We start from the raw sequence: 72,089 nt of genomic DNA, 5'->3' as shown, positions 1-72,089 counted from the left end.
TCACGGATCGTGCCGTCGTAGCGATGAAAATGGCACTGTGTGACGGTACCCTAGGAACCCAAGTGATTACAATTTATCTTGTAAAGGAGAAGGAGATCCTTCAATGGTGCCTTCACAAAAAAAAGTGTTGATAAATGATGGCTTCTTTAAAACCTTTTTTTTAACTGCTTAGACCAGTCTCACACGTCCAGATAATTCCGGTACCGGAGAAAACTGTACCGGAGTTATCCGTGTCCGTGTGTCCGTGTGCTCACGTGGCACATCAGTGTGGCACACGTGCGGTCCGTGAAAACACGCTGACATGTGCAGAGACACATTTACTTTAATGTGTCTACGTGAGTCAGTGTCTCCGGTACGTGAGGAAACTGTCACCACACGTACCGGAGCCACTGACGTGTGAAACCAGCCTTACATGTAAAAAAAAGCAATGCTGTGCAGACACTTGTTTGGTGAGGGTGTCGCAGAAAGCTCGACTTCTAAGGCTACTTTCACACTAGCGTCGGGAACAACCCGTCGCTGCGCGTCGGGCCGACGTTCCCGACGCTAGTGTGGTCTCCGCCGCACAACGGGGGCAGCGGATGCATATTTCCCACGCATCCGCTGCCCCATTGTGATGTGCGGGGAAGTGCGGGGAGGTGGGGGCGGAGTTCCGACTGCGCATGCGCGGTCGGAAAAAGCGGACCGTCGGGAGCAAAAAACGTTACATGTAACGTTTTTTTCTCCCGACGGACCGCTACCATACGCCCAAACGCCGCCAAACGCATTCACCGTTTGGAAATGCGTCGCAAATGCGTCGCAAATGCGTCGCTAATGTTACTCTATGACGAAACAACGTATCCAGCAAAAACTTTTGCTGGATGCGGCGTTTCGCAAAAACGACGCATTTGCGACGTATTGCAGTTAACGCTAGTGTGAAACTAGCCTTATGGACAAATTCAGCCCAATTCCAGCATTGTGTTAATTCACTTTCAAGGATGGTCCCTTGAACCAGGTATTGTCAGGTCATTGGTCATTGCAGTTCAGCTTTTTGCTCAAGCCTTGTGCATTATATCTGTTTGTACCATATTAACTAATTATTTCTCATTATATGAGAAATGCAACAAACTGCAGCATGGTGCAGTCCTAATATCTGGAGCAGTAACACTCATCACTGGAAAATCATATCATTTTCAAATCTTCAGAGAGTTGCCCAAGTGTAGCGGAAAGTTTAGTCCAGCCATGACTTCCCACAAGTATTGGTAACTCTCCCAGAACCATGTTTGGTTTTCAGAAATCCCACGATTAGTATAATGGTGTTCTCCCTGACAAGTGAGACGTCACAGAAGCTGACTTTGCAACACTTGAAACCTAGGATCTTATTTTATGTGCAGGCCAAGGTCACTTTAAAACTGTAGACTGATCTGGGCTGGAAACTTCAGTATTTTAATGTATATATTATATATCATATATTCTCAAAGAAAAGGGCAAAGCTAGAAGGGTATATAAGACTATTCAAAATTTGTTAAAAAAAGTGCACTTTTGGAGAACATATAACACTTAGTATGAGTCTAAAAAAGATAAAGGATCTATAGCATAAAACAACAATACCGTACAGACACAACAAGCACAATACATTACATGCAACCCAAATATTTGCCTTCCTTAATTAGGTTCCCTGTGACCTATTTCCAGCAATTTGTATTTAACTTAACACATGTACTAATTGTGTAGCGATTGTTGTCCTTTTATATGATGACGGGTGATTCATATATGTTTTTCTTCCACTTCCCTGTCCCTTCAGATAAACAGGAGATAATCAAGAATGTTACAAGTGAGCAAATAGCATGTAATTAGGAGATAGGATATGTAGGGGATGAGTGACGAGGAGGCCACTATTCAATGGACTCATTTGGGTCTATACTCAGGAAGGGTCATATGGGCTGAGACCAGAAGACATTAATTTCTTCCCAAAACAACCTAATTGTTTCTTTCTTCAAGCAAATGCCTTATCTGCAAATGGTTTGTACTGTTACATACAAGGAAGAGGCCAGAAAAGGCTATGTTAATTACCTCTCCTTGTATACACCAGACTCTCTGCTCTAACAATATGTTCTCACCACATGATCTGCAGTCCAGGTTGCTGGTCTCTTTATTGCTTTCGGAGTTTCCCACAAGTAATGGTGCTGGGGCTAAAGGAGTGCAAACACTCTGTGCCCAATATTTTATCCAGTATATTGGGGAAAGAATTAACCTTGCGCAAACAGATCTAAAAAAAATGCAATTTGGTGCATTGTTGAAAAGAGTAGTATATTGTGTATATTGTAAAAAAAACTTAGTACAGAATGTTCAGAAGGTTTCTAATTGCGATACTCTGATCAGGGATTAAGTACCTTGTGTCCTCACAGAGAAGAGTCAAAAGCCCCCATATATATACTATTGGCCGAACTAAAGGAAAATGTAATCTATTGTGTATGGGAGTCCTGGACAATTGATTGGGGAATTAAGGATCTAAGGCCGGCCTCACACTTGGCGTAAGACAATACGCCACGTATTATACGTACGTACTACGGCCGTAATACAGAGAAATGTTCCCAAAATATTGATCCGTAGTCAGGGTGTGTCAGCGTATTTTGCGCATGGCATCCTCCGTATGTAATCCGTATGGCATCCGTACTGCGAGATTTTCGCGCAGGCTTGCAAAACCGACATCTAATGGATTTATGTGCTCAAATGTTCGGGAAAACATATATACAGTATATATATATATATATATATATATATATATATATATATATATGTCATTGAGACACATATATATATTCTGTATTTAGATTTTATTCAGCGCGATATCTGTGAACAGCCGGTAATTCAATTGCTGGCTTTTCATTTCTCCTGCACAAACCCGACAGGATATGAGACATGGTTTACATACAGTAAACCATCTCATATCCCCCTTTTTTTTGCATATTCCACACTACTAATGTTAGTAGTGTGTATGTGCAAAATTTCAGCGCTGTAGCTGCTGAAATAAAGGGGTAAATGGCGGAAAAAATTGGCGTGGGCTCCCGCGCAATTTTCTCCGCCAGAATGGTAAAGCCAGTGACTGAGGGCAGATATTAATAGCCTAGAGAGGGTCCATGGTTATTGGCCCCCCCGTGGCTACAAACATCTGCCCCCAGCCACCCCAGAAAAGGCACATCTGTAAGATGCGCCTATTCTGGCACTTGGCCACTCTCTTCCCACTCCCTGTAGCGGTGGGATATGGGGTAATGAAGGGTTAATGCCACCTTGCTATTGGAAGGTGACATTAAGCCAGATTAATAATGGAGAGGCGTCAATTATGACACCTATCCATTATTAATCCAATTGTTGGAAAGGGTTAAAAAACACACACACACATTATTAAAAAGTATTTTAATGCAATAAACACAGCGGTTGTTGTAATAATTTATTGTTCTCTCAATCCATCAGGAACACCCTCGCTTGGAAAAATAATAAACGCACAAGATACATACCTTCTGGTGAACCGTCTCGTCCCACGAAGTAATCCATCTGAAGGGGTTAACTAATATTACAGGCACGAGCCCTGCTAAATGCAGCTGTGCTCCGTGCCTGTAATCCCCGGCGAATGAATGAAATGTAGGTCATTGACCTACATTTCCTTCAGTCGCGGTGATGCGCCCCCTGGTGGATGTCCTCATCTGACCTGGAGCGTGGGAAAAAGTTCCCAGGCTGCAGTTCATGAGAACATCCACCAGAGGGCGCCTCACCGCGACTGAAGGAAATGTAGGTCAATGACCTACATTTCATTCATTCGCCGGGGATTACAGGCACGGAGCACAGCTGCATTTAGCAGGGCTCGTGCCTGTAATATTAGTTAACCCCTTCAGATGGATTACTTCGTGGGACGAGACGGTTCACCAGAAGGTATGTATCTTGTGCGTTTATTATTTTTCCAAGCGAGGGTGTTCCTGATGGATTGAGAGAACAATAAATTATTACAACAACCGCTGTGTTTATTGCATTAAAATACTTTTAAATCATGTGTGTGTGTTTTTTAACCCTTTCCAACAATTGGATTAATAATGGATAGGTGTCATAATTGACGCCTCTCCATTATTAATCTGGCTTAATGTCACCTTACAATAGCAAGGTGGCATTAACCCTTCATTACCCCATATCCCACCGCTACAGGGAGTGGGAAGAGAGTGGCCAAGTGCCAGAATAGGCGCATCTTCCAGATGTGCCTTTTCTGGGGTGGCTGGGGGCAGATGTTTTGAGCCACGGGGGGGCCAATAACCATGGACCCTCTCCTGGCTATTAATATCTGCCCTCAGTCACTGGCTTTACCATTCTGGTGGAGAAAATTGCGCGGGAGCCCACGCCAATTTTTTCCGCCATTTAACCCTTTATTTTAGCAGCTACAGCGCAGAAATTTTGCACATACACACTACTATCATTAGTAGTGTGGAATATGCAAAAAAAAAGGGGATATGAGATGGTTTACTGTATGTAAACCATGTCTCATATCATGTCGGGTTTGTGCAGGAGAAATGAAAAGCCGGCAATTGAATTACCGACTTTTCACTAACAGCGCTGCGTATTTCTCGCAAGTCACACTGCAGGTCCGTGTGGAATCCGTATTTTTCTCGCCCCCATAGACTTTCATTAGCGATTTTTTTGCGCAATACGCTGACAAACGCAGCATGCTGCGATTTTGTACGGCCGTAGAAAGCCGTATAATACTGAACCGTAATATACGGCTAATAGGAGCAGCCCCATTGAGAATAATTGTGCCGTTAATTTGGCGAGTTTTACGGACGTAATTTCTGCGCTCTTACGTCCGTAAAACTCGCTAGTGTGAGGCCGGCCTAAGGGTACTGTCACACTCTGCAACTTTCCAACGATCACGACCAGCGATACGACCTGACCGTGATCGTTGGAAAGTCGTTGTGTGGTCGCTGGGGAGCTGTCACACAGACAGCTCTCCAGCGACCAACGATGCCGAAGTCCCCGGGTAACCAGGGTAAACATCGGCTTACTAAGCGCAGGGCCGCGCTTAGTAACCCGATGTTTACCCTGGTTACCATCGTAAAAGTAAAAAAAAAAAAACAGTACATACTCACATTCCGGTGTCCGTCAGGTCCCTTGCAGTCTGCTTCCCGCTCTGACTGACTGACGGCCGGAAAATAAGAGCAGAGCACAGCAGTGACGTCACCGCTGTGATCTGCTTTCACTTTACGGCGGCACTCAGTCAGAGCGGGAAGCAGACTGCGAGGGACCTGACGGACACCGGAATGTGAGTATGTACTGTTTGTTTTTTTTTTACTTTTACGATGGTAACCAGGGTAAACATCGGGTTACTAAGCGCGGCCCTGCACTTAGTAACCCGATGTTTACCCTGGTTACAAGCGAACGCATCGCTGGATCGCTGTCACACACACCGATCCAACGATGACAGCGGGAGATCCAGCGACGAAAGAAAGTTCCAAACGATCTGCTACGACGTACGATTCTCAGCAGGGTCCCTGATCGCTGCTGCGTGTCAGACACAGCGATATCGTATGGATATCGCTGGAACGTCACGGATCGTACCATCGTAGCGACAAAAGTGCCACTGTGTGACAGTACCCTAACAGGTCTGATGTCGGACATCCAATTCTTTTGTTCTCCATAAGATAAGCGGCCACCTGACATGTCTGGCAAAATTTCTCTCATAGAATAAACAGGAGCGACTGACAGCCATCTAAGGCCGGTTTCACACGTCAGTGGCTCCGGTACGTGTGGTGACAGTTTCCTCACGTACCGGAGACACTGACTCACGTAGACACATTAAAATCAATGTGTCTCTGCACATTTCAGCGTGTTTTCACGGACCGTGTGTCCGTTTGCAAAACACGGAGACATGTCAGTGTTCGTGGGAGCGCTCGGATCACACGGACCCATTAAAGTCAATGAGTCCATGTAAACACGTACCACACACTGATGCCATCCGTGTGCTGTCCGTGTGCATTTTTCCTGTCATAGGGTTAAAATTGTAAAAATTGTTGCAATACACGGACACACGAACAGCAAGCGGACAGCACACGGACCCTAAAAACATACTCACGGACATCACACGGATCCCACACGGATGGCCTACGGGAGCACATGGACACACGGACACGGATAACTCCGGTACCGTTTTCTCCGGTACCGGAATTATCTGGACGTGTGAGACTGGCCTTATGTGTATTGGGGGCTTTACAAGTAACCACACTCTAAGGCTACCGTCAAACTATGGCCACGTGCACACATTGCGGAAAGTGGTGCAGATTTTTCCGGACTGATTTTGGTAAATCCGCAGGTAAACTGCACTGCGGATTACCTGCGGAATTACTGCGGATTTACCGTGATTTTTTTGTGGATTTTGTGCAGATTCCACCTGCGGTTTTACACCTGCGGATTCCTATTATGGAGCAGGTGTAAACCGCTGCGGAATCCGCAGAAAGAATTGACATGCTGCGGAATAACAACGCTACGTTTCCGCTCGGCTTTTTTCGCAGCATGGGCACTGCGGATTTGGATTTCCATAGGTTTACATGGTACTGTAAACTCAGGGAAAATTGCTGCGAATCCGCAGTGGCCAATCTGCTATGGATCCGCAGCAAAATCCGCAACATGTGCACATACCCTAACAGTATTTGGTCAGTATTTCACATCAGTAATCGTTAGCCAAAACCAGGAGTGGGTCAAAAATACAGACTTGGTGACGTGTTTCTATTATAGCTTTCCCCTCTGTTTGTTCCAGTCCTGGTTTTGGCTTACAAATACTGATGTAAAATACTGACCAAATACTGCTAGTGTGACGGCAGCCTAAGGCTGTGTGCCCACGCTGCATTTTTTATGCGTTTCTGCCACATTTTTTGCCGCAGCGGAAACGCATAAAAATGCTTAAAAACCGCATTCCCATGTAATCCTATGAGATTCCGCAGTTGCTGTGCCTATGCTGCGGAATTTCCCACTGCGGAATCGCATAGCGGTAAAATCCGCAGCATGTTCATTATTTCTGCTGAATCGCAGTGATTCCGCCGCCATAGGATTACATTGAAACACTCACTTTACGCATGTGGCTATGCCCACCATGCGTAAAGTGAGCGCTTCATGTGTGGATGGTACCCAGTCTGGAGGAGAGGAGACTCTCCTTCAGGCCCTGGGAACCATATTTCTGTAAAAAAAAGAATTAAAATAAAAAATAAGGATATACTTACCATCTGATGGCCCCTGGAGTTCTCCCGCCTCTCAGCGGTGCACACGGCGGCCTCCGTTCCCAGGGATGCATTGCGCGAAGGACCTGGGATGATGTCACGGTCACGCTGTCGGAAGGCGAGAATAACCATATTTTTGTATTATTTTTATTATTTTTAACATTCAGCTGCATAGGCAGCATCAATAGTAAAAAGTTGGTCACACTTGTCAAGCACTATGTTTGACAAGTGTGACCGACCTGTAAATTACTTTTCCAAGCGATGCTTCAAATCGCTTGGAAAACGCTAGCATTCTGCAAGCTAAAAACGCTTTCAAAACGCTTCTGTTTTGCAGGAAAACGCATGCGAATTCCGCATGCGTTTTACCCACAGCAGGGAGTTGCAGAAATGCTGCGGATATTTCCGCAGCATTTCTGCAACATGAGACATAGCCCAAATCATTAACTCATGTAAGGCTCTGTTCACATGACCAGTGAGAATGTTAGAGCAGCAATCCGTTGGCAAAAAGAGTTGTGCAGACACAACCTTTTTTCCATTAAAAAAAAAAACCTATTTCAGCACTGGATCCGTTTTTAACATTGAAGACTATATACAACAGATCTGTTAATTAGCCATCCATTGTTCTTTCATTTGAAAAAGATTCAATTTTTTTGCATACTGGATGGGAGAACAACTGATGGCTAATTAAAGGACCTGTTGTCCATGGACTTCAATGTTAAAAAAACGGATCCAGATGAAATAGTTTAAAAAAAAAAAACTGACAAAAACTTGTGTCTACACAACTTCTTTGCCAACAGATTGCTGCTTGATCTGTTCTAATGGAAAATTCCTGGACATGTGAACAAGCAGACACAATCTTATCTTTAATTTTGCCAAGCCATTCTCCACCTTATCACTCTGATCAATGATATGCATTCAAGATAGATTTCAGGCCTGCAGCCATATCTCTGGTCACTGTCTTTGTCATCACTGAACAGTTTCACCATTCATATATCCTCACAGAGTTAACTCTACTTATGTTAGGGTGTGATCTTGATCAATCATTAGTTCATGTCTGCAGGCTACCTAGTGCTGCCAGTCAATATCTACCCGTGTCTTGGAAAAAAAACAGATTCAGACAAATAAAATCTCTATATTACTTTACTACAGTGTACGGTATTTTTCCAAAAGCAATCCAACAGTTCAACAAATTAGTACCACAGATTTGCATTCAGCCTGCAGTTCACTTCTCTAGTATGTAGAAGTATCTGGGCAAATAGCGACCGGCAAACCCTATCTAGCGCCTTGGGTGTTCCTGTCCGGCCATTGGACCATGACAGCCAAAGAGCTGGAAATAGGCATGAACCGCCAGTGAGTTGGGGGAGTCTTGTGCTGAATGACCCCCTACCCCATCACCCCCTCCTCTGGGACCTGGATATTTATGGTATGCTCATCCTCTTCATTGAATACAATGGTGAAAGAGGGTGTTGTTTGTTTCCTACCCAACCATTTAGCCTGTGCTTCTGAGTCTTAGGGTACCGTCACACAGTGGCATTTTTATCGCTACGACGGCACGATGCGTGACGTTCTAGCGATATAGTTACGATCTCGCAGTGTCTGACACGCAGCAGCGATCAGGCACCCAGCTGAGAATCGTACGTCGTAGCACATCGTTTGAAACTTTCTTTCGTCGCTGGATCTCCCGCTGTCATCGCTGGATCGTTGTGTGTGACAGTGATCCAGCGATGCGTTCGCTGGTAACCAGGGTAAACATCGGGTTTACTGCGGTCACACGTTGCAATCACGGCGCTGGAGCGATGCCGAAGTCCCCGGGTAACCAGGGTAAACATCGGGTTACTAAGCGCAGGGCCGCGCTTAGTAACCCGATGTTTACCGTGGTTACCAGCGTAAAAGTAAAAAAAAACAAACCGTACATGCTCACCATCTGATGTCCGTCAGGTCCCTTGCCGTCCGCTTCCCGCTCTGACTGTCTGCCGGCCGGAAAGTGAGAGCAGATCACAGCGGTGACGTCGCCGCTGTGATCTGCTCTCACTGTACGGCCGGATCTCAGTCAGAGCAGGAAGCAGACGGCAAGGGACCTGACGGACATCAGATGGTGAGCATGTACGGTTTGTTTTTTTTTACTTTTACGCTGGTAACCAGGGTAAACATCGGGTTACTAAGCGCGGCCCTGCGCTTAGTAACCCGATGTTTACCCTGGTTACCCGGGGACTTCGGCATCGCTCCAGCGCCGTGATTGCAACGTGTGACCGCAGTCTACGACGCTGGAGCGATAATCATACGACGCTGCGACGTCACGAATCGTGCCGTCGTAGCGATGTAAATGGTACTGTGTGACGGTACCCTAAGGCACACGTTGCGGATTTTGCTGCAGGTGCGCAGTGGATTTGACGCTGCGGATTTGCAGCTGTTTTCCATGCATTGTACAGTACCATGTAAACGTATGGAAAACAAAATCCACAGTGCACATGCTGTGGAAAAAAAACATGCAGAAACGCAGCGGTGTTTTTTCCGCAGCATGTCAATTCTTTGTGCGGATTCCGCAATGGTTTACACCTGCTCCTCAATAGGAATCCGCAGGTGTAAAACCGCAGGTGAAAACCGCAGGTGGAATCCGCACAAAAGCTGCTGTAAATCCGAGGCAAATCCACAGCTTATTCGCAGTGCAGTTTACCTGCGGATTTTGCAAAAACAGTGCGGAAAAATCCGTACACCAATCCGCAACGTGTGCACATAGCCTTAGCTCAGTAAGCATGATGAAGTCCCCAGATCACGCCTGCTGCATGGAGCCTCAGTCCACATGCTGTACACAGGGAAGCAACACATCAGGGGAGTAGGGCTAGTTGAGTAGTTTTTGTTTTTTATTGACAGTTAAGCCAGAGAGCCATCATATTGTGCAGGATCGGAAGCTGTTGAGGCTCTCACATTTGCGTGAGGGGAGGCTGTGAAGGCCAACGCATTGTCTGTGATGTGAGGCTATGGGGGGCGCTCATAGTGAGTGTGGGGGGAAGCAGTGGGAGCATCATATTGTGATACTGCTTGTGTGAGGAAGCTGTCAGGGCATAAAACTGTGTGTGGGGGCTGTGGTGCATAATACTGTGTGAAGAGCTGTGATGGCATTATGTGATGTTGAGTCGCTGTGTTGACATCAAACTGTGTGCATGTGGGACTGTGGTGTCATCAAACTGTCTATTGAGGCTGATACTGTATGGGGGCATGATACCATCAACGGGGGGCTGTGGGGACATCATGTCTATGGAGGGACATAATACTGTATGTAGGATGTGCGGGGATAATATTGTGTGCAAATTCTGTGGGGACGTCATACTATGTCTGGGGACTGTGTAAGTATCATACTGTGTGTGTGGAGAAGCTACTTATCAAGGTACATCTATACGTATATATATATATGTATATGCTCAAGGCTGAATAACAGGAATATGAATTATAAATTTTATAAAAAGGCAGTACATTATATGGCTTGGAGTATATGTTACAGGTAAGATTACAAGTTACAAAATGCTCTATAGTAACATGCATTAGCAGTAGTAACTAGTCAACATCCTGTACTTAAATTAAAAGGATGTTCCTATCCAAAGTATAGGGGATAACTTTCTGATCGCAGGGGTTCCAACCACCATAGCCCCACAAATCCCAAAAACTGGGGCTCTGAAGAGCCCAGCAGAACGGAGCAGAGGTTGATCATGAGCACTGCCTCTCCATTCAAACTAATAGGAGCGCCAAAGTTCAGCTGAGAGCTGCGATCAGCAATCTCCAGAGCTCCCATTAAGAATGAATTGAGAAGTACTGTAGTATGCATTTTCGACCTCCACTCCATGCAGCCAGGTCTTTTCAGATTGGTGGGGTCCACAAAGGTCAGACTCACAGCAGGGATAGGGGATACATTTTAAACTTGAAAACACCACTTTAGGCAACAAAAACAGATGTGTTGGGGGTATGATTTTGTCTAAATTCACTATTATATAAGTATGACAGGTTCTTCTGCTGCACTTATTAGTGAAGCTTTTGTCATAACTCTCCTGTCCATATAATGGCTGCTGGTGGAATAACTTGGGACCAGTCAATCAGCCTCATCCAATTGTAAAACACTTCTGTCAGAGGAGACTGATGTGCTGGAGAGGTCAACTGCTCCTCCACCAGCAGACATTTCATGGACAGGATAGAACATATAGATCCTATTGCAGTTAGCCATATTCGGATCAAAAAGTGTTTCTAAACCACAATATTTCAAACAATAAGTTTATTTATTCAACATCAATATATTGCAAGACAAGTAAAACAGATTGGTGCTTCAAACCAAACAGAGGCCAGCAAAATGTAGGACAACGCAAAATTACTGGGTGAAAAAATCTATCCACTAAAACAATTGAGATCTTTTGGTAATGTTGGAGTACATATATAATCAACAGAGATGGTGCATATTTTCAATTAGGAAGTAATAATCCAATGTTTGCAACTATATCTGTCTGTATTACTGGTATGACACATGTGGGAGACATGGATACATATCCGCAATTCCAAAGCAAGTACTGGGGGCAAGGTAGGATCTATATGTTCTATACTTGTTATGGAGTGTGGCCTATCCTCGTTTATGGGTATGGGTAGTGTGCTTATTTTATGGACAGGAGTCTGAAGCCTTGCAGACAGTGAGCAAAGCCGCACTAGAAAACACAGAAATACCTGTCATATCTATATGATAGTAAATATCTCTAACACAACTGTTAAATTAAAGATGGTCAACCCATTTAATATATAAAATGATGAGCAAAGTTAAGTTCTTCTTGTTGGCTTAGTCCTCCACAACCATCATGGTCTCCCATGTGGCCCCCTGGGAAAATGAATGGCCCACCCCTGCCTTAGGCTGTGTTCACACACTGCGACCACTTTGTTGATTTCTAAAGAATTTATTCTTTCATTCTAAAAAAAAACAAAAACAAAACGGAAACTATACAGACTCCATATAAATCAGTGGAGCTTCTCTGCTTCTTTTGGAAACAAGAATGCACTAGATGTTCATTTTGTTCATTTGTTCCATTTGTCTGTTCCAAAAGAAACAGACAAACTTAAAGAAAAACTGGACATGTGTAAAGTAGTGGCCAAAGGTTTTCAGACTGGCTCACATTTTGGTGTTCGCAAAGTTTGGTGCTTCAGTGTTTTTAGATCTTTTAGGCAGATGCCTCTATGGTTACTGAAGAACAGTTTAACCAACCTACAAAGCACCAGAAAATAAAAAATTATGTACAAAAGCCAGCTAAGTAAAATCCTATAATAAATATCACCAGTGCTAAGTAGAGAGAGTGAAACCACTCAAACAACAGAAGAACTACAGTACCCCGATGAACGGACAATATAGGTGGCAGCACTTAGTTAATCAATTAAAATGCCTTTATTAGATGGCAAATGGTGGTACCATACCAAAAGAATGCCTACATTAGGACAAACATAATATAATAACAATCATTTATACAAGAATCACAGCATATATATATATATATATATATATATATATATATATATATATATATATATATATATATATATATATATATACTGTATATATATATATATGTATATATATATTATAAAAAAAAGAACTGAAGAACAGTTAGAAGCATTTCATAAGGTTTTAAATATTTGTTGACAAATACATCAGGATTCTGAAAACACTTAATAATTACAGAGTTGACCCTTATTTTTCAAGACCTATTCTTGCCTAATCAGAGCTTTCAGTTATTCACAATTTCTGTATTTTGATTTGTCCACCTGCTTTTTGAGGATTAACCACAGGTTCTCAATGGGATTGAGAGCTGGGGAGTTTTGGTCCATGGACACACAATTTCAATGTTTTGTTCACCGAGACATTTACATATCACTTTTGAGTTATGACATGTTGAACCATCATGCTGGAAACAGCACTGTTCATCACCAGATTGCTCCTGCACAGTTGGGAGAAGCTTTTGGAGGATGAGTACATGCCATTCTGTATTCATGGCAGATTTCTTAGACATACTTGTGAATGATCCCACTGCTTTGGATGAAAAGCAACTGCACACATGAATGGTCTCAGGTTGCTGTACTGTTGGTATGAGACAGGAGTTATGGTAGCACTCAGCTTTTTTTTTCCGGGAAATCAATCTTCCAGATTTACCAAACATTGGAGGGGGATTCATCTGAGAAAATAACTTTATCCCAGTCTTCTGGAGTCCAATCCCTGTAATTCTGCAAAGTTATTTTATTAGATAAGACTCCCTTCAGACTGTTCGGGACAAGCCTACAGCCTGCAGCAATCCTCAACCTACTGAACCACCGCACAACCAGCTCTACCCTCTCCTAGTGTATCCTCACCCATCCCCTGCAGACTGTGAGCCCTTGCGGACAGGGTCCTCTCTCCTTCTGTACCTCTTAGTGCCTTGTCTTTTGCTCATGTTTATTATATTTGTCTATATTTGCCCCCTTCTCACATGTAAAGCGCCATGGAATAAATGGCGCTATAAAAATGTATAATAATAATAATCTGGAAGAATAATTGCTGAGAAGAAATTGTGAGCACTACAGAGTCCTGTGTGATAGCAATAAGCATCCTGAGACTATTCATGTGCAAGGTTACTCTTCATCCAAGGTAGTGGGCTCACTCACAATTTTGCCTAAGAACACTGCCATGAATAAAAAATGGAATCTAAACAACCTCCAAGAGAAAACTCCAAGCTATCCATGAGCAATTTGCTAGTAAGTGGCCCAGTGAACAAAACTATGACATTTTGAGTCCATGGCCAGCAAACTCCTCAATCTCATTGAGGACCTGTGGCCAATCCTTACAAAGACAGTGGACAAACAGAAACACAGAAATTGTGATAAGTTCCGAGCACTGATCAGGCAAGAACTGGTTATCATCAGTCTGGAATTGACCCAGAAGCTGCTATCCAGCATGTCAGTGCAAATTGCAGAAGTCTTGAAATACAAGGGTCAACAAAGTAAATATTGAGTCTTTGCAGAAACTTAATGTATTTGTCAATTAAAGTGTAAAAACTTATGAAAAGTTTATAATTGTATATCAATAGCCATAGAAACATCTGACTAAAAGATCTAAAACTACTTAAAGTGAACCTGTCAGCAGGATTGTGCACAGTAACCTACAGACAGTGTTAAGTTGGCTCCGTTATACTGATTACAATGTTACCTGGGTGATGAAATCTGTCTTGTGGTTGTTAATTTTTATTTTCAGTTTTGAGTTAATATTCTCGCGCTCTGGGGCGGCCTTTGGGGGATGCGGGGAACTGCATGTGGTGCTCTGATCAGGTATTCATCTGTATGGCTTCTGATAGGTCACTAATCCCTCACTGACCTGCCCCCTAGTTTGCATAATGAATAATATGTAAAAAATCACCTTCTGCAGGCAGGTGGCTACACCTGCACTGTAACATGATCACATCTATAATGTGTATTTATTTATTTTGCACAATGACTATTATATCCAGGTATTTCTCACAAAATTAGAATATCATCAAAAAGTTAATTTATTTCAGTTCTTCAATACAAAAAGTGAAGCTCTTTAATTATATAGAATCATTACAAACAGAGTGATCTATTTCATGTTTATTTCTGTTAATGTTGATGATTATGGCTTACAGAACTGAAATAAATTAACTTTTTGATGATATTCTAGTTTTGTGAGAAGCACTTGCATATAAATTTTAAAAAAAATCACATTCTGCAGGCAGGCCCCTGCGCTGCAGCAAGATCGCATCTATAATGTGTATTTAGTTATTTTTTTGATGGTATAAATTCTTTAAAAAACAAATCAGACTGAATAGTTGCTACTGCGCAGGTGGTGCCATCTTGCTAGAGAAAAATAAATTGTCTCCAAGATGGTGCAGGTATCGGCGATCCAGTAGATGCTACTGCGCAGGAGCCAGTGGCGCCATCTTGGAGGAGGCAATATTTTTTTTTCTCCAGCAAGATGGTGCCGACGGCGCTTGAGCAGTAGCAGCTATCAGATCGCCGATAGCTAATACTGTGCAGGCATAGCCGGCACCATTTTCAGACTGATTTTTTTAAAGAATTTAGGTACACCATGCAAAAAAATAAATAAGTACACATTGTAGATGCGATCATGCTGCAGTGAAGGTGCAGCCGCCTGAATGCAGAAGGTGATTTTTTATATATTATTCATTATGTAAAAAAGGGGGCAGGTCAGTGAAGGATCAATGACCTGTCAGAAGCCTTACAGATGAATACATAATGCAGACCCCCCACTCACAGGCTGCCCCAGGGCAGGAGAATATATTTAACTCAAAACTGGAAATAAATTACACAACAACCACAAGACAGATTTCATCACCTAGATATCATTTTAATCAGTATAACAGTGCCGACCTGACACTGTCTGTAGGTTATTGTGCACAATCCAGATGACAGGTTCCCTTTAAGATGCAAACTTAGTGAAAACCAACATTTGTGTCAGTCTCAGAACTTTTGGTCACAGCTGTACAAAGCCCAGGTTGAGAGATGAGACCTGCATAAATCAGACATTTTTACAGTACTTCTCACAGGTGCTTATCAGCTTTAAATGTGGGGAATTAGAAACACCGTAATGGTACTGTGTCAGGACAAATTGGCTGCTGAAGCTAAGTACAGGCACTCCGTGCAAACTTGGAATGGCTAAAAGAATTCAGTACACCTTCCCACCTACTTGTTTTCTATCTATTTCTGCCCCGTTTTCCTTGATTGATAACTTTGGCATTATAGGAAACAGAAATAGACGAGACCAAGGAGGTGGGAGAGCGCCCAGAACTGTTTGGCCATTTCAAGGGTGCATTGAGTGCACATCTTGATTTGAACAGTCATTTTGTGATAACACAACTCTATTATGTTCCTACACTTTTTGCAGTATGGCATAGCACATAAATCTGCTGATAGAGGCTGATATCGTTATGGAATACTGGCACCATTCAAGGGTGTACTTTGTTTACAACAATGTTTAGGTAGGTGGCACATGTCACACAACCACATAGTGTACATGCCAGGACTCAAGGCTTTGCAGCCAAAGGTATCATGCTGACTCCGCTGGCTTCCCTGTTTTCCAAAGTACACTTCTGTCCATCATTTATTATCAGGTAAGCAAAACAACCCTCGCTAATTATAGAAATCATGATACATCAGACCAGGCCACTAACTCACAATTGATGCCTTCTCTGATAGGCCTCAGAATGGGCTCACTTACCAGTGTATGGCCACTCAATCCCATGCACAGCATACTAATGCACTGTGTTCTGACACATTTATTTCTTAGCCAGCATTAAACCTTTCTGCAATCTCTGCTGTATGAACTGCTCTGTGGCACAGGACCAGAGTGGCTATTCTTCCCTGCCTGTGCACATCAATGAGCATTGAAGGCCCATTACTGTCACCAGTTCACCAGTTCTCACTTCTTTACCCAGGTTTGGTAGGTAGTAACCACTACAACTGGAAATAACTCACAAAACCCACCAGTTTAAAGATCCTCTGAGCCAGTTATTTAGAAACCAAAATGTAGCTAAAGGTTCTTTAGACCCTTATAGTTGCCAGTTTTTAACCAATGTAACACATCAACGTCAAGATCTGACCCTCCATCTTCTGCCTAATATATCCCATTCTTTGACAGATGACAATACCCATGCCAGTTGTTTTCATGTTATTGCTCTGCGTAGGTTGTAGTTACATGACATAATGCAGGTGAGGAAATACACATTTACAATGTCGTTTATTCACATTAAATACTTAGCCCTTCCATGCTTCATACTGTTTCAGAAGTTTACCAATACCTTGATCCCCAAGATGTCCATTTTATTCTTTTAATGGTAAGATATTTGTTGCACTGTCACTTCTATACAAACATTTTCCGTGGTGGCAAAAATAACATAAGCCTATAACAGAGAAAATACACAGCAAATGCGGCTACTAACATGAAGATACGGGAATCCAGCAGTAGCTGCTTAATAATTCTACTTTGTTCAAGGCAGCAGGGAAGTAATAAAGTCTTGCCATGTTAAGTGTTCCCTAAGGACTGGTTTTAAAAGTATTACTGAAGATATATTATTAGAAGTCGAATGAAAAAGAATAACCGGCTAAATTGGCATAGATTATATATGCTACAGTTAGGAATTTGCAGGGAACTTAATGGAGACTAAAGGTTTTTTTTAAAATATGTTTTAAAATTAGGTTTAAAACAACTTCTATCAATTACCTTTAGATATATGTAAAAGAAAAGGATAGCTTTTACCATTTTACTTTAGAAATAATGGAGCATGGTACTGTTTCAAAGGGAATCTGTCAGGTTTTCGCTATATGATCTGAGAACAGCATGATGTAGGGCAAGAAATCCTAATTCCAGATGTATCACTTAGGCCGGGGTCACACTTACGAGTGCAATACTGCCGCCGGCACTCGGGACGGGAGCATTCCGTTGCATAGAAATACACGCAGCTGCACACTCCAGTCCCGAGTGCCAGTGCCGAGTATTTATGCGAGAGACTCGGACGAGTTTCTCGCATTGCCCTTGAAAGTGTGACCCCGGCCTTACTGGACTGCTTGGTGCTTCCATTGATGTCTTTCTTTTGAAACACTGCAGCGTTTCTGACTTAAATATATATGACTGAAAATATACAGCCAACATCTGGTACATGCTGCTCGTTGATCGGGAACCATGTATCAGCTGTCAGGTTCCCTTTCATAAAACACAATATGGCTACAGTACAGCACATCCAGGAACCATGCTACTGATTTAGGTGGTCACTCGTATTTTCTTTTTCTTTAAGAATAGAAAAAAAATTGGCTTTTACAGTTCTGTTGTAAAAAAGTTGTAAAAAATGTATAGTTTTTTGAACACTTAAAATGACATTAACAAGTAAAAAAAATGTTTAGAAAGATATTCTAGTAGGTTCTAAATGACTGAACGCAGCAAAAACAACTCTACTAGGAAATGATCACAGCAGGAGTTCTCTAACAACAGTAATTTATGGTATCTTGCAAGGTGGTGGCACCGCCGCTGGCACTGGCACCAATGCCTGGAACAAGGGGGCTGGCTCTTCTAGTAATTTACATGCTAAAATGTATCAAACTACATTCACGCTAGTCAGAGCTTGATGTTGGAAAAAAAAGTGAAAACCTTCCCAAAACCAGTAATTCTTGCTTTCCGAGAAAACGTTCCCAGCAGCCCCATATATTGTATTATGCAAAACAAAGCAATCAAACTCTTACAGCATCTCTGCTTTATTCGGAATAACGCAAACATATAACCGCACATACATGTAGTCTGCTCTCTTCTACAGACTTTCTATTATTCAACAGTAACAGAATTCAGTGGTACTTAATCCATTTTAAAAGCAGTGCTTTTTAATTCAAGAACAAAGATTATCTTGTAATTTACACATAGTATTATTAGGGCAGAAAAAAAATCTGATGAGGATTTTGCATCAATTTCTGCTGCAAATTTCACTCACTCAGGAATCCATAGAAACATACAAGGGGTATAAAAATGTATTTTCACCAAAATTAAAATCTCATCTACTTTGCTGCAGTTGTAATCCACCTGATATTCTTCCTTGCAAAACCTGTTAAAAAATCTGCATTATATCTGCAACATGTGAACGTAGCCATTTTCTCACCATCTTTTGCTTTATATTAAAATTAGAGATAAGCAAATTTGAAGATTTGTTTCCCTGTGTCTCAGGACCACAGATACAATCCTCCTACTCACTGTTATGGGTGTGCCTGTAAAGGACACCATGATCATTAGATGAAAGTTGGCCAAACCCACTGACCATCTGATGTGTATTGAGGCTTCTCGATAGAAAAGAACCGGGCAATTTTAAGCCAGATCCTTGTGTTTTCATAGGAAGCAAGTTGCTTCCAGATGAATTATGCAAAGGCTTTGTACTCACTAGCAGTTGAAAATATGTGAATGTTTGGACAATCTCGTATGTATGTCCAGTTTAAAGAGAATGTACTAGTAGGATCAATCGTCCTAAATCATCTATATGGGCATGAAGGTCATGAATAAAGTGATACCCTGATATCTGATGTCTTATTTCAGAGAAATACACGTTTATCTTATAACAAATGACCTATTAAGATCTATAAGCCGGACACAGATCTCCCTGAGAAGCTGACTCAAGAACTTATTTTACATGAAAGGGGGTATTACCAGAGTGAGACATGTAGATCATGAGAGCAGACTGTCAGTCATTAAATGTCTCACACTGGTAATGCCTCCTTTCATTGAAAATAAACTCTAGAGGCAAATTCTCATGCAGATCAGTGTCCAACCCATAGCCTGGAATAGCTCACTTACCGTATATACTTGTGTATAAGCCGAGTTTTTCAGCATATTTTTTATGCTGAAAACGCTCCCCTTGGCTTATACACAAGTCATGGTCCCAGAAAGACGGTGGGGAGGGGGAGTGGTGGGGCAGCGGGTCACAGAGGCAGGAGCCGGAGGCTGTGGCTAAAGCCTGTACCGGCTGCTAAAGAGAAATGAATATTCACTGCACTGGCAGTGAATATTCATTTCTCTTACAGCGCGCACAGTTACAGTGTGCAGTTACAGCCGCAGCCTCTGGCTTCCAGCACACATCCTACTTACCTTCTGTGCGCGCCCTCGCTGCATCTCGTTCCGGTGCCAGCAGCTCTTCCGGCCGAGCGATCACGTGTCCACCGCTCATTATAGTAATAAATATTCACCTCTCTCCACTCCCATAGGCGTGGAGTGAATATTCATTACCTTAATGAGCCGGGACACGTGATCGCACGGCCGGGAGAGCTGCTGGCACAGAACGAGATGCAGCAATGGTGCGCAGTGAAGGTAAGTAGGATGTGTTTTTTTATAGGAATCATGCATACAAGGACAGGGATGGGGAGTCATGCGTACAAGGATAGGGCATAAGGAGCCATGCAAACAGGGATGGGGAGCCATGCATAGAAAGAAAGGGATGGGCAGCCATGCATACAAAGACAGGGATGGGGAGCCATGCATAGAAGGACAGGGATGGGGAGCCATGTATACCAGGACAGGGATGGGGAGCCATGCATACCAGGATAGGGATGAGGGGACAATGCATACCCGGCTTATAACTGAGTCAGTAAGTTTTCCTAGTTTTTCGTGACAAAATTAGGTGCCTCGGCTTATACTTGGGTCGACTTATACACGAGTATATATGATATATGTAATAAAACCATGGATTTCTCTGGAAGAAGACATGAAGGTATCATTTTATTCAGCTTCCTATGACCTGTATGTCCATATATAGTGGCTTACAAAAGTATTCCATCCCCCAACCCCTTGGCTTTTCACCTATTTTGTTACATTACAATCTGTGTTTAAATACTTTTGAAATCTGATTTGTGTGCGACGAATCAGCACTAAACAGTCTAAGCTGGTGAAGTGAAAAAATATATGCATAAATTACATTTATCGGATCAAAAAACTACAAATTGGCATGTACATATGTATTCACCACTTTTGTGATGAAGCCCCTTAAAATTTCCGATGCAAGCAATAACCTACATAAGTTACATGCTTAATGAAAGGAAGTCCACATGTGCAATCTAAGTGTCACATGGTCTGTCAGTATATACATCTTTTACGAAAGGCCACAGAGGCTACAACAACACTAAGCAAGAGGCAGGGACAAAGCTGTTGAGAAGTCCAAGTCAGGGTTGGATTATAAAAAAAATATTCCAATCTCTGATAATTTCCCAGTGCACCATCAAATCCATTATCATCAAATGGACATAACATTGTACCACAACAAACCTGCCTAGAGAGGGCCCACCAAAACTTTCAGCCTGGGCAAGGGGAGGGGGGCATTATTCAGAGGCAGCCTACAGACCAAAGGTAACCCTGAGTGAGTTACAGTGTTCCCAAAGAATGGAGTATCTCTCCATACCACCACAATAAGCTGTGCACGCCACAGAGATAGCCTTTATGGAAGCATGGGAAGAAAAAAACTTTCACTTACACACAAAAATGTAAGGCTCTTTTTGAGTTTGCCAAAACATGTGGAAGTCTAATCAAATGTATGGAGGAAAGCACTGTGATCATTGGAGACAAAAATGTATTTTTTTGGCCACCAAGGTAAACGCTATGTCTGCCGCCAAACCAACATAGCTCATCACACCAAGAACACCAACATGGTGGCACCATCATGCTGTGGGGATGTTTTTTGGCAGCAGGGACAGGGAAAATGGTTCAAGTCAAGGGGAAGATGGATGGTGGGAAATACAGGGATATTCTTGAGCAAAACCAGTTTCAGTCTATCAGTGATTTGAGACTGGGATGGAGGTTCACCTTCTACCAAGAAAACGACCCAAAGCATACTGCTAAAGCAACACTTGAGAGGTTTAAGGGGAAACGTGTAAATGCTTTGGAGTGGCCCAGTCAAAGCTCAGACCTAAATCCAATCGAGAATCTGTGGTCAAACTTGAATATTGCTGTTCACCAAAAGAAACCATCTAACTTGAAGGAGCTGGAGTAGTATTGCCTTGAGGAATGGGCAAAAATCCCAGTGAATAGGGGGGTGAATAGTTATGCACACTGAGGTTTTCAGTTATTTTGTCCTATTTGTTGCTTGCTTCACAAAAAAAGGTTGTGTGGTAATAAAACTCGAAAAATGCCAAAGTGGGGATGGGGTGGTGTTAATACTTTCGCAGGCCACTGTAGTCTGCTTGGCAAGTCAGAGCCAAGAACCTAATGTAGGTAGGGAATAACATTAAAGGGACTCTTGTCAACACGATTGTTCAAACTAAATACCGTAGCTCAGTGCTGCCAATTATTTAAATACACCTTCCCACCTACTTGTTTTCCCTTAATTCCTTAATTTCCACCCCCTCTTCTTTGTTTGACAGCTCAAGCTGTGGGTGGAGATGGATGGAAACCAAGCTGTTGTGTTTGGGTGAGTCCTTTCTGCTATCTGTATCTGTCGGCATCCAGTCTAAAGGTACCTTCACACCGAACGATATCGCTAGCGATCTGTGACGTTGCAGCGTTCTGGCTAGCGATATCGTTGAGTTTGACACGCAGCAGCAATCAGGATCCTGCTGTGCCATCGTTGGTCGGAGCAGAAAGTCCAGAACTTTATTTCGTCGCTGGACTCCCGCAGACATCGCTGAATCGGTGTGTGTGACGCCGATTCAGCGATGTCTTCACTGGTAACCAGGGTAAACATCGGGTTACTAAGCGCAGGGTCGCGCTTAGTAACCCGATGTTTACCCTGGTTACCAGTGTAAATGTAAAAAAAAAAAAACACTACATACTTACATTCCGGTGTCTGTCCCCCGGTGCTGTGCTTTCCTGCACTGTCAGCGCCGGCCAGCCGTAAAGCAGATTACAGCAATGACGTCACCGCTGTGCCTTCCGGCCAGCGCTCACAGTCAGTGCAGGAAAGCACAGCGCCGGGGGACAGACACCGGAATGTAAGTATGTAGTGTTTTTTTTTTTTTTTACATTAGCACTGGTAACCAGGGTAAACATCGGGTTACTAAGCGCGGCCCTGCGCTTAGTAACCTGATGTTTACCCTGGTTACCCGGGGACCGGCATCGTTGGTCGCTGGAGAGCTGTCTGTGTGACAGCTCTCCAGCGACCACACAACGACGAAACAGCGACGCTGCAGCGATCGGCATCGTTGTCTAGATCGCTGCAGCGTCGCTAAATGTGACGGTACCTTTAGTCTCGTGGTGTCACGTGATCCTCAGCATCACGCTAGGTCCTGCTCCTATCACCGCTTCCAGAGAGGACGCAGTTACCGATCTCAGCGACCAGGTTCCCCCAAAGACCGTTGGAGACAACTGCTGCTTGTATCCTAACGGAGAACCAGTGGTCACGACCATCACACCAGCTCTACGCAAGGTAAACTGCACTAAGTGAGCAGGTTTGTGTCAGGGTGATTCTGCTTACGGCGTACTGCTACAATTCTCTAATAGAAGTACTGCCACCGGCCGGGGCAGCTTCTTTGCGCCAATTCCAATTTTTACATGCATGTTCCGCAACTGACTTTAAGACTGTCCCACTCATGCCCTAAAGGGGCCCGAAATACACTGGATTCTGGACTATTTTATTGGGACTTTATACATTATTGTGAAGCCATCTGCTTGCTCCTGGCATACAACCACTAATCATTATTTTCTTGCAGGTATTTGTACTCTTGCATCCCAGAAACAGGAATTACACCTATGTGGTTATTAACCCTTGCTCTGTTATATACCATTATTACTTTTTTCTTCCACAGTTGGGCCAAGTGCAATTACCGAGGTGGGCTAAGTGCAATTTGTATCATATTTCCCTTTCTCCTCTGGCATTGTACTTTCACTTATTATTCGCAGTAAACATCCTATTTTCCCCAGGTTTTACTTAGCGCAAATTTACTATATTTTAATACATACCTAATTGACAAACCTGTGGTTATTGTCTAGATTTGCAGCATCGAAAAACCATTTACTACTAGCGCCGCTGAATCACATACCATATTTTAAATCTGAACGGTTGTTCTAGTTTCATCTTTGGGAATACACCACCTCAGCCTTTTGTTTGCTGATTGATAGTTTGGATCAGTTACATCGCTGCTCTAAACTGTATACGCTCTAGTCCTGCAGCATCATAGAAGCACAGGAACACTAAAGCTGGCCAGATCTTGTGTAACATCGATCCAGCCAGCTTTCGGTAAATGGTTACAAGTTCCACTAAATCAAAAAATATAAAAAAATCTTTTAAAGCACTGAGCATGCTCACCCACACTGCTAGACTACAGCAGTGGCAGGTGACCTAGACAACAAGCATTAAAGGGGTTTTCTACCATTTCACCTCTTTTCCTTTCGTATGTCCTAACTGTTCATAATCGCTTTTATAATTTTATTTTTTATTATTTCATATAACAAACACTAAAAAAAGGAAGAACACTCATGGTTACAAATCTCAGCTTATATTAACATACAGTTGCATATTTTCAATGATGACTTACAAATATATCCGGGGACATAGTGAAAGGAAGAATGGGTAGTTTGACCTGCATCTTAAAGTATCGGTAGTGAATTGAATCACACGTGAGAGAATTACAAATTACTCAAATACATATTTTGCCAGCAATAGTCACAGTCCGATCAAGTATTTTAGAAGGTATGTAAGAAGTTAGAATTTATAAATTTGTTCTAGAAGTTGCAACTCTTGGATCTGTGCATCTGTGTGGGTCACGCAATGCTTTGTTGATATGCAGGCACTACAACCTGTCTTATGTCCTTCTCACGCCTCATTTAGGCACAGGATCTGAGCATGAGTGGAGTAGAGCTGCCTTTACATGAGTAGCAGGGTATCTGAGCACACAATTCCATTAATACAAGCACAATGAAGCATGTCATTTGAACAGCCCAGTGCTTGCGCTCCAAAGCACTGACCGTCAGACTGCACCATGCATCGGCAAACTCAGATGGCAGACTTTACAATCTCCAGCACTGACCATACCAATGTGTTGGTAGAACCAGAGCCAGCCCCTTCATATGACGAGTGCTGCAGTTTGCTTTCTAATCGCAAGAACATAGCAAAGCTAGTCAACTGAAGGTGCAGAGCGCCAAAGAATTGACGGGATCAGTGCAAATGATTGTCTTTACTATCATTTAACAGCAGCTAGCACCCATCAGGAGCAGTGATGCGCTGTGCCCCTGTGGTTTGACATATGTAGGGGAGACAACCATGGAAGTGAGGGCTCATGTCAGCAAACACAAGAGCACAATTAGAACAGGACTTACAGAGTTTCCAGTCCCGAAACATTTATTTGAGAGCAGACATTTGGTAAACCAATTAAGATTTAGAGTCATTGACAGTGTTCCGGCACAAAGGAGGGTGACAGGCTACAGATGATAAAAAAGGAGTTGAGATGGATCTACTCACTGGGGTCTTTACGACCCAAGGGTCTTTACGACCCAAGGGTTTAAATATAGAATTCAATTTTACAGGTGTGCTCCTCTTAAATTAACCTTCCACTCTCCTGATTTTAATTTTTAGTTTTGTCATTGGTTGTTTAGATTTTTTTTCAGATATATTTTTTTGATTGTTTTTCTGTGGTGAATATAATTCTTTTGATATTTCTTCTTTTTTCTTTAGATATGTGTTCGGACAGTCGGCGGACATAGGGAATGGAGTACTGGAGAATATGGACAATGATTGTGAAGGAATTCATTAGAAATATGGATATACAGTTAAGTCCATATACAGTCATGGCCAAAAGTATTGACACCCCCGCAATTCTGTCAGATAATACTCAGTTTCTTCCTGAAAATGATTGCAAACACAAATTCTTTAGTATTATTATCTTCATTTAATTTGTCTTAAATGAAAAAACACAAAAGAGAATGAAGCAAAAAGCAAAACACTGATCATTTCACACAAAACTCCAAAAATGGGCAAGACAAAAGTATTGGCACCCTCAGCCTAAGGCCGGCCTCACACTAGCGAGTTTTACGGACGTATGAGCGCATAAACTACGTCCGTAAAATACGCATTACACACGGCCCAATGATTCTCTATGGCCCAGCTCCTATCAGCCGTATTTTACTGATCCGTATTATACGGTCTTGTACGGCCGTACAAAATCGCAGCATGCTGCGTTTGTCACCGTATTGCGCAAAAAAAATCGCCAATGAAAGTCTATGGGGGGCAAGAAAAATACGGATTACACACGGACCAGCAGTGTGACCTGCGAGAAATATGCACCGGTGTTCTATAGAAAAGCCGGTAATTCAATTGCCGGCTTTTCATTTCTCCTTCCCAAACCCGACAGGATATGAGACATGGTTTACATACAGTAAACCATCTCATATCCCTTTTTTTTTGCATATTCCACACTACTAATGATAGTAGTGTGTATGTGCAAACTTTTGGCGCTGTAGCTGCTAAAATAAAGGGTTAAATGGCGAAAAAAATTGGCGTGGGCTCCCGCGCAATTTTCTCGGCCAGAGTGGTAAAGCCAGTGACTGAGGGCAGATATTAATAGCCTAGAGAGGGTCCATGGTTATTGGCCCCCCTGGCTACAAACATCTGCCCCCAGCCACCCCAGAAAAGGCACATCTGGAAGATGCGCCTATTCTGGCACTTGGCCTCTCTCTTCCCACTCCCGTGTAGCAGTGGGATATGGGGTAATGAAGGGTTAATGTCACCTTGCTATTGTAAGGTGACATTAAGCCAGATTAATAATGGAGAGGCGTCAATTATGACACCTATCCATTATTAATCCAATAGTACGAAATGGTTAATAAAACACACACACACATTATTACAAAGTACTTTAATGAAATAAAGACACAGGTTGTTGTAATATTTTATTATTCTCTTAATCCAGCTGAAGACCCTCGTTCTGTGAAAAAGTAAAAATAACAAATCAACAATATCTCATACCTTCCGATGATCAGTCACGTCCCACGAAGTAAATCCATCTGAAGGGGTTAAATCATTTTACAGCCAGGAGCAGTGCTAAAGCACTCGCTCCTGCCTGTAAAACCCTGGGTATTGAATAGAAAGCAGGGTGATCTGTAGTTACCTTGAGTTGCGGTGATGCGCCCTCTGCTGGATGTCCTCATGAACTGGAGCCTTGGAAAAGTTCCCACGCTCGAGTTCATATGAGGACATCCAGCAGAGGGCGCATCACCGCGACTCAAGGTAACTACAGATCACCCTGCTTTCCATTCAGTACCCGGGGTTTTACATGCAGGAGTGAGTGCTTTAGCACAGCTCCTGGCTGTAAAATGATTTAACGCCTTCAGATGGATTTACATCGTGGGACATAACGATGGAAGGTATGGAATATTGTTGTTTGTTTTTTTAACTTTGTTTCAGGACGATGGTCTTCAGGTGGATTAGGAGTCTAATAAAATATTACATGTGTCTTTATTTAATTAAAATACTTGTAAATAATGTGTTTTATTTACCATTTAGTACTATTGGATTAATAATGGATAGGTGTCATACTTGACGCCTCTCCATTATTAATCTGGCTTAATGTCACCTTACAATTGCAAGGTGACATTAACCCTTCATTACCCCATATCCCACCGCTACACGGGAGTGGGAAGAGTGGCCAAGTGCCAGAATAGGCGCATCTTCCAGATGTGCCTTTTCTGGGGTGGCTGGGGGCAGATGTTTGTAGCCAGGGGGGGCCAATAACCATGGACCCTCTCTAGGCTATTAATATCTGCCCTCAGTCACTGGCTTTACCACTCTGGCGGAAAAAATTGCGCGGGAGCCCACGCCAATTTTTTCCGCGATTTAACCCTTTATTTTACAAGCTAGTGCCCAAATTTTGCACATACACACTACTAACATTAGTAGTGTGGAATATGCAAAAAAAAAGGGATATGAGATGGTTTACTGTATGTAAACCATGTCTCATATCATGTTGGGTTTGGGAAGGAGAAATGAAAAGCCGGCAATTGAATTACCGGCTTTTCACATATATCGCGCTGAATTAAATATAAATACAGAATATATATATATATGTGTCTCAATGACATATATATATATATACTGTATATGTTTTAACGAACATTTGAGCACATAAATCCATTAGATATCGGTTTCGCAAGCCTGCGAGAAAATATCGCAGTACGGATGCCATACGGATTACATACGGAGGATGCCATGCGCAAAATACGCTGACACACCCTGCCTACGGATGACATACGGATCACTATTTTGGGGACTTTTCTGCGTATTACGGCCGTAAAAAATGGACCGTATTTACATACGCTGAGTGTGAGGCCGGCCTAATACTTGGTTGCACAACCTTTAGCCAAAATAACTGCGACCAACTGCTTCCGGTAACCATCAATGAGTTTCTTACAATGCTCTGCTGGAATTTTAGACCATTCTTCTTTGGCAAACTACTCCAGGTCCCTGATATTTGAAGGGTGCCTTCTCCAAACTGCCATTTTTAGATCTCTCCACAGGTGTTCTATGGGATTCAGGTCTGGACTCATTGCTGGCCACCTTAGAAGTCTCCAGTGCCTTCTCTCAAACCATTTTCTAGTGCTTTTTGAAGTGTGTTTTGGGTTATTGTCCTGCTGGAAGACCCATGACCTCTGAGGGAGACCCAGCTTTCTCACACTGGGCCCTACATTATGCTGAAAAATTTGTTGGTAGTCTTCAGACTTCATAATGCCATGCACACGGTCAAGCAGTCCAGTGCCAGAGGCAGCAAAGCAACCCCAAAACATCAGGGAACCTCCGTCATGTTTGACTGTAGGGACGGTGTTCTTTTCTTTGAATGCCTCTTTTTTCTCATGTAAACTCTATGTTGATGCCTTTGCCCAAAAAGCTCTACTTTTGTCTCATCTGACCAGAGAACATTCTTCCAAAACGTTTTAGGCTTTTTCAGGCAAGTTTTGGCAAACTCCAGCCTGGCTTTTTTATGTCTCGGGGTAAGAAGTGGGGTCTTCCTGGGTCTCCTACCATACAGTCCCTTTTCATTCAGATGCCGACGGATAGTAGGGGTTGACACTGTTGTACCCTCGGACTGCAGGAAACTTGAACTTGTTTGGATGTTAGTCGAGGTTCTTTATCCAACATCCGCACAATCTTGCGTTGAAATCTCTTGTCAATTTTTCTTTTCCGTCCACATCTAGGGAGGTTAGCCACAGTGCCATGGGCTTTAAACTTCTTGATGACTCTGCGCACGGTAGACACAGGAACATCCAGGTCTTTGGAGATGGACTTGTAGCCTTGAGATTGCTCATGCTTCCTCACAATTTGGTTTCTCAAGTCCTCAGACAGCTCTTTGGTCTTCTTTCTTTTCTCCATGCTCAATGTGGTACACACAAGGACACAGGACAGAGGTTGAGTCAACTTTAATCCATGTCAACTGTCTGCAAGTGTGATTTAGTTATTGCCAACACCTGTTAGGTGCCACAGGTAAGTTACAGGTGCTGTTAATTACACAAATTAGAGAAGCATCACATGATTTTTCGAACAGTGCCAATACTTTTGTTCACCCCCTTTTTTATGTTTGGTGTGGAATTATATCCAATTTGGCTTTAGGACAATTCTTTTTGTGTTTTTTTCATTTAAGACAAATTAAATGAAGATAATAATACCAAAGAATTTGTGTTTGCAATCATTTTCAGGAAGAAACTGAGTATTATCTGACAGAATTGCAGGGGTGTCAATACTTTTGGCCATGACTGTATATTTGGACAGAGACAACATTTTTCTAATTTTGGTTATAGGCATTACCACAATGAATTTTAAACAAAACAATTCAGGTGCAGTTGAAGTTCAGACTTTCAGCTTTCATTTGAGGGTATTCACATTGAAATTGGATGAAGGGTTTAGGAGTTTCAGCTTCTTAACATGTGCCACCCTGTTTTTAAAGGGACCAAAAGTAATTGGACAATTGACTCCAAGGCTATTTCATGGACAGGTGTGGGCAATCCCTTCATTATGTCATTTTCAATTAATCAGATAAAAGGCTTGAAGTTATTATGGATCTACCTCCCCTTGCTCCCCGACTGTCTCTATATACAGTATATACATATAATAACAAAAAAAAAAATTTTCTATTTTTTGTTAGACTTTTGATGAATAAAGATGGAGAGATGAAGTTATTGGTGTCATTGATTTAAATTGAGAGAGATGTGAATGGCTCCCCTCTCCTTTGTGGTTTCATGTCCTGGTCTTCTATGCTGGATTTCATGTGAATAGTTAAATCCCTTATCTGCGGGGTTATTATATTGGTCTTAGCTGCGGCTGAGTGGCTTGACGTCTCCTGGGTGATTTAGTCTGACTGCGGTCACGTGTTGTTGCTAACATGTGGCGTGTGATGTTGCTAGGCGGGGCCTCGTTCCGATCATGTGACGATGCCGCTTCTGATGACGTTATGCGCCTGCGCTCGTGGTGCAGCTCCAGCGTGGCTTGCGGTCTGGCTTTGTTCCCTGCTGGGATTCGCTGTCGGGTGACGTATGCACAATCTAGGTATGACAGGGTGAACACTATTGGTGAGTCTATAGGCGCCAAGTTGAGAAAAGATGATGGATAGGGAATTTGACTCTTTGGCACTCTTTTCTATAATAAATCTTATTTGTTTACTCACCATGACGCTTTGGAGTAATTAACATAGGATGCCATTGATTGGATGAAGGTTTCCATGGGTACTAGGATGCACTTAACTGATTTGTCAACAGAATGGTAAATACGAGTTTTTTGCTATGAGATTTTTTTTTAGATTACATGTATTGTAAATATGTATATGATAGAAGATATTGATTGTATATATATATATATATATAATGTGATATCTTGTGAGTATTTTAATTGTGGGCTGTTGCTTAATGGTGATTGGTGCACTGTGTTGCATTCACACTATTTAAGCTGGTCCTTGACACTGTATCTTATGCTTGACAAAGGCCTAGTGATGGCCGAAACAGCGCTTCACATTATGGCAGAATAAAGTTTTTTTTTCTACTACACCTGGATGGAGCACTGTTCCTTTACTTGGTTGAGCGCTCTATTCATTTTGTCCGAATCCTGTGGATTGCATTTAAGACAGGAAGTAGCGCCAGCATGTCAACAAAGGCTTACGTGATGCTCATAGAAGCGGCGAAGGGAATGAAATGTGATTGCTTCAAAGAGTGTTTTCAAAAATTGGATATGGACTAAGTACTTTGTAGACCATAGGAAAAATTTAGAAAGGTTTATTCTTTTACACCACATAATATGCATACAAAGGGGCAACGTTTTGCCCTTTAGCACTCGTTTTCTTTTTAAATAAAATCCACCAAAATATTTATGAATAGTACAAAATTCATTTTTTTAAGCAACTTTCTTACACTATAATGACCATCCTTAAAAAGGTGGCCAATAAGAAGTTAGGACCTTTTGAAGCTCTGGATCCACATCCATCATTTTCTAAGTGACTTTGACTTGTGGTAGTTGTCATTTTCTTGCACTAAATGCTTAACACTGGCACCAGCGTGTTGATTAATTTTGGGCAGAATCAAAGATGCTATTTATTTCTTTTACTTTTTTGGTGTTAAATTAGAACAAAAAGTCACATGATCACTTAAAATGTAACATGATAGTCTTCAACTGCACAAAAAAAAATAATTTAAAATTAGACGGAATTTAGTTAGGTACAGGTGTAGATTTGCATAAATATTGTGACATTTCGAAAAGTCACAAATGATAAATTAAGCTACAAAAATCTATATCAGGGATACCAGACTCACTTTATCGGGGAAAAACAAGAAGACGGAACCAAGTAAAGTGAACTTAAAAATGGTGTAGATTAAATAAGGAAACAAATGAAAAACCGCAAAAATGGGATAAGAGATGGCTTTCTAATTGCTGGGGATCTGAGAACTGATGCTCTTTAAAGATGTGTGTGAATGAAGCAGTAGTCAATCATGCGTACTGGCGCTCCAGTCACTTAAAGGGCCACTGTCACCCCCCCCCAGCCGTTATAAACTAAAAGAGCCACCTTGTGCAGCAGTAATGCTGCAGTCTAACAAGGTGGCTCTTTTAGTTTTTGATTCATTTATTACCTCAAAAAAGCGTTTTAAAAATTGGCCACACATTCCAGATATTATACCTGGAGGCGGTCCGAAGCGTCCTGTATGAATCCCCCAACTGCCGTCACTCATCTCTTCAGGGCCGATGGTCCCCGCCCCCTGAGCGCTGTTATCGTCTGAAATCCGGCGCCTGCGCTGTGTTCATTGTCAGTGCGGCCACACTGTTGCTGAATCCCCCGCCCCGCACTGTTATTCATTATGCGGGGCTGGGGTTCCTGGGCATGCGCACTGCGCTGTTTAGACGCTCCCCAGCTCCCCCGCCTTCCCAGGAACCCCAGCCCCGCACTGTGCATAATGAATAACAGTGCGGGGCGGGGGATTCAGCAACAGTGTGGCCACACTGACAATGAACACTGCGCAGGCCCCAGGCAGGCACGCACAGGGCAGGCGCCGGATTTCAGAAGATAACAGCGCTCAGGGGGCGGGTACCATCGGGCCTGAAGAGATGAGTGACGGCAGTTGGGGGATTCATACAGGACGCTTCGGACCGCCTCCAGGTATAATATCTGGTATGTGTGGCCAATTTTTAAAACGCTTCTTTGAGGTAATAAATGAATCAAAAACTAAAAGAGCCACCTTGTTAGACTGCAGCATTACTGCTGCACAAGGTGGCTCTTTTAGTTTATAACGGCTGGGGGGGGTGACAGTGGCCCTTTAATGGGAACACTGAAGATTGCAGAGTGCTAAGGTGTCTAGTCTTTGTTACTCCTATTAGAAGGAATGGTGCAGCAGTGCTCCTGATCGACCGCTGCTCCATTCACACAGAGCTCTTCAAAGCCACAGTTCTAGGGGTTGTTGGGGACCACAGCAGCAGGAACCCTTTAGTGATCAGAAAGTTATCTTCTATGCCTTGGAAAAGGAATGACTTTCAGACTATAGGATATCCCTTAAAGGGCTCATACTTATCTGCGAGAAATTCAGATGAGTCTTGCATGTTAATACCCGGCGCTGCTGCCAGCACTCAGATCAGAGCGTGCGGCCACATAGGAATACATGCAGTGGCACGCTCAGCTCCTGAGTGCCGGGTATTGAAGTGTGAGACTCATTTGAGTTTCTTGCAGGTGAGTATGAGCCCTTAGTCTATGATTAGCATCAAAAGAAAGACTTTATAATAGTGAACTCAAAACATATGTATGGTAAGAGCCTCCAGCTGTCAATTCATTTATTGCTCTGGGCCAATTAGAAATTGAGTTTTGCAAACTTTGTTATCTTGAGGTGTATACATGCAAGAATGGAGTAAAATAGTCCACCAAAAGAAAGTAAAAGCAAAGTAATTTTATTAAACGGATTTTGGTGCCTTCTATACAAAAGACAACATTAAAAGAACCATATTACAGAGCTATAGCAGTCAAGGAATCTGGTGCCGCAAACATCTCGTGCAAGCACCCAGGTACAGCATAGTAGAGTCTAGTAGCAAGACATATGAATTTAACTTAAGTGACAGTGCTTCAAGTCTTATCCTAGAAAGTAATCAGTGAGACATATGCTGACATGGCTACATAAGTGCCAGAAGTGAAACATCCAATATATCATCACCTCTAAACATGCTAATGCTGACCACGGCAACATAAGAATCGCATACGGTAAATGCTCTTATCCATGGCTGTCCTGCAAGTCACACGTGCAACTCCGTCACACGTGATTCTTATGTTGCTGTGGTCAGCATTAGCATGTTTAGAGAGGAGGATGATGATATATTGGATGTTTCACTCCTGCTGACACTGCTACATATGTCTCACTGATTACTTTCTAGGATAAGACCTGAAGCACTGTCACTTTAGTTAAATTCATATGTCTCACTACTAGACTCTACTATGCCGTACCTGTGTGCTTGCACAGGATTGTTGCTGCACCTGATTCCTTGTCTTCTATAGCTCTGTAATGATATGGTTTTAAATGTCTTTTTTGGTGCCTTGTATACAATCAGTTTAATAAAACTCCACACGGTGATTATGGTGAGCCCTAAGGTACTTCATTCTGGGCCCCATTAACTTTAATAGGAGCCGATCAGCAGTACCCAAGAACAGCCACTAAAATACTATAAATATATATGCACACTGTACATTCTCCTGCACTGGGAGCTGCAAACAGCTGACCAGTTGAGGTACCAAGTGCAATAAGGATAGGTCATCAATATTCCTTTACAATCCCTTATAGCCTTTATCAATATAAGTATTGCAGCTTGTAGGTCTTTAGTATTGGTATTTTAGAGATGTAAATAAATTTAGCAAATTAATGTTTTGCCTCAAACCGGTGCCCTATAGGTGTATGTTATTTATTCAAATTATACAGCACCATCATATTTCACAGCGCTTTATAAACATCTGTCCCCATTGGGGCTCCCAATCTAAATTCCCTATCAGTATGCCTTTGGAGTGAGGAAACTAGAGAACCCAGGGAAAACATAGAAACTCCTTACAGTTGATGTGGTTTGTGGGATTTAAGCCCAGAACCCCAGCGCTACAAGGCCGTAATGCTAACCACTGAGCCAGCATGTAGATTACATCCTAGAGTATAACAAAACACCAAAACATAATTCTGCATACAGCAAACATACAAATGGAGTAGTAGGAGATTGTACATAAAGGGAACATTTTTAGCTGTAACATTATGTAAAAGAAAGACTCTTTCCTCACAAAAAGGGTGCAGGGTTTGTCCTTTATTGTAAACTAATGCTCATGTACTTTGCAGGTTTCCAGGGAAAGAACACTGAAAGTAAATCCTTTCTGCGGAAATTATCACAATCCAGAGGTAAAAAGAAAAAAAAAAAAAAGCACGTATTGCAGTATCGTGAGGAAGGAAAAAAAGCCTAATTGTTGAACATTTGCATTCAGGGGCTTGTCGCTTTATAGCTTCTCCAATGTCTGCTCTTCAACATTTGGTAGGATGAGAAATACGGTTTCTATTGAAGATGATGAATTTCCTTGATTGCTACCGCATGCATTTTTATGTTATAATTAGAAAGTGTTAGGTATTCAGGCATTTATCGGAGGCAGTTAAGCCAACCAGCTGTTAAAACGTGATACGGCATCTGTAATATGGTACTCAGTCAGCACAAACAGAAAAAAAAATCTCAAGCCTCACTACAAAAATACAGGGGCCAAAGATTTCAGATGAACCAACTAAAATCCCCTTTAAACAGTCACAAAATAGATGAACATGAGGCAGTTAAGACTTTATTCAGCAAACGGACGTATTTACACTGTGGAAAAGCTGATGGGGTTGCATCAATGTAGTTAAAAACAATGGTGTACTGACAATACTGAACTAGGTAACCTTTAAGAGGAATCGGTTTACGATCTGTATCCTTACCTGTACCGGGACATCAAGTGGAACAGCGTCATGGGGACACTGGTGTTACAATACAGTACAAAGTACCAACAATACTGTGGCAATTCATGGATGCGAACAGTCAATGCTTGGTAAAAGACCGGACCCAACAACCTTTTTTCTGTGAAAAATATAGCACTGGGGGGGGGGGGGGACGGGTAGGGGTTAAATCCTTACCAGATCATGGAAAGCAGACTAAAGGGAAACCTAGTCCATCTCTACATGGTCAGAAAAATTATGAAACATTATGGAAAACTAATAATCTGATAAGGATTTAACTAAAATCGAATTGTTATCCCTATGTATAAAAAAAAAAAAAAAAAAAAAGAAACATAATATGGAATTGAGAGCACAGCCCCTTTGAGAAATGATATTTGATATTCCAGACTTTAAAAAAAAAAAAGAAAAAAAAAAAAAGACACTTCAACATGAAGCTACCATACATAGTCTTAGTTTGGTTAGGACAACGTTCATACGCCAAGATCATTCTGTGCTTTTTAGTGAGAAAGATAATTTCGGCCTTGACTTTCCCTTGCCCAGTATAATTTTTTGCTCTTCCTTTTGTTGACGCTGTCTCTCTTGTTCGAGTTTCATCCTTTCCTCATGTATTTTCCTTTGTTCTTCAACAATTTTCAATTGCTCCTCAGCCTGGAGTTAGAGAAGAAAAAAAACTTCATTAAAAACCTATGGATCTGCAGAGTACATTATGGGCAAAACGAATGGAGCGACGGCCGAGCATCTCCGCTCCTTCAGGACAGGGCTTTACAGCCATTCTCAGGAGATGGGATTACTGGAGGTCTCGAGTAATCCCTTACATTATGAATACAGGAACAACTACTTAAAAAAAAAAAAATGTAAGTATACCAGGCACAATTTGGAAAAGCGATAAAAGGTCAAACTTTTACTGAAATAATTAAGCAGGGATTGCCCCTCTAAGTGGCAGACTCATTTCTTACCAATTTAGCTTGTGCGTCAGCAATTTTACGGTTATTCTCTTCAAGTATTCGCTCCAGTTCCTCACGTTTTTCCTTTTCTTCTTCCTATATGGAGGATACAGTAAAATGTTAGAGTGTTGCAGGAGTCAAGTGCACGTCTTATTCTAATTTGCCTCATCTCCATCGGGACTTAAAGGGGCAGCGCTACAGCCGCCATGTTTTCCGTTTCAACATCAAACAGTGCAGTCACTACACACATTTTTCTAGCACTAGGTTCAGCTCAACCCTCCCAATCCAGACAATCAAATAAACCCTCCCTAACCTGTCCTAGCAATTATATGGTATCTTTATTATAGCCAGACAGATCAACAAGGACAACTACAAAACTGGGTAATGTACATGAAATTATAAAGGAAAACGGAAATATAAAGATAAAGGGAATAGTGGTTCTCACCAATAACGTATACCTACGGATTCTTTACCTATACTCCTTTAATCAGCATTAAAAGTTGAATATTTACTGTCTTGTCCAGTGTCCTGCAGCGTGTGCTCCTCAGCTGCCATACGCGCCAGCTTCCTCTTTAAAATGATTTGTACTGTTAGCTTGGCAACACCTGCCATCAGCAGCTCAACCAATTTTAAGAAACATACAAGGAAGGCTGAGCTGAGGAATGCAGATGTTTATTGTAAGAGGGAACAAAAATATGTAATTCATCATTCCTAAGGCAAACAATTCAGAACAAACATACAGTTTATAGTTAGTCAAATACAATCCGCTGCCGAGGATCTGGGGAAAGTGTCAAATGCAGAGCGGTGCCAGTTTAAAGGCGCAATCCATCTAAGGTCCAATAACAAAAAAAAAAAAATTTTTTTTAGTGGCTTCTTTCACGGTTAATGCATAGACTTCCATTGTGAATGGGGCTGCACATTTTCAAGAATGCAACAAAGAAAAACAGCTAATATTTCCATTTCCACAGCAGAAATGCACCTTTAAATTAGTTAAGATATTAAACGTGTGGATGTGAGACATTGTGTGTAAATGCACACAGACTTGAGTACAGGACGCAAAACGGAAATATTCAGAAAAATTAAAAATACTAAAAGTGTTCCGAATAAGAAAAAAAACAGATTATAGAAAATTAGGACAAGTAACAGGCTACTGCCTATTGTTTTAGGGCTGCGGAGAAGTCATAGTTACGACATGTCCTGTCCTTAATCCAGAGGGGACCAAGTGGGAGAAGATAATCATTCTTTTAAACTTTCACTCCCATGAACAGTAGCATGGCTTGAGACAGACTAAAAGTGAGAAATACGGTCCAAGCCAACATTTGCCTGCCTGTTCTGTGCTCAATTTGGGCCACGGCTGTGACACCAGCGCCATAACAATGCCACTCAGACAGCGGTCCAGGGAGATAATGGGCACACTGCTAATTTTACTTTATACCAAGGCGCTCTGAAATATGTTAGGGCTGGACGCCAGACCTGGCAATGCTCAAAGCCCTTTGGGACACCCTACGCCTGGCTATGTACACCAGACCAGAGATGTCATGTCACCAATGACTTACGTCCTATGAAGTAGAAGTATCGATTGAAGGAAGTACAGAGAGAACATGTTGGCAGTGTCTTGCCATCCTTCACACTGTCCTATGTCTTTGTAAGTTTTACAAAGAAGGCATCAAGGCTTTCACATTAAAGGGAGTATGTCACCAGGTTTTTGCCACCTAATCTGAGATCACCATGATGTAGGGGCAGAGACCCTGATTCTTGTGATTTATGTTTTAAAGGGCTACTTGTAGTTTTGGAAACAAAAAAAAACAAAACACCGGATTACTCACCGGTAATGCTCTTTTATAGAGCCACGACAGCACCCACTTGAGAGAGGGGATCCGCCCCTAGGAACAGGAAACCCTATGGAGAGATAAAAGGGGCGGTCCCCCTCGCTCCCACAGTTGGGTTACAGAGATTGCGAGGAACCGCCCACCAGATTTAGTAGGCAATTTGATTTCATCATTTATCATTAGTTAACTTAAGTATGGCCAACTACAAGAACCAAAACACCCTTAATCGTGCTCCTATATAAAAATAACTTATTAGGGTGGGAAGTAAAGGGGTGCTGTCGTGGCTCTATAAAAGAGCATTACCGGTGAGTAATCCGGTGTTTTCTCTTCGCCACGACAGCACCCACTTGAGAGACTTTCAGAGATAACACTGTGATCCCTCCCAAATGGCTAAGAACTGATCTACCAAAGGACAGGTCAGATGAAGAAGACAAATCCAATCTATAGTGATTATAGAAGGTAGTAGGAGAAGCCCAGGTTGCGGCCTTACATATTAGTTCTATTGGAACTTCCGCACGCTCGGCCCAGGATGATGCTATCGCCCGAGTGGAATGTGCTTTTACAGTCTCAGGCGGGTTCTCCCCTTTGGATGAATAGGCCAGACATATTGCATCCCGAATCCACCGAGATAAAGTACCCTTCGTGATTCCATCTCCTTTTCTATGACCCTGGAAGGAAACAAAGAGAGCCCTGCTCTTCCTCCAGGCGCTAGTTCTATCTAAATAGGCTATTATTGCTCTCCTCACATCTAATGTGTGGTATTTTTGTTCTTCCTGATTCGTAGGGTTATCATAGAAGGAGGGAAGGAAAATTTCTTGTGATCTATGAAATTTAGTGCATACTTTGGGTAAGTAGGCAGGGTCCGTTTTTAGGACAATTCTATCTGGAAATATAGACATAAACGGTGGATCTATCGACAATGCCTGTATGTCACTCACTCTTCTAGCCGATACTAACGCGACAAGAAGAGCTGTCTTAATGGAGACGTGTTTTATGTGAGCCGAATGTAGTGGCTCAAAAGGGTGGTCTGTCAGAGCTTCGAGGACTAAATTGACATCTCAAGGTGGTACATGGGGAAGTTGAACTGTCTCTGACCTTTGGCAAGCTGCGATAAACCTGGCTACCCACTTGTTACCTGCAATATCGTGACCATATAACGCCCCCAGCGCAGAAATGTGTACTTTTAAGGTACTGACAGACAGACCCAAATCGCGCCCTTTTTGAAGAAATTCTAGAATTATAGGAATATGAATTTCGTTTGATAGTGCTGTCGGGTAGAGGTTTAAAAATTTTTTTCCACACTCTCACATAAATAGATGTGGTGGATTTTTTCCTACGCAATAGCAGAGTGTCAATTACTTTGTTAGAAAACCCTCTCATCTTTAGCAGCTGCCTCTCAAATTCCAGGCTGTCAACCGTAGACCCTTCACATGAGGGTGGTTGAAGGGGCCTTGGAAGAGAAGATCCTGATCCTCCGGAAGGATCCACGGGTCTGAGATTGACATGGCTCTCAGCCAGGAAAACCATGGCCTCTTGGGCCAAAACGGAGCTATTAAGATCACGTTTGCTCTGTCCTCCCTTATCTTCCTGATCACAGTTGGAAGAAGTATTAATGGGGGAAAGGCATATGCTTTCTGGAATGTCCATGGGACTTGCAGAGCATCGAAGATATCTGGATTGTCGGATCGGAACAATGAAGCGAACCTTTTGACTTGTCTGTTGTGTCTCGTCGCGAAAAGGTCTATCTCGGGAGTGCCCCATTTTTTGATTATCATTAAAAAGATACGACGGCTGAGAACCCACTCTCCTTGGCGGAGAGTGTGGCTGCTGAGGAAATCCGCTTTTGGATTGTCGACTCCTCTTACATGCAGTGCTGATAAGGATAGGAGGTGCTCCTCTGCTATGGATAGAATGTCGCCGGCTATAGACATGAGAGCTTCTGATCTTGTTCCCCCTTGGTGGTTTATGTATGCCACCGCTGTCATGTTGTCTGAAAAGATTCTTGTATGCGTTCCGTGTAACTGCGGAAGAAATTTACATATGGCATGATAGATAGCCTTCAGTTCTTTTTTATTAGAAGAATCGTTCGATTCTCTAAGAGACCACAGACCTTGAACTATTTGATCTCCTAAGTGTGCTCCCCAACCACTAGGACTGGCATCGGTAAAGATTGTTTTTGAAGGTTTAACCACCCAGGGAACCCCACTGGTAAAATGACTCTGATCTAACCACCAGGTAAGAGAATTTCACACGTCTGTTGGTAAAGATAACCGACTATCTAATTGGCCTTGTAACCCCTCTTCTTCCTGTAGAATTTTATACTGTAATTTTCTACTATGGAATTGAGCCCATGGGACAGCCGGGATACACGATGTGAAAGAACCAAGAAGGGACATCCCTTCTCTTAGAGAAATTAGGGGGTTATTAATCACCGATTGTACCTTGTTTATAATTGTTAATTGTTTAGAGTCAGGAAGAAAGCACCTTTGATTTGTAGAATCTAGAATAAGCCCTAGGAATGTTTGTCGAGTTGTGGGGGACAATTTGGATTTTTCCCAGTTTACTAACCACCCCAATTCCTGCAGGGACGAAATTGTATCAAGTAAACGTTGATGGCATTGGGAAAAGGAGTTGCCCACTATCAAAAGGTCATCTAAATATGGTATTACCAGTGTGTCTTTTAATCTCAAATATGACATTACTTCTGACATTAATTTTGTGAAGACTCTCGGAGCTATCGACAGTCCAAAGGGCATTGCTGTATATTGATAATGCCTTACTTGACCTTCCATCATAACTGCCACCCGTAGATATTGCTGATGTTCGATGAAGATTGGTAGATGGTAATACGCATCTTTAAGGTCAAGTACTGCCATAAAGCAATGGGGAAACAGAAGCTTTATAGTTGATTTTATAGACTCCATTTTAAAGGTTTGGTTTTCTAAGAAGACGTTTAGTCTTTTCAGGTTAATTATTGTTCTGAACGATCCGTCTGGTTTCGGAATCAAAAATAAAGGGGAATAAAAACCCCTTCCTTTTTGATGAAAAGGGACTTCCACTAGTACCCCTTTGGACAGGAGATTTATTATTTCCTGTTCTAAGGCCTCTTGTTGTGATTGAGACCTTAAGGAAGTCAATAAGAATGAGTCCGGAGGGACTCGGGCAAATTTTAATTTTAGACCCGTAGATATAAGGCTAACTGCCCATGGATTGGAAGTCATTGTTAGCCATTGTGAAGAGAAGAAAGACAACCTACCACCAACGGGTAGATCTGTCCTAACGGGGTTTATCCTCCGGTTTGAATGGACGTTTTCCGAAAAAATCTCCTTTCTGTTTAAAGTCTTTATTAGCCCAGCGGTCTTGGTTTTTATAGTCCTTTCTTCTATTAAACATGGGCTTTCGGAACGCTCTCCTATAGGATGGGAGATAAGTATTATTGGGGAACCCCTTCTTCCTCTCACCCGCTTTAGTTAGTATTTCATCTAACTTGGTACCAAATAGGTACTCACCCTGGCATGGAAGACCACATAATTTAGACTTCGTTTGGGGATCTCCTTTCCACCCCTTTAGCCATAAGGCTCGACGAGCCGCGTTAGACAGACCTGCCGATTTGGCAGCTAGCCGTATGGAATCAGCTGAGGAATCCGCTAAAAAGGCTGTAGCTCCTCTGATTAATGGTATGGAAGAGATCAGTTTATCCCGGGAAAGGCCACTTTTTAATCCTTCTTCTAAATCATTCAACCAGACTAACATGGACCTGGCAGTGCATGTGGCCGATATAGCCGGCCTGAAAGCTCCTGTACAGGATTCCCATGCTCTTTTTAAGAGGGTATCAGCTTTCCGGTCCAGCGGGTCTTGTAAAGAGCCGGAATCTTCAACAGGTAGTAAGGATTTCCTAGAAGTGGAAGCCACTGCTGCATCTACCTTCGGGGCTTTTAACCATATAGAGAAATCTTCGTCATTAAAGGGATAGCGTCTTTTTGACGAAGACGGCAATCCTCTGTCCCTGGCTTTCCCACTCCTTTTTTACTAAATTTTTTATTGCTGGAATTACAGGGAAAGGTGGTTTTCCCTTTCAGACAGGCCTGCAAACATCACGTCCTGTGGTGTTTTAGGGATTTTCGTATCCTCAATGCCCATGGTGTTACAAACTGATTTAACTAAATTGTCGATACTGTCTGTGGGAAAGCATGTATCCCGCTCATCATCTGAGGAAATGATCCTTGGGGAACCATCCGAATCTTTATCTTCAATATCAGAAGACTGCTCAGACCTGGGGGAATTATATTTTTTCCTACCCTCGGGAATTTTTTCCGAGCTTCGGAAGGCCTGTAATTCTTCCCGAATCATACTCCTTATATCTTCCGACCTTACTGAAGACTCCTCACGTAAGGTGGATTCGATGCAAGACTGGCACAGTTTTTTTAAGTAACTATCCGGGAGTGGCTGAGAACATAAAGCACATTGCTTGTGTTTGGTTTTCTCTGTTCTTTTTGCCTAAGGGTACCGTCACACAGTCACACTTGGATCGCTACGACGGTACGATTCGTGACGTTCCAGCGATATCCATACGATATCGCAGTGTCTGACACGCAGCAGCGATCAGGGATCCTGCTGAGAATCGTACGTCGTAGCAGATCGTATGGAACTTTCTTTCGTCGCTTGATCACCCGCTGACATCGCTGGATCGTTGTGTGTGACAGCGATCCAGCGATGTGTTCGCTTGTAACCAGGGTAAACATCGGGTAACTAAGCGCAGGGCCGCGCTTAGTAACCCGATGTTTACCGTGGTTACCAGCGTAAACGTAAAAAAAAAAAAAACAGTACATACTCACATTCCGGTGTCTGTCCTCCGGCGTCTCAGCTTCTCTGCACTGTGAGCGCCGGCCAGCCAGAAAGCGAGCACAGCGGTGACGTCTGACGTCACCGCTGTGCTTTCCGGCCGCTGTGCTTACACAGTGCAGAGAAGCTGAGACGCCGGGGGACAGACACCGGAATGTAAGTATGTACTGTTTGTTTTTTTTACGTTTACGCTGGTAACCAGGGTAAACATCGGGTTACTAAGCGCGGCCCTGCGCTTAGTAACCCGATGTTTACCCTGGTTACCCGGGGACTTCGGCATCGCTCCAGCGCCGTGATTGCAACGTGTGACCGCAGTCTACGACGCTGGAGCGATAATCATACGATCGCTGCGACGTCACGGATCGTGCCGTCGTAGCGATCAAAATGGCACTGTGTGACGGTACCCTTAGGAATATAGACAAAGAGGGGGAGTATAATCAGCCCAAGAGGGTACACACACACACTCACCCAGTGAAGTTTGTTGTTACAATACCGGCTGATGAGGAGGAGACGGAGGCACAGATGGAGGGACCGACCGGCCTGATTTCTTATCTCTGGCGCTTTTAGAAGATGAAGACCTGCGACTGCTGCTTGTCCGGCTACCAGGCGTAATAGCGGTGACTTCGGATGAAGCCATCGCCGGATCCTGGGGAGATGCCATGATGGACGCCGGAGGATCAGTGCCGGCGTCCTTTTGTAATGGGGGCCGCCATCTTCTTCCTGCCGCACCCGGAAGTGACCGCTACATCCGGGTCGCGGCTATTCTGTATGCGCCTGAGCACCCATCCAGCATCAGCGCAGGCGCCGTTCTCCTCCTGAATCACCCCGGAAGTTGCGATACTGCTTCCGGGGGATAGTACACCGGACCCACGCTGCCTGCGCACCATCGGAGATGGCGCCGCAGGATCTCCTTACCCCAGCGATACGGTCCCCGCAGGTCCGCTGGGTGGATCTTCGTGAGCCAGGCGACTCCCCAGACCCGGCCTCACGGTACCTGCCAGCAGAGGGGGGAAGCTGCCATAGGACCCCCGACGCCGCTTCCAGCTTCTGGAGCCCTTGCCGTCCCATAAAGGTAAACTGCGCAAGCGGCATCCAGGCTGGGTATCCTCTTCTCTCCAAGCGTTTCCTGTAGGAACAGGAAACCAACTGTGGGAGCGAGGGGGACCGCCCCTTTTATCTCTCCATAGGGTTTCCTGTTCCTAGGGGCGGATCCCCTCTCTCAAGTGGGTGCTGTCGTGGCGAAGAGAAAAATGTTTTATCAATAGATGACTAGAGGACTAGTAAACCTGCTGCCAGGTAGTCCTCCATAGTCACACGCGCTATATAATCCCACCAATTGGCTGCTTTCTGTGTACATAGACAGAAAGCTGCCAATTATTGGTGGGGTGGAGATATACTGAGCTCAACTTTCAGAGAACGGGTAGCTCTCCAACAGATAAAATGCCATGTCAGTGGAATCGGGGTCTCTGCCCTACATTACACTACTCTCAGATGGGATAGAAAAAAACCTGCTGAGATTCCCTTTAAAGTATAACAAGAGACGTTCATGCAGGGGAAAAAAAAAAGGAATATATAGATATATATCTGCCGTTACAAGTCACATTTAAAGGGGTTTTCCAAAACTAAATTCAGCCTTATCCATTAAAAAAATTAAGCACTTTAGCTATTCACTTGCTGTCCAGGGGTGACGCCATTTAGCTCATCTTAGCAAAGGCAACGTGATTCTGCTCCTAGAACTAGTCAGCACCTCTTAGATATGACAGGATGTGTTTTCTCATTGTAAGGACTGGAAGGTGCTGGTAGGAGTGGACAAAGTTTGAAACAATGATCGAGCTAGTATAGGTGGGACCTCCAACACTAGGCTTGTAGGGAAAGCTAGCGAAGGCTGGACCGCCAGAACTAGGCATGTAGGGAAATCTAGAGTAGGCAGGACTGCCAGAACTAGGCATGTAGGGAAATCTAGCGAAGGATGGAGCGCCAACACTAGGCATGTAGGGAAATCTAGCGAAGGCTGGACCGCCAGAACTAGGCATGTAGGGAAATCTAGAGAAGGCAGGACCGCCAGAACCAGGCATGTAGGGAAAGCAAAGCAAAGGCTGGACCGCCAGAACTGGGCATGGGAGATGGAAATTGAAGTGGCCGGATACAGTGATTGGGAAAAAAAGCTGGTAAGTAGGCAAGATATTAGGCAGGGGATATCAAGATAGCAAATAAAAGCTTATTGGAATTAAAATTGGATAACCCCATTAATTCATGTGTCTAAGTGATGCAAAAAAATAAATTTATGGTATGTATAAATGGGTTTTTGCACTGTGAAGTGAACAACTATAAGAAGTTTACTTTTCTGAAACTAGGCTCCAATGCACAGAAAACAATAGCATTCAGTAGCCCATTACTGCCTCAAATACATAGTCTAATGCTGGTCCACCTGTTGAAAAGCGACAGATTGAAACTTATATGAAGGCAGCTTGATTCCTTTAAGGAAGTCTATGAGGAGGAAAGGATGGTATGACTAGTTACTCAAAGTGTATTAGTGATGATCTGGACAGACAGGAAGAAAACAATGGTTATTTTGTGGGTAGTAAGCTCAGTAAAAAGGTTAGTGCTTTAGTAAATGAAAACATCACTACCCTTGATGCAGGAGAAAGGATGTACATCACTGGGCAAATATCAGCCCTTTTTCGTTTTGGACCTGCTCAACGGCACCTTAGCTGTCAATAGCTAGTTTGTTTTTAAATTGAAACTTGGAGGATTAAATGTATAAAAGACTACAGCCATGGCAAAAGTTTCATGTACATCGCCAACAACTTTAAAAAAAGCCGAATGGCACCTTTGAGGAACCAAAGCAAATAGTTAACATACTGCAGTCCTCTCCATGCCAAAAGGTAAAAACGGAACAGTTTAGATGCTTTGAGACATCCAAGTAATGGACCAAGAATGCAGGAACAACAACTATGTACTACAATAAAACAAGAAGAAAGTGAGAAAGTTTTGCCATGGACTGTCACTACTTTCCAAACGACCAAGCGTTACCTCTCTGGCTTTTTGTGCAGAAAGCTCGGCCTGCCTCTGTCGCTCGAGTTCCTCGAGCAACTGCTTTTCCATGATGCGTTTAGCTTCCTCGACCCGTCGAAGAACCTCACGTTCAATTTCATCTTTCCTTTTCTCTAACTCTTCCTCCACACGCTTGGCAACCAACTCTTCCACCCGTCGGGCTGTTTCCTCCTCTATAAGTTTTTCTTCAATTTCTTGCTGCCTACTGGAATAGCAGTTAAAAGCCATGTTATTTTAATAATCCCATACTGAATGAATAAAATCATCATTCGCTCCTTGTGGTCTTTATTGTAGTGGTGTGAAGAGTGTTTACCCCCTTTCTGATTTCCTATTCTTTTGCATGCTTGTCACACTTAAATGTTTCAGATCACCAAACAAATTTAAATATTAGACAAAGATAACACAAGTAAACACAAAATGCTGTTTTTAAATGAAGGTTATTTTTAAGAAGAGGAGTTAAATTTCCCTAACCACACCGAGGCCTGATTACTGCCAAACTTGCTCTCAATCAAGAAATCACTTAAATAGAACTTGCCTGACAGTGAAATAGACTAAAAGATCATCAAAAGCTAGAAATTCTGGAACAAATGAGAAACAAGGCATTTGAGATGCATCAGTCTGGAAAGTGTTATGAAGCCATTTCTAAAGCTATTACTCCAGCAAACCACAGTGACAGTCATCATCCACAATTGGCAAAAACATTGAATATTGGTGAACCTTCTCCAGGAGTGGCTGGCTGACCAAAATTACTCTAAGAGTGCAGGGACAACTCACCCAAGAGATCACAAAAGACCCCACAACAACATCCAAAGAATTGCAGGTCTTACTTGCCTCAGTTAAGGTCAGTGTTCATGATTCCACCATAATAAAGAGACTGGACACAAATTGCCTGAGCGGCAGAGTTCCAAAATGAAAACCACTGCTGAGCAATAAGAACATAAAGGCTTGTCTCAGTTTTGCCAGAAAACATTTATGATTGCCAAGACTTTAGGGAGAATACTCTGTAGACTGAAGAGACAAAAGTTGAACTTTTTTGAAGTTGTATATCTCATTACATCTGGTGTAGAAGTAACAGCATTTCAGAAAAGGAATATTATACCAACAGTAAAATATGGAGGTGGCAGTGTGATGGTCTGGGGCTCTTTTGCCGATTCAGGATCTGGAAGATTTTCTGTAGTAAATGGAACCATGAATTCTACAGTCTACCAAAATTCCTGAAGGAAAATGTCCAGCCATCTGTTTGTGACCTCAAGTTGAAGCGCACTTGGGTTATGCAGTAGGACAATGGTCCAAAAACACACCAGCAAGTCCACCTCAATGTCTTAAGAACAAAAGCCTTTGGATTAGTCTAGTCAAAGTCCTGACCTTAACCTGACTAAGATGCTGTGGCATGATCTTAAAAAAGGAGATTCAAGCTCGGAAACCCTCTATTGTGGCTGAATTATAACAATTCTGCAAAGATGAGTGGGACACTTTCCTCCAGAGCATTGTAAAAGACTCACTGACCGTTATCGCAAACGCCTGATTGCAGTTAATAAGAGTGGCCTAACCAGTTTTTAGGTTTAGGGAGCAATCACTTTTTCACACAGGGCCCTGTAGGTTAGGAATTATTTTTCCCTTAATGATAAAGACCTTCACGGAAAAACTGCATTTTGTGTTATTTTTGTCCAATATTTAAATTTGTTTGGTGGTCTGAAACATTAACGTGTGACAAACATGCAAAGGAATAGGAAATCAGGAAGGGGGCAAACACTGTCATACCACTGTATACAGTGCTTAGCGAAAGTATTCGGCTCCCTGGAACTTTTCAACTTTTTCCCACATATGCTTCAAACAAAGATACCAAATGTAAATTTTTGGTGAAGAATGAACAAGTGGAACACAATTGTGAAGTTGAATGAAATTTATTGGTTATTTTAAATTTTTGTGGAAATTCAAAAACTGAAAAGTGGGGCGTGAAATATTATTCGGCCCCTTTACTTTCAGTGCAGCAAACTCACTCCAGAAGTTCATTGTGGATCTCTGAATGATTCAATATTGTCCTAAATGCCTAACGATGATAAATATAATCCACTTCTGTGTAATCAAGTCTCTGTATAAGTGCACCTGCTCTGTGATAGTCTCAGGGTTCTGTTGGAAGCACAGAGAGCATCATGAAGACCAAGGAACACAACAGGCAGGTCCGTGATACTGTTGTGGAGAAGTTTAAAGACGGATTTGGATACAAAATGATTTCTAAAACTTTAAACTTCCCAAGGAGAACTGTGCAAGCGATCATATTGAAATGGAAGGAGTATCATACCTCTGCAAATCTACCAAGACCCGGCCGTCCCTCTAAACTTTCATCTCAAACAAGGGGAAGACTGATCAGAGATGCAGCCAAGAGGCCCATGATCACTCTGGATGAACTGCAGAGATCTACAGCTGAGGTGGGACAGTCTGTCCATAGGACAACAATCAGTCGTACACTGCGCAAATCTGGCCTTTATGGAAGAGTGGCAAGAAGAAAGCCATTTCTCAAAGATATCCATAAAAAGTGTTTAAAGTTTGCAACAAGCCCCCTGGGAGACACACCAAACATGTGGAAGAAGGTGCTCTGGTCAGATGAAGTCAAAAATCGAACTTTTTGGCAACAATGCCAAACAATATGTTTGGCGTAAAGGCAACACAGCTCCTCACCCTGAACACAACAACACCCCACTGTCAAACATGGTGGTGACAGCATAATGGTTTGGGGCTGCTTTTCTTCAGCAGGGACAGGGAAGATGGTTAAAATTGATGGGAAGATGGATGGAGCCAAATACAGGACCATTCTTGAAGAAAACCTGTTGGGAGTCTGCAAAAGACCTGAGACTGGGATGGAGATTTGTCTTCCAACAAGACAATGATCCCAAACAAAGCAAAATCTACAAAGGAATGGTTCACAAATTAACGCATCCAGGTGTTAGAATGGCCAAGTCAAAGTCAAGACCTCAATCCAATCGAGAATCTGTGGAAAGAGCTGAAAACTGCTGTTCACAAACGATCTCCATCAAACCTCACTGACCTCGAGCTGTTTGCCAAGGAAGAATGGGCAAGAATTTCAGTCTCTCAATGTACAAAACTGATAGAGACGTACCCCAAGCGACCTGCAGCTGTAATCGCAGCAAAAAGGTGGCACAACAAAGTATTACGTTAAAAGGGCCGAATAATATTGCACGCCCCACTTTTCTGTTTTTGAATTTCCAAAAAAATTTAAAATAACCAATAAATTTCGTTCATCTTCACAATTGTGTTCCACTTGTTGATTCTTCACAAAAAATTTACATTTGGTATCTTTATGTTTGAAGCATGATATGTGGGGAAAGGTTGAAATGTTCCAGGGAGAAGAATACTTTCACAAGTCACTGTATACATTTAAAAATAAACATATTGTAATGTTGTGCTCTTATCTTACTCTGACACACTCCAAAGCTGAAACTAAAAGGACCAAGTAGAGTGGACAATCCACTTCCTCCCGGACCACATTCAATTGGGCCGATTTAGTAAGCTACCAAAATTATAGCAAAATTTGCACCAAAAATGGTCTTACATTTGTTGAGCTTTTACAAGTTTTTCAACAAGTGTGGCAAGGGTTGCGGATTATGAAAAAATGGTGCATGATCTAAAATGGGATCCCTTGCATCAAATGTACCAAAGTAAGCTTATAAGCGGTGTAAATGGAGCAAAAGATGTAAAATGTGACCTCATTCATTTGTATTGTACTGAATTAAAGGTGACAGCTATCTCTATGCAACTTGTGTCACGACTAGCCAAATAGCTATATTGTTTACCAAGTAGCTGCAGAGGGAACCCGGATACCTGGAGCGCTCCCGATAATCAGCTGTTCGGCGCCGCAGCTGCATGTGTCACACCACATGCGCAGATAGCCCATGGACCACTTAAAGGGAACCTGTCAGCAGGATTGCGCACAGTACCCTAGGTCGATGCTGTTACACTGACTAAAATGATACCTATGTTGATGAAATCCATCTTGTGGTTGTTAATTTTTTTTTCAGTTTTGAGTTAATGGTATGCTCGTGCCCTGGGGCGGCCTGTGGAGGGTATTCGTGTGGTGCTCTGATTAGGTATTCATAATGCAGCCTGCTGACTGGTCACCGATCCATCACTGACCTGCCCCCTAGCTTACATAATGAATATATGTACACACTGAAAAAACCCTTCTGCAGGCAGATGCCAGCCATGACACCTGCTCTGCAGGATAATCTCATGTGTAATGTCCCAATAATAAATGTGGCTGATGCTATTCAGATAGAAAAAAAAAACTAATTTAAAATGGCGCCTGCGCAGTAGCAGCTATCAGTGTATATAGGAGATCAGATAGCTGCTACTGCGCCGGCGGCGCCATCTTGCTCGACAAGAAAAAAAAAAATATATAAAAGTCCTCCTCCAAGATGGCGCCGCCGGCGCATGCAGAGTAGCAACTATGGGATCACCTTAAGGGTATGTGCACACGTTGTGGATTTGGCTGCGGATTCGCAGCAGTTTTCCATGTGGTTTACAGTACCATGTAAAACTATGGAAAACCAAATCAGCAGTGTATATGCTGTGGAAAATTCTGTAAGTAAACGCTCCGCTTTATTTTCTGCAGCATGTCAATTCTTTGTGAGGATTCCGCAGCTTTTTACACCTGCTCCATACTTACAAGGTATCATTCTAATCAGTGTAAGGGCTCCTTCTCACTTGCGAAAAATACGTCCGAGTCTCGCAGGTTAAAACCCTGTTCTGGCGCCGGCACACCAGAGCGGAGTGTGCAGCCACACAGCAATACATGGAGCTGCATGCTCCGCTCTGGAGTGCCGGCGCCAGAACAGGTTTTTAACCTGCGAGACTCGGACGTATTTCTCGCAAGTGAGAAGGAGCCCTAACGGCGCTGATCTGACACTGTCTGTAGGTTACTGTGCACAATCCTGCCAGCAGGTTCTCTTTAGGCTATGTGCACACGCTACGGATTTTACAAAGGATCCTCAGCGGTTTTGACGCTGCGGATTCGCAGTAGTTTTCCATGCATTTACAGTACCATGTAAACCTATGGAAAACAAAATCAGCAGTGCACATGCTGTGGAAAAAAACACGGAAACGCTGCATTGTTTATTCCGCAGCATGTCAATTCTTTGTGCGGATTCCGCTGCGGGTTACACCTGCTCCATAATAGGAATCCGCAGGTGGAATCCGCACAAAAACAGCGGTAAATCTGCAGGTACTCCGCAGTGTAGTTTACCTGCGGATTTACCAAAACAGGTGCGGAAAAATCTGCAGAGATCCAACCTACGTGTGCACATAGCCTTAACCCCTTCATGACCCAGCCGTTTTTTGCAATTCTGACCAGTGTCCCTTTATGAGGTAATAACTCAGGAATGCTTCAAAGGATCCTAGCGGTTCTGAGACTGTTTATTTTCGTGACATATTGGGCTTCATGTTAGTGGTAAATTTATATCGATAATTTTTGCGTTTATTTGTGAAATAAAATGGAAATTTGGCTAAAATTTTGAAAATTGCACAATTTTCAAATTTTGAATTTTTATTCTGTTAAACGAGAGTTATGTGAAACAAAATAGTTAATAAATAACATTTCCCACATGTCTACTTTACATCAGCACAATTTTGGAAATAATTTTTTTTTTTTGCTAGGAAGTTAAGGGTTAAAATTTGACCAGCGATTTCTTATTTTTACAACAAAATTTACAAAACCATTTTATGTAGGGACCACCTCACATTTGAAGTCAGTTTGAGGGGTCTATATGGCTGAAAATACCCAAAAGTGACACCATTCTAAAAACTGCACCCCTCAAGGAGCTCAAAACCACATTTAAGTTTATTAACCGTGCAGGTGCTCCACAGCAGCAGAAGCAACATTTTTAGTCACAAAAATGATCTTTTAGCAACAATTTTTTTATTTTCCCATTTTCCCAAGGGTAAAAAGAAAAACTGGACCCCAAAAGTTATTGTACAATTTGTCCTGAGTACGCCGATACCCCATATGTGAGGGGGAACCACTGTTTGTGCACACGGCAGGGCTCGGAAGGGAAGGCGCGCCATTTGACTTTTTGAATGGAAAATTAGCTCCAATCGTTAGCGGACACCATGTCGCGTTTGGAGAGCCCCTGTGTGCCTAAACATTGGAGCTCCCCCACATGTGACCCCATTTTGGAAACTAGACCTCCCATGGAACTAATCTAGATGTGCGGTGACCACTTTAAACCCCCAAGTGCTTCACAGAAGTTTATAACGTAGAGCCGTGGAAATAAAAAAAATTTCTTTCCGCAAAAATTATTTTTTAGCCCGCAACTTTTTATTTTCACAAGAGTAACAGGAGAAATTGGACCCCAAAAGCTGTTGTCCAGTTTGTCCTGAGTACGCTGATAACCCATATGTGGGGGGAACCACTGTTTGGGCACACGTCGGGGCTCGGAAGGGAAGTAGTGACGTTTTGAAATGCAGACTTTGATGGAATGGTCTGCGGGCGTCACGTTGCATTTGCAGAGCCCCTGATGTGCCTAAACAGTAGAAACCCCTCACAAGTGACCCCATTTTGGAAACTATACCCCCCAAGGAACTTCTCTAGATGTGTGGTGAGCACTTTGAACCCCCAAGTGCTTCACAGAAGTTTATAACGCAGAGCCGTGAAAATAAAAAATAATTTTTCATTCCTCAAAAATGTTTTAGCAAGCAATTTTTTATTTTCGCCAGTTTAACAGGAGAAATTGGACCCCAATAACTGTTTCCCAGTTTGTCCTGAGTACGCCGATACACCACATGTGGGGGTGAACCACTGTTTGGGCGCACGTCAGTGCTTGGAAGGGAGGGAGCACCATTTGACTTTTTAAACGCAAGATTGGCTGGAATCAATGGTGGCGGCATGTTGCGTTTGGAGACCCCTGATGTGCCTCAATAGTGGAAACCCCTCAATTCTAACTCCAACACTAACCCCAACTCTAGCCATAACCCTAATCACAACCCTGACCCCAACACACCCCTAACCACAACCCTTAACCCCAACACACCCCTAAGCCTAATCCCAACCCTAACCCTAACCACAACCCTATCCCCCAACATACCCCTAACCATAACCCTAACCACAAGCCTAATCTTAACCCTATTTCCAACCCTAGCCCTAATTCCAACCCTAACTCCAATTCCAACTCTAACCCTAAGGCTATGTGCCCACGTTGCGGATTCGTGAGATTTTTCCGCACCATTTTTTAAAAATCTGCAGGTAAAAGGCACTGCGTTTCACCTGCGGATTTACCGCGGATTTCCAGTGTTTTTTGTGCGGATTTCACCTGCGGATTCCTATTGAAGAACAGGTGTAAAACGCTGCGGAATCCGTACAAAGAATTGACATGCTGCGGAAAATACAACACAGCGTTTCCACGCGGTATTTTCCACACCATTGGCACAGCGGATTTGGTTTTCCATAGGTTTACATGGTCCGCAGCCAAATCCGCACTGTGTGCACATAGCCTAATTCTAACCGTAACCCTAGTTCTAACCCTAACCCTAGTGGAAAAAAAAAAATATATATTTTCTTTATTTTATTATTGTCCCTACCTATGGGGGTAATAAAGGGAGCGGTTCATTTACAATTTTTTTTATTTTGATCACTGTGATAAAACCTTTTATCACAGTGATCAAAATGTACCTGGAACGAATCTGCCGGCCGCACTGCGCCTGCCATTTTGGAAGATGGCGGCACCCATGGAGAAGGCGGACGGACACCGGAAGGCTCGGTAAGTATGAGGGGGTAGGATCGGAGCACGGGGGGGAGCGGACCACTGTACGGGACAGAAAGGAGAACTGGGGAGGAGATCGGTGGTGGTGGCGGGGGGCAGATCAGAGTTTCCAGCCATGGCTGGATTGTAATATTTCACTTTTCACAGGTGAAATATTACAAATTGCTCTGATTGGCTGCTGAAAGCGAAACAGCCAATCAGAGCGATCATAGCAACGGGGGGGGGTCTGAAGTGCCACTCCCCTTGTCCCTGAAATTGGAGTTAACCCTTTCACCCGATCTACAGGGACGTGATCGCTCCATGAAGGGGTTAAAGTGTTGCCAGCATGAAAACAGTGGAGGTAAGGCTAGTAACACTGCTTTTGCACATCCATCATTTACCGACACTGCCGTTTATGTGCTGAACAAGGTGGATAACAAGTGTCCTTTTGGCACCTGTGAGGTACTATACAAAGTGCACACTGCATACATGTATATCATGAACTGTACCATGATGTAATTAGAGCACGTACATCACTTAGGCTAGTTTCACACTAGCGTTTTGAGGAGCTGCGGACTTCCTCAGTGAAGCCCCGCCCTCGGCCACACCTCCGCCGCTAGCTTCGCCTACTTCTGCATGCAGCCGGCGTACATATCTTTAACATTAGGTACGCAGGTCGTGCCGCTGTATGCGGATGCTTCCGCATGCGTCGCTTCGGCGATGTGGAAAAAAAAACAAAACAGAAATTGCTACAAGCTGCATCCTACGCTGGTCGCCGCATCGTCAAAACGACGCATGGGAAGCATCCGCATACAGCGGCACGACTTGCATACCTAATGTTAAAGATAGGTACGCAGGCCGCATGCTGGTCGCATGCAGAAGTAGGCAGAGCTAGAGGCAAAGGTGTGGCCGAGGGCGGGGCTTCACGGAGAAGTCCGCAGCTCCTCCAAACGCTAATGTGAAACCGGCCTTTGTCTGTCCAGAGCAAGTCACATTACATCATAGATTTCAATACAGCAAAGCTGAAAATGAAAGCAGAGATTGGATTGGTTGCTTGCCTGCAGCACATTACTATATTATTCGGACTATAGTCAGAATATACTTACAAAATACTATGGCGGCGGTCTCATGGTGCAGGGCGATGCAGCCTCCCTTCCCAGGCTGGTGCGCCAGTGGTGCTCTGCCGGCATTTTGTGAAAGCCCAGAGGCCCCCGCAGATCCATTGCTGCGATGCGGTGGCCTCCGGGAAAATGGCCACCGAGGGCGGCGCATGCTCTGATTCAAATCTCAGCACCGAGCTCTCATCCCGATATCTTGTTGCCGAGATCTGAATCTGAGAATGTGCCGTCCCCAGCGGCCATTTTCCCGGAGGCCACCACATCGCAGCAATGGATCTGCGGGGAACTCTGGGCTATCACAAAATGCCGGTGGAGCCCAACCACAAAATACCGGCAGAACCACTGGGAACCCCAGAGCACCATCTGGGGTGCATCTTATAGTCTGAAAAATACAGTACATACATGAGACCCATCATATGTAAGATCTGATGATCACTAGAACATATGGTAATGGATCACACAGAATTACTGACTCAGGCATATAGTGGATAGACTGGCATGAGATGTACCAAGCAGGTACTGGGGCAATGGGAGAGGACTGGTCAGTTGCTATATATTAGGGCAGTAAGGCCAGTACGTAGAGGCATACATGTCAGGGTGGTGAAGCCAAATTAGCATACCTTTTGGGGTGGTGAGGCCTAGTCAGTTGGTATTTTTAAAGGGAATCTGTCACCTCATTTTTCACATATAAGCTGCGGCCACCGCCATCAGGGGCTTATCTACAGCATTCTATAATGATGTAGATAAGCCCCAATGTAATCTGAAAGATAAGAAAAACAAGTTAGGGTACTGTCACACTCTGCAACTTTCCAACGATCACGACCAGCGATACGACCTGGCCGTGATCGTTGGAAAGTCGTTGTGTGGTCGCTGGAGAGCGGTCACACAGACAGCTCTCCAGCGACCAACGATGCCGAAGGCCCCGGATAACCAGGGTAAACATCGGGTTACTAGAGCGGGAAGCAGACTGCAAGGGACCTGACGGACACCGGAATGTGAGTATGTACTGTTTGTTTTTTTTAACTTTTACGATGGTAACCAGGGTAAACATCGGGTTACTAAGCGCGGCCCTGCGCTTAGTAACCCGATGTTTACCCTGGTTACAAGCGAACGCATCGCTGGATCGGTGTCACACACACCGATCCACCAATGAAAGAAAGTTCCAAACGATCTGCTACGACGTACGATTCTCAGCGGGGTCCCTGATCGCTGCTGCGTGTCAGACACAGCGATATCGTATGGATATTGCTGGAACGTCACGGATCGTACCGTCGTAGCGACAAAAGTGCCACTGTGAGACAGTACTTTAAGATTATACTCACCCAGGGGCAGACAGGTGCCTCCCATCTTCATACGATGACGTCCTCTTCCTTGCTTCTGTCGCGGCTCCTGCGCAGGCGTACTGATTTTCCCTGTTGAGGGCAGAGCAAAGTACTGCAGTGCGCCAGAGAGGCCCAGCGCCTGCTCACTGCAGTGCTTTGCTCTGCCTTCAACAGGAAAAATTAGTACGCCTGCGCAGGAGCCGCAACAGAAGCAAGGAAGAGGACGTCATCGTATGAAGATGGAAAGCAACGGACTCAGACCTGCGACGCCCATCGGACCCGGACCGCCCCTGGGTGAGTATAATCTAACCTGTTTTTCTTCTCTTTCAGGTTACATCGGGGCTTATTTAGAGAATGCTGTAGATAAGCCCCTAATGGTGGTGGCCGCAGCTTATAGACAAAAAATGAGGTGACAGATTCACTTTAAGGGCAGTAAGGCCAAATTGGCAGAGGATTTGTCAGTTAGGCTGGGTGAATTGGTTTATACCAGGGCAGTAAGAGCCGTCAGTGGGGTCTTATGTTTGGTGAGAATACATCTGTGAGGCCTGGCAGGTTGGTATATATCAGGGCAATAAGGCCCAATTGGCAGAGGAATATATGGGTGAGGCCTGGTAGCTTGGTAAATGGCAGGGCAGTAAAACAATGTAGGCAGAGAACTATGGGTGAAGCCCGCTCAACAAACACATAGCAGGACCGGTATAGCAGGGAAGGAGAGCCCAGCCGGCAGAGGCATATGTCAGGCTGCAGGCACATAGCGGGGGCGGTATAGCAGGACAGTAAGGCTGGTCGGCAGAGGCATATGCCGGGGGCGGTATAGCAGGACAGTGAGTCAGGTCGGCAGAGGCATATGTCGGGCTGCAGGCACATAGCGGGGGCGGTATAGCAGCACAGTGATGCCGGTCGGCACAGGCATATGTCGGGGGCGGTATAGCAGGACAGTGAGGCCGGTCAGCAGAGGCATATGTCGGGGGCGGTACAGGACAGTGAGGCCAGTCAGCAGAGGCATATGTCGGGGACGGTATAGCAGGACAGCAAGGCCGGTCGGCAGAGCAGGACAGTGAGGCCGGTCGGCAGAGGAATATGTCGGGGGCGGTATAGCAGGACAGTGAGGCCGGTCGGCAGAGGCATGTCGGGGGCGGTATAGCAGGACAGTGAGGCCGGTCGGCAGAGGCATATGTCGGGGGCGGTATAGCAGGGCAGTGAGGCCGGTCGGCAGAGGCATATGTCGGGGGCGGTATAGCAGCACAGTGAGGCCGGTCGGCAGATGCATATGTCGGGGGCGGTATAGCAGGACAGTGAGGCCGGTCGGCAGAGGCGTATGTCGGGGGCGGTATAGCAGCACAGTGAGGCCGGTCGGCAGATGCATATGTCGGGGGCGGTATAGCAGGACAGTGAGGCCGGTCGGCAGAGGCATATGTCGGGGCGGTATAGCAGGACAGAGGCCGGTCGGCAGAGGCATATGTCGGGGCGGTATAGCAGGACAGTGAGGCCGGTTGGCAGAGGCATACAGTATGTTGGGGGCGGTATAGCAGGACAGTGAGGCCGGTCGGCAGAGGCATATGTCGGGGGCGGTATAGCAGGACAGTGAGGCCGGTCGGCAGAGGCATACAGTATGTTGGGGGCGGTATAGCAGGACAGTGAGGCCGGTCGGCAGAGGCATACAGTATGTTGGGGGCGGTATAGCAGGACAGTGAGGCCGGTCGGCAGAGGCATACAGTATGTTGGGGGCGGTATAGCAGGACAGTGAGGCCGGTCGGCAGAGGCGTATGTCGGGGGTGGTATAGCAGGACAGTGAGGCCGGTCGGCAGAGGCATATGTCGGGGACGGTATAGCAGCACAGTGAGGCCGGTCGGCACAGGCATATGTCGGTGGGGGGGGAATAGCAGGACAGTGAGGTCGGTCGGCATATGTCGGGGACGGTATAGCAGCACAGTGAGGCCAGTCGGCAGAGGCATATGTAGGGGGCGGTATAGCAGCACAGTGAGGCCGGTCGGCAGAGGCTTATGTCGGGGGCGGTATAGCAGGACAGTGAGGTCGGTCGGCAGAGGCTTATGTCGGGGGCGGTATAGCAGGACAGTGAGGTCGGTCGGCACAGGCATATGTCGGGGGCGGTATAGCAGGACAGTGAGGCCGGTCGGCAGAGGCATATGTCGGGGGCGGTATAGCAGGACAGTGAGGCCGGTCGGCAGAGGCTTATGTCGGGGGCGGTATAGCAGGACAGTGAGGCCGGTCGGCAGAGGCTTATGTCGGGGGCGGTATAGCAGGACAGTGAGGCCGGTCGGCAGAGGCTTATGTCGGGGGCGGTATAGCAGGACAGTGAGGCCGGTCGGCAGAGGCTTATGTCGGGGGCGGTATAGCAGGACAGTGAGGCCGGTCGGCAGAGGCTTATGTCGGGGGCGGTATAGCAGGACAGTGAGGCCGGTCGGCAGAGGCTTATGTCGGGGGCGGTATAGCAGGACAGTGAGGTCGGTCGGCAGAGGCTTATGTCGGGGGCGGTATAGCAGGACAGTGAGGCCGGTCGGCAGAGGCTTATGTCGGGGGCGGTATAGCAGGACAGTGAGGCCGGTCGGCAGAGGCTTATGTCGGGGGCGGTATAGCAGGACAGTGAGGCCGGTCGGCAGAGGCTTATGTCGGGGGCGGTATAGCAGGACAGTGAGGCCGGTCGGCAGAGGCTTATGTCGGGGGCGGTATAGCAGGACAGTGAGGCCGGTCGGCAGAGGCTTATGTCGGGGGCGGTATAGCAGGACAGTGAGGCCGGTCGGCAGAGGCTTATGTCGGGGGCGGTATAGCAGGACAGTGAGGCCGGTCGGCAGAGGCTTATGTCGGGGGCGGTATAGCAGGACAGTGAGGCCGGTCGGCAGAGGCTTATGTCGGGGGCGGTATAGCAGGACAGTGAGGCCGGTCGGCAGAGGCTTATGTCGGGGGCGGTATAGCAGGACAGTGAGGCCGGTCGGCAGAGGCTTATGTCGGGGGCGGTATAGCAGGACAGTGAGGTCGGTCGGCAGAGGCTTATGTCGGGGGCGGTATAGCAGGACAGTGAGGCCGGTCGGCAGAGGCTTATGTCGGGGGCGGTATAGCAGGACAGTGAGGCCGGTCGGCAGAGGCTTATGTCGGGGGCGGTATAGCAGGACAGTGAGGCCGGTCGGCAGAGGCTTATGTCGGGGGCGGTATAGCAGGACAGTGAGGCCGGTCGGCAGAGGCTTATGTCGGGGGCGGTATAGCAGGACAGTGAGGCCGGTCGGCAGAGGCTTATGTCGGGGGCGGTATAGCAGGACAGTGAGGCCGGTCGGCAGAGGCTTATGTCGGGGGCGGTATAGCAGGACAGTGAGGCCGGTCGGCAGAGGCTTATGTCGGGGGCGGTATAGCAGGACAGTGAGGCCGGTCGGCAGAGGCTTATGTCGGGGGCGGTATAGCAGGACAGTGAGGCCGGTCGGCAGAGGCTTATGTCGGGGGCGGTATAGCAGGACAGTGAGGCCGGTCGGCAGATGTCGGCGAGGCCCAGCGTCTCCCTCACACCCCGCTGCACTCACATCCGCCGCTGCCGCTCGTACTCCATCTTCTTCTCCTCCTCCTCCCGCTTCTGCTTCTCGTCCAGGCTGCTCCTCTTGCTCACCGTGCGCCCGAAGATATCGATGCGGTCAGGCGGAGTTACTGGTCTCTCCCGCTCCCTGCGAGCCGCGGTGTTGGAGTGGGACCGGGACCTGGACTCCCGCCTCCGGTTTCTCTTGCCCTCCCGGGACTTGGAGCGCTTCCTTACTCGCTCCTTCTCCCGGGAGCGGCTGCGTTTCTTGTTATGCTTGCCGCTCTTAGCATGCTTAGAACGGGATGAGCTTCGACTACGTGACCGCCCCATATCTCCGCGCACCGGCAGCTGAGCGATTATGCAACCAGAGGCCTGGACACACAGAAATGGCCGAGGACAAGATGGCGGCAGCTCCAACCCTGCGCCACTGTACGAGCTAAAACGTATGGGCTCCTAGGAGGTCACATGACCGAGGCGGAAGGGGAGGGGCTTGCAGATCTAATGCAGCGCTATGGAAGGGTGAGAAGTGGACCGGAAGAGGAAGCTGCTGCTGCTGTGGCGCTGAGCCGGGGCTCGTGCAGGTGTGTGCGGCGTCTCCCGGCGGCCATACACACGTGCCCTGACTGCATGGGGAGGCTGCACTGTGTCGCCAGGAGCAGAGAGACATGAAGGAGTGCCGGGCTCTCCTGTGTAGTGGCTGCAGCACCGGCAGGATAGCCTCCACTGTGACCGACAGCCGGGTGTGCAGGATGTTTCTGCCTCTCGCTCATCCCCCGTCCTCAACATTATTTTCATTTGTACTATTGATTTATGAAATAAAATGTAAACCATGGTTACTCCTTAACCCCTTCCCGACATGTGCCCTATGTGTACGGCGCTGCGGTAGGGCAAACCGCCGTACATATACTTGTGGATTGCTTGGCTCACCCCTGTGATTGGTATTAGCACTGATCATGGATGTTTAACGCCCCTGATGCCGCTGTCAACAGTGACGGTGACGCCGAGGCGCATCACGGAGGGAGTGTGCTCCCGTCAGCATGATGCGATCACGTTGTGTTGATGGTCTCCTTGGTGACACCGGCCGCAGGGTGCTACCGGTAAGGCTGGGTTCACATTGCATTATGGCTGTACGTTACACTGCGGCATAACGTTAACGTAGTCCGTTAACGCCGCCATTGAAAGCAATGTCGAATGCATCGCTAGCGCACACCCACAATGGGCGTGCGCTAGGGATGTGCCGTCATTGAGTGACGGACCCGAGACGCGGGCTGCAGCATTTCCGGGTCTCACTGCTAGCGCAGATGGAGCTAGCAGATGCTCTAACTGCTCTAGCGATGTGCCAAAGTCGGCACTTGCGTTAGTGCAGTCCGTTAGCGTATGCGCTGAACGGACTGCACTAATGCAATGTGAACCTGGCGCTGAACGGACTGCACTAAGGCTAGGTTCACATTGCGTTAGGGCAATCCGTTAAGCGCACAGCACTAGCGGATTGCGCTAACGCAATGTTTCTCTAGGGTCCGCGTTCGCCGTCCCCGCTAGCGAGGACCGGACCTCGGACGCTGCAAGCAGCGTCCGAGGTCCGTCACAAAAGAACGGCACATCGCTAACGCGTGCCAAAAATGGCATGCGCTCGCGATGCTCTACAGGCACAAATCACATTGCTGTCAATGGGTGCGCTAACGGACCCGTTGCACGGCGTTAATTGCGACATTTTCGCCATGCAATGCAGTCCGTTAGCGTGCACACATTAACGCAATGTGAACCTAGCCTAATGCAATGTGTGAACCTGGCCTAAGGTGGCCTGTGAGCTCCAGCTCAGTGCTGACTCGCTGCCTGTCAGGTGCTGCTCTGATGCCCTGCAGCACAGAAGCATTGCAGAGCATCATCAGTGTACAGATGTTCTCCCATAGTGGGATGATGTAAAAAAAAAAAAAACAATACACATTTGGTTTCGCCGCATCAAAAACTATTCAACCTATAAAACTGCTCCACTAGTTAGCCCCTTCAGTGAACACCATAAAAAATGAAAACTGCTTTATCATCTTACCACTGAACAAAAAGTGCAATAACACGCGATCAAAAGACGAATGTAAATTAAAATGGTACCCCTGAAAACGTCATCTTGTCCTGCAAGAAACGAGCCACCATACAGCTCCATCAGCGGAAAAATTAAAAAGTTATAGCTCTCAGAATAAAGCAATACAAAAATATTTTTTTCTATAAAATAGTTTTTATTGTGTAAGACTGTGTGCACATGTTCAGGATTTTCGCAGTTTTTCACTATAAAAACGCTCACATTAAGCATCCTATTATTAGAATGCAATCCGAAATTTTTGTGCACATGTTGCGTTTTTTTCCGCTGCGGAATCGCATTCCAGAAAAAAACGCAGCATGTTCATTCTTTGTGCGGAATCGCGGGGATTCCGCACATCTAGGAATGCATTGATCCGCTTACTTTCCACATGGGACTATGCCCACCATGTGGGAAGTAAGCAGATCATATGCAGTTGGTACCCAGGGTGGAGGAGAGGATGCTCTCCTCCAGGCTCTGGGAACCATATAATTGTTAAAAAAAAGAAAAAAAAAAATTATGATATTCTCACCTTCCGGCGTCCCTCACAGCGTTCCCGCTCCTCACGATGCTCCCGTTCCCAATAATGCAATGCGAAAATGACCTGCGATGACGTTGCGGTCTTGCGAGACTGCTACGTCTTCTGAGGTCTTTGCCGCTAGGCATTATTGGGAACGGGAGCATCGCAAGGAGCGGGAAGACTGCGAGGGACACCGGTAGGTGATAATATCATGATTATTTTTTTATTATTATTATTTTTAGCACTCTATCTTTTTACTATTGGCATCAATAGTAAAAAGTTGGTCACACTTGTCAAACACTATGCTTGACAAGTGTGACCAACCTGTCAATCACTTTTCCAAGCAATGCTACAGATCGCTTGGAAAACGCTAGCATTCTGCAAGCTAAAAACGCTTGTAAAATGCTAGTGTTTAGCGGGAATACGCATGCCAATTCCCCATGCGATATACCCGCAGCAGGGGTTGCGGAATTGCCGCGGAAATTTTCGAGGCAATTCTGCAACGTGTGCACTTAGCCTAAAAGTGCCAAAATATAAAAAAAATTATATAAATGAGATATCACTGTAATTGTACTGACCCGAAGAATAAAACGTCCTCATGAATTTTAACGAGGAACCCCCAAAATTTCCTGAATTGCTGGTCTTTGTTCATTCTGCTTCCCAAAAATCGGAATAGAAAGCAATCAAAAAATGTCATGTGTCTGAAAATGGTACCAATAAAAACGTCAACTCGTCCCGTCAAAAGCAAGACATAGAACAAATGAGGTGGGCACCGCAAAGATGTATAACTAGAACATAATACAACTGGGTGCAACTTATGCGCTAAGAAGAAATAAGAGGAAAAAGTAACGCAAATGATAGTGTACATACAGTACAATTATAAATAATATGACTTTATTTAGACAGCAATACACATTAAAAACATGCAAAAGAAATAATAAGCAGGCATATGAAGTAAAGGTATCCCTTATAAAGTCTATTATGGATACAATGGATGATCTCAATGATACCAACACCCAATTGTGGTAAATAATCAACAAATAGTAATTATACCAGATTATCAGGAGGAGTTTTGCAGTTATGACCCAATCATAAATACAATAGACATATCACATAAAATGTTAAAATATATTATCAATCACAAGGGCAAAAAAATTTTGGATGAAAAAATGATTGCTTGTTATAGCAATTATCCATATTTATATACTGTATATATATACACTCACCGGCCACTTTATTAGGTACACCATGCTAGTAACGGGTTGGACCCCCTTTTGCCTTCAGAACTGCCTCAATTCTTCGTGGCATAGATTCAACAAGGTGCTGGAAGCATTCCTCAGAGATTTTGGTCCATATTGACATGATGGCATCACACAGTTGCCGCAGATTTGTCGGCTGCACATCCCAAAGATGCTCCATACAAGGCAGGATGGATCCATGCTTTCATGTTGTTTACGCCAAATTCTGACCCTACCATCCGAATGTCGCAGCAGAAATCGAGACTCATCAGACCAAGCAACGTTTTTCCAATCTTCTACTGTCCAATTTCGATGAGCTTGTACAAATTGTAGCCTCAGTTTCCTGTTCTTAGCTGAAAGGAGTGGTACCCGGTGTGGTCTTCTGCTGCTGTAGCCCATCTGCCTCAAAGTTCGACGCACTGTGCGTTCAGAGATGCTCTTAGGCCTACCTTGGTTGTAACGGGTGGCGATTTGAGTCACTGTTGCCTTTCTATCAGCTCGAACCAGTCTGCCCATTCTCCTCTGACCTCTGGCATCAACAAGGCATTTCCGCCCACAGAACTGCCGCTCACTGGATTTTTTTTCTTTTTCGGACCATTCTCTGTAAACCCTAGAGATGGTTGTGCGTGAAAATCCCAGTAGATCAGCAGTTTCTGAAATACTCAGACCAGCCCTTCTGGCACCAACAACCATGCCACGTTCAAAGGCACTCAAATCACCTTTCTTCCCCATACTGATGCTCGGTTTGAACTGCAGGAGATTGTCTTGACCATGTCTACATGCCTAAATGCACTGAGTTGCCGCCATGTGATTGGCTGATTAGAAATTAAGTGTTAACAAGAAGTTGGACAGGTGTACCTAATAAAGTGGCCGGTGAGTGTATATATATATATATATATATATATATATATATATATATATATATATATATATATATATATATATATATATATATATATATACGGTATATATATATATATACGGATTGTCACTATAACATCCCTTCAATTAGAGAAATGCCCCATGCACAGAGTATCCAGCAAAATAAAAAGATTATAAATAACGTACAATGAAGTGCATGCTTACATATGATAGTGGAACAGATGCACACAATGGAATGGACAAAATTCAATACAAAAAAACATGCAAACCAGAGTCAAAGAAAATGCATTGTTCATCCTGAAAAATCATTTGATATTCAATAAAATACAAAAAGTTTACCAGTGAGGAGGATCACATATGCCTGCCAAGCTCAACGCATGTTGCTGCTTGGAGCAGCTTTGTTAAGGGAAGTTCTAACTGGTCTGTAGGAGCCGGAACTTTAATGGTTGGTAGATGATCAAATACTTATTTCTCAATGCAAAATGAAAATAAATTGATATAATTTATACAATGTGATTTTCAGGATTTTATTTTTGATATTCTATCTCTCAATGGTAAAATTAACCTACCCTTAAAATTCTAGACTGTTCATGTCTTTGTCAGTTGGCAAAATTACAAAATCAGCAATGGGTCAAATACTTATTTTCCCCACTGTGTTTATATACAGTGTGTCCGTAAAGTCATGGTGCAGTTTTGAGCAGTCACTGGAAAGCAACAAAAAACAAAGGTGAAATCTGCTCCAAATAAAAGAAAAACTCCCACTTTCATACCTATCACCTTATCATGCATCAGGCCACACCACACGTTCACTTTGGGGGTGTTACGTTTGTACTCAACGTAGGCATGAGGATGTTCAGCCCATATTCGGACATTATGGTGATGAACATGTCCACAGATATGGATGGTCGCCTCATCGCTAAACACAATCTTCTGCAAAAATCTTGCATCATTGTTGATCTCATGACGCATATCTGTATCAATCTTTTGGGTCTATCCACCGGTTTGGTAGCGTGCAACAGCCGCAATTTGTACCCCGTAAAACAGAGACGTTTCTTTAACACCTTATGAACTGTAGTTTTGCTTAGGAGTAATTGTCGAGCACACGCAGATTTTTTAGGGCTCCTTAGGTAGCTATCCCGTATAGCCTCTACTGACTGATGGTCAAACTGCCGGTTTCCTTCAACTGCTTATCCCACCGAGTAATGTTATTACTATGTGGTGGTGCTTCGTTATAAACGTGCCGATATTCATGTAGAACTTTGGTCACAGATTCGAATTTAGCGAGCCACAGAACACACTGAAGTTTCCTCTGTACCATCCACATCTCGACTGGCATGGAAAACCACACAGCTGGCATAAGCTTGTGGCTGCATGATGCAACAGACCTGGCAGTGTATTCCTCAGTTCAGGTTGTCAGGGGTTAATCTGACTGGGGGCTCAGCAACAGCTTAAATGAGTTTGTGTTGTTTGATTGGTTCTTGTTATCTCTCTGTCAGGGAGAGACTAGGTGAGCGAGAGCCAATAACCCGGGCCCCTGCAATTTCCCTCAGACTAGGGAAATCCTGACTGACCCTCTACCTGAAGTTTACACTGAAGGTGTGCATGTCCAGGCCTCGACCCTCGCCCTGTCTCCTGAGTTCAGCCCTAGGCTGAAACCTCCGCCCACCACCCAGTGAAGATGTTATTCCCCAATACCCACAGTAAGCACAGACAAGGGTAAAGGAAAATATACACCACGCCGCAGTCACTCAGGAATACACTATAAATGTGCAGGGCAAAATAAATACAAATATAGGAAGGAGTAAATAAGACAAAGGAAAATACACCACCAGCAACGAATCTCCAACCACCAGCTCTCCTCACCAGACCGAGATAACAACGCACAAGACAGAAGCTATAATCGGTGACGCCCAATGATCAGGAGAGCTATTTAAAGGCAATGGGCATGGCCCAGCTTCCAATCCGAGGATCAGGTAAATTAACCCCGGAACAGCTAGACAAAATCTAGCCGACGCCAATGAGCAAATAGTGGTCAAAAGCGGAACTACCGCTGTCTATCGGACGACCTGGTCTGAACAGCGTCCGACATGACAGTACCCCGCCTTCTACGAGGGACCCCAGGGCCCCCACGGCTAATAGGACCCGGCTTGTCCGGATGACGGCGGTGAAACAACCTGACCAGCCGGTCAGCATGAACGTCCGAGGCTGGTACCCAAGACCTCTCCTCAGGCCCATAACCACGCCAATGTACCAAGTGCTATAAAGTGCGACACACTACACGAGAGTCAACCACCTTGGAGACTTCAAACTCCAAATTACCATCCACCAAGACTGGAGGTGGCATAGGCGCCGCGTCCACAGAACCCACCACCTTCTTTAGAAGAGACCTGTGGAACACGTGTATCTTATACACCGTAGGGAGCTCCAATCGGTACGCTACTGGGTTAATGACGGCGGTGACCCTAAATGGACCAATAAACCGTGGACCTAATTTAAGAGATGGTATTTTGAGTCTTATGTTTTTTGTGGATAACCACACCCAGTCATCCACACTCAGGTCCGGACCTGGCACACGCCTACTGTCAGCCACACGTTTGTACCTAGCACCCACACTCAACAGGCGCTGTTTAACTCTCCTCCAGACTGATGACAATTGTGTTCCTAACTGGTCCTCCTCCGGAACGCCGAAAGAGCTCCTCTGACTCAAGGTACAAAATTGAGGATGTAGCCCGTAAACACAAAAAAATGGAGACTCCCCAGACGACTCCTGGCGGTGATTATTGATGGCAAACTCAGCCAAAGGAAGAAAGGTAGACCACTCCTCCTGGTTATCAGAGACAAAGCAGCGTAAGTACTGTTCCAAATTTTGGTTCATACGCTCAGTCTGACCATTTGACTGAGGATGAAACGCCGAAGAATGAGATAGCTTGATTCCCAGCCGTGAGCAAAACGCTCTCCAAAATTTTGCCACAAACTGAGACCCCCTATCAGACACGATGTCAGACGGAACCCCATGAAGTCTGACCACCTCCTGCACAAATACTTGGGCCAGAGTCTTAGCGTTAGGCAACGCAGGCAAAGACACAAAGTGCGACATTTTAGAAAACCGATCAACAATCACCAAGATGACCGTGTTTCCAGCTGATGAGGGCAAATCAGTGATGAAATCCATGGAGATTTCCGTCCATGGCTTACTAGGTACCTCAAGAGGAAGTAGTGTGCCAACAGGACGGGAGCGAGGCGTCTTAGCCCTAGCGCACGTGGTACAAGCTGACACGTATGAGACCACATCCTGTCGGATCTTGGGCCACCAAAACCGACGTGACACCAACTCCAAGGTACCTCTAACCCCTGGGTGACCAGCCAGGACAGCATCATGATGCTCCGCCAAAACCTTTAGGCGGAGATGAAGCGGTACAAAAGATTTGTTGTTGACGGGAAGCTCAGATGGCACCTCCTGAGCCTCAGCAATCTCAGCCTCAACCTCGGTAGTGAGAGCCGAAACCACAACACCCTTTTGGAGGATGGGTACTGGATCTTCCCGAGGTTCTCCCCCCGGAAAACACCTGGACAGAGCATCCGCCTTAGTGTTTTTAGACCCCGGTCTGTAAGTGACCACAAAATTGAACCGCGTGAAAAACAATGCCCAGCGAGCCTGCCTGGGGGACAGACGCTTGGCAGACTCCAAATACAGCAGATTCTTATGATCGGTAATAACAGTTACCTGATGTACCGACCCCTCCAAGAAGTGTTGCCATTCCTCAAAGGCCAACTTAATTGCCAACAACTCCCTGTTGCCGATATCGTAGTTACGTTCGGCGGACGACAGTTTCTTGGAGAAATAGGCGCACGGACGCAAACCACTCAAGGATGAGCCTTGAGATAGTACCGCCCCCCACACCATCCTCAGACGCATCGACTTCCACGACAATGGGTTTAGATACGTCTGGCTACACAAGAATGGGGGCTGAAACAAAACTGTTCTTAAGAAATTCAAATGCGCGCACAGCAGCCTCAGGCCAAACGGAGAAATTGGTACCCTTTTTAGTCATGTCAGTTAGCGGTTTAGCAATGATGGAAAAATCCTTGATAAATTTCCTATAGTAGTTAGAAAACCCAAGGAACCGCTGAAGTGCTTTCAGGTTATCAGGATGTTCCCAACGCAGCATCGCCTGCACCTTAGCGGCGTCCATTTTAAAATCAGAAGCAGACACAATATAACCCAAGAAAGGCAACTCTTGAACAGAAAATACACATTTTTCAAGTTTAGCATACAGCTTATTCTCTCTGAGAAGCTGTATCACCTGCCTGACATGATCTAAATGAGTATCACGGTCGCAAGAATATATGAGAATGTCATCTAGGTACACGATAACGAATTTCCCCAAAACATGCGAGAACACATCATTGATGAAATGTTGGAACACTGCAGGTGCGTTAGTCAACCCAAACGGCATCACCAAATTTTCAAAATGACCCTCAGGGGTATTAAAAGCCGTCTTCCACTCATCACCTTGACGGACTCTTATGAGGTTGTACGCCCCCCTGAGGTCAAGCTTGGTAAACCACTTAGCACCTGCTACCTGGTTGAACAAATCTGGAATCAGAGGCATAGGGTATGGATCACAAACCGTAATCTGGTTCAACTCCCTGAAATCCAAACATGGGCGTAATCCGCCATCTTTCTTCTTCACGAAGAAGAACCCTGCTGCCACCGGCGAGGATGACGGCCTGATGTGCCCTTTGCTCAAGCTTTCAGCAATGTAATCTTTTAACGCTTGTCTCTCCGGACCGGAGATGTTAAACATCCTTGCTTTAGGCAATTTGGCCCCTGGTTTAAACCTGATAGAACAGTCATAAGGACGATGTGGCGGCAGCTCTGAACAACCCTTCTCAGAGAACACATCCAAAAAATCCTGAAGTGACTCCGGAACGCTTGAAGTCACCGCAGCCACACATGTGGCCAGGCAATTCTCCTGGCAGAACTCACTCCACCGAATTATGTCCTGAGTTCTCCAGTCATTTACCGGGTTGTGCATAGACAACCAAGGAAAACCCAAAACCACCTGAGCAGGAAGATTCCTGAGCACCTTACATGTAACCCGCTCGGAATGTAGAACTCCAATGTGGAGTTTCACCTCAGCCACAAATTCAGTAATCTCCCCCTGAGAGAGAGGAGCAGCATTGATGGTGACCACACGGATAGGTTGAGACAGTTTTTCAATCCTAAAACCTGCTGTGCGCGCAAACTCCTCATCAATGAGATTTGTGGCTGAACCACTATCCACAAAAACAGTAATTGGCAGCTCACTGCCAGCGATAAAAACCTTAGCAGGGAGCATGCACTGAGAAACCACCATGGAGGATATACATAAGCTCAGACTGGTCTCCTCCACACCCTCTGAGCTTAGAAGTTTTCCGCCGTTGCGTTTTTCTTAGGCAGCAGAGGACAGATGTTAATAAAATGACCCGTTTTACCACAGTAAAAACAGGCTCCCTGCTTCCTGAGCTCAGGGACTTGACGCTTCACATGTGACACCCCTGCGATTTGCATAGGCTCCATGGGCTCACCTGCAGCAACCTCACGTGAACCTAAACCTCCCATAGGCGGTGTCTCATGCTCCCCCTGACGCAAACGGTGATCAATGCGGACAACCAGACTCATGGCGGAATCTAGAGAAGCAGGAGTCTCATACATCAGAAGGGCTTTTTTAACCCTTCCAGAAATCCCATGTATAAACTGACTCCGCAATGCTGCATCATTCCATTGGGTATCGATCGCCCAGCGACAAAATTCAGAACAGTAATCCTCTGCAACTCGCTCCCCCTGGTGAATAGAACGTATCTTAGATTCTGCTAGAGCCATTTTGTCAGGTTCATTGTAGATTTTCCCAAGACAGGAAAAAAAAACTCTGCACAGAGTCAAATGCAGCAGAATCAGATGGCAAAGAAAACGCCCATGCTTGGGGATCCCCACTCAACAATGACAACACCCGGCCCACACGCTGATCCTCATTACCTGAAGATATCGGGCGCATACGGAAATATAGTTTGCAAGCTTCATGAAAAGAAACAAATTTACTGCGTTCCCCAGCAAATTTTTCAGGCAAAGGAAACTTAGGCTCAGCAACTCTTCCTGTCGATCCAACTTGCACATTAGACACTGCTAGTCCCTGTTGTTGTACTGCCTCCCTTAACTCCGTGACCTGTAGGGACAGCGCCTCCAACTGGCGGGTTATGGAAGTCATGGGATCCATGACAATACACAAAAAAAAGGAACCCCTTTTTTTTGTGTGTTGTTCGGCCAATTATAATGTCAGGGAGAGACTAGGTGAGCGAGAGCTAATAACCTGGGCCCCTGCAATTTTCCTCAGACTAGGGAAATCCTGACTGACCCTCTACCTGAAGTTTACACTGAAGGTGTGCATGTCCAGGCCTCGAACCTCACCCTGTCTCCTGTTTCAACCCTAGGCTGAAATCTCCGCCCACCACCCAGTGAAGAGGTAATACACCAATACCCACAGTTAGCACAGACAAGGATAAAGGAAAATATACACCACGCCGCAGACACTCAGGAATACACTATAAATGCGCAGGGCAAAATAAATACAAATATAGGAAGGAGTAAATAAGACAAAGGGAAATACACCACCAGCAACGAATCTCCAACCACCAGCTCTCCACTCCAGACCGAGATAACAACGCACAAGACAGAAGCTATAATCGGCGACGCCCAATGATCAGGAGAGCTATTTAAAGGCAATGGGCATGGCCCAGCTTCCAATCCGAGGATCAGGTAAATTAACCCCGGAACAGCTAGACAAAATCTAGCCGACGCCAATGAGCAAATAGTGGTCAAAAGCGGAACTACCGCTGTCTATCGGACGACCTGGTCTGAACAGTGTCCGACATGACACTCTCCTCATGAACAGGTCTGATATGATTGGGGCAGAGAAAGGGCGCCAAAATGTAAACTATAAGTACATCCTGTGACTGGTCAAAAGTGCACCATGACTTTACGGACACACTGTGTATATATGTGTGTGTGTTTTGATGAATATTTCCTTTGAAAACAATGTGTAAATGACTTAGAGAATTGCTCTACGTAAAAGCTCGTGTTTAAGTTGCATTGTAGTCGGATGTAAATCGGAAGCTAGGTGAGAAAAATCGGACTGGACTCTCATGAACAATGCATGACACTCGCATTACACTTGCATTATACTCTTCCGACTCTCCTGCAGCAAAATCTGACCGATTTCAAAATCGCTTGTGTGTCTACAGCCCAAGACTGCTAAACTGAGGAGCTTGTTTCCTCCACAAAACACATGCACTGCTCCAGAGTGCAGTGGTAGTGCGCTTTACATCACCCCGTCCGATGCTTCCCATTGTGCCGGGTGATGTAAGGCTTGCCTGCCTTTGCTCGGCTATGGAAACCCATGCTGTGAAGCTTCAGATCCAGTTTTGTTGCTGAGCTTCATGCCAGAAGAGGTCTGGAGTGTCACAGTTCTTGAGTCAGTAGAGCATTGGCGACTTTTATTCACTATGCACTCCAGTGTTCAGCGACCCCGCTGTGCATCCTTGTGGGGAGATACTTTGTGGCTTTGTTGCTGTGATCCCTAAACGCTTCCACTTTTCAAACACTACTCTCAGTTGAACTTTTCAGAGACATTTTATGAAGTGACTTGTTACAACTGATATAACCACAATTGAATTCTGTGATCTCTATAGAACAACCCATTCTTTCACAAATGGAAGTAAAGGCAGATTACATGCCTAGGGGCTGGATTTTATTCACATGCGTCAATGAGATTTACTGAAAAACCTAAATTCATTGATTAAAA

At 44.6% G+C, this 72,089-nt stretch overlaps 1 protein-coding gene across 1 annotated transcript; it reads right to left on the bottom strand.

Moving 5' to 3' along the window:
* Positions 1-34,080: 34,080 nt before the first annotated feature.
* Positions 34,081-59,990, bottom strand: ARGLU1 (arginine and glutamate rich 1). The gene is made up of 4 exons (XM_077297038.1): positions 59,545-59,990; positions 45,803-46,028; positions 36,111-36,194; positions 34,081-35,802 (listed from the first exon to the last, which is right to left on the bottom strand). The coding sequence occupies exons 1-4, from the start codon at positions 59,865-59,867 to the stop codon at positions 35,638-35,640; spliced, it is 798 nt and encodes a 265-aa protein (XP_077153153.1). The 5' UTR covers positions 59,868-59,990; the 3' UTR covers positions 34,081-35,637.
* Positions 59,991-72,089: the final 12,099 nt, after the last annotated feature.

Source organism: Ranitomeya variabilis, chromosome 3, assembly GCF_051348905.1.
Source record: "Ranitomeya variabilis isolate aRanVar5 chromosome 3, aRanVar5.hap1, whole genome shotgun sequence".
Taxonomy (NCBI): domain Eukaryota; kingdom Metazoa; phylum Chordata; class Amphibia; order Anura; family Dendrobatidae; genus Ranitomeya; species Ranitomeya variabilis.
This window is presented reverse-complemented; position numbering and strand designations above follow the sequence as displayed.

Coding starts and splice junctions, on each gene's coding strand:
- ARGLU1 (XM_077297038.1), bottom strand. CDS start 59,867: ATGGGGCGGTCACGTAGTCGAAGCTCATCCCGTTCTAAGCATGCTAAG. Junction 46,029..59,544: donor TACGAGCGGCAGCGGCGGAT/GTGAGTGCAGCG, acceptor CTGCTATTCCAG/TAGGCAGCAAGAAATTGAAG. Junction 35,803..36,110: donor CTGACGCACAAGCTAAATTG/GTAAGAAATGAG, acceptor CTCTAACTCCAG/GCTGAGGAGCAATTGAAAAT.